We start from the raw sequence: 72,089 nt of genomic DNA, 5'->3' as shown, positions 1-72,089 counted from the left end.
CTCTTTGTTTTGTAACCCCCTATATAGTTGTCGATTTTAGTATCAGTCCTGAAGTCTTAGCAGAGCCCTTCTCAGTGTCCAACCCAGTGGGTAAATCTATCCCAGCCAGACGAGTATACAGAAATTGCCCAGTTATAGTATCCTAGTAAATCACTTCAGATAATTTCAAAAATAGAGTAGTTCAATTTCAGTTTCTCAATGAACCAGCCAGTGAATGAAGGGGTAGAACCTCAGTGGTTAGGAGTCAAAAATGATTTAAGATTCCTCAGAATCCTATTACAGCATATGATCTAAAATTAGAAGCATAAAACCAAGAGTTTAGCAGCAGCAGTAGATTTGGGATAGTGTTATCTGAATTTAAGCAGATTTTGTATTCCCTGGGGCTAGTTATATGAAAGGTGAATCAGAAATAGTGTATGCAAGAATTCAAGTTTAGTGATTCGAAACTACAGGTTGTTGATGCTGGTGTAGTGGTAATTCTCAAGGTGTGAGAAAAATATAAGTTTAGAGAAGTGATAATTGTAGGCTATGATGAAAGTAGTATGATTCATTGAAGGTTTAGGGATATCTATGTTAAGCGTTAGAATCTCAGTTTGGACCTTTGAAGATTGAAATAATAGAAAGTAGAGTTTAGAATTCTAAGTTATTCAATTCTTAAGTTGTTATATAATGTATTTGGGGCTATAGAAGGTTAATAATTCTATCTTAGAAGGAAATACCAGCAATAGGGTTTTACAACTTGCACCTTGGAGTTGGTCGAGTAAGTCATCAATCCAAGGAAGAGGATATTTTTTTTTGATTGTGACTTTATTCAGCTGACAATTGTCAATGCACATTCGCAAAGACCATATTTCTTTCACACAAATAGGATGGGAGCACCGCATGGAGAGACACTGGGCCATATGAAACTTTATCTAAGAGGTCTTTAAGTTTCTCTTTTAACTCCTTAAGCTCAGCTGGAGCCATACGATATAGAGGGATAGAGATAGGTTGAATATCTGGAAGAAGGTCAATACCGAATTCTATTTCCCTATCGGGAGGTACCCCTGGCAAATCTTCGAGAAAAATATTAGGAAACTCATTGACTACATGGACTAACTGAACTGTTAGAGCCTCATATTGGTGTCTTTGACTCGAACTAGATAATAGTACACCCTTTTGAGATCAACTTTTTGGATTTAAGATAAGATATGAAATGACTCTTGGGAGATACTGAATTACCTTCCCACTCAAAAAAAGGCTCATCTGGAAACTGAAACTTCACCACTCGGGTGAGACAATCTATGGATACATAACAGGACTGGAGCCAATCCATACTAAGAAAAAGGTCAAAGTCTACCATATCTAACTCTATCAAGTCTGCTAACATAATTTTACAAAGGACAGTGATAGGACACTTTCTATAGATCTATTTGGCAATAAATAACTCACCCACTGAGGTAGAAACCAAGAAGGGCCTAGGGATCTTTTTAGGACCTACTTCAAAATTTACTGCAACTAGTGGGATCATATAAGAAAAATTTAACCCAGTGTCTAACAACATATAAATATCAAGATGAAAGGCATGAAGCATACCAGTGACAAAATCTGGTGAACTTACCTGCTCTTGATGGATGGTAAAGCATAAAGCTGATTTTGGCACTGGCTACCATCAATACCAAATGATGTGCCTTAAGAAGGGACTAGTCAACCTAGAGGAGCTGGTGTGCTAGTAGCCTGAGTCTGGGGACCAACATCCTTGTTTCCCTGCTTAGCATATGGATACTCTTTGATTCTATGTCCCAATTTAACACAACCATAACAACCTTTCTTTCCCAATAAAAACTCACCAACACAATTCTTACCCCACTTAGCACATGGAGGATAACTGGATTTTCCACTAATACTATTCTGAGATCTGGACATAGAAGTCTTACCCTACTGCTCCTATCTAGCTCTGAGGGTGGGAGCACTTCCTGAAGATGGTGCTGACATAGATGAACAATTCTAAAATTATGAATGGTTTACCCCTCTAAACTTTGTTTAGCCATACTCAAACTGTCGGGTCCGAGCCTTTTTATTTCCCCTCTCTCTTCTCTTCAACTTTTCTTTCTCAATCTGTTGAGTGATAATCATTAGCCTGGAAAGATTTATGTCCTCTATAAGCATGGCAGTCCTACACTCCTTAATTACCAAACTAGATACTCCAGTAACAAACTTACTCATACTCGCCTTAGGATCAGCCATAGTATCAGGGGCATACTTAGACAACTGATTAAACTTAATGCAGTACTCTTTCACTGTCATCGACCCCTGCCTCAGGTTTACAAAATCCTCTACCTTAGTTTTTCTCATTGTACACAAAAAGAACCCATCAACAAATGCATCCTAAAACACCTGCAAAATCATAGGAGCTGCATTCTTACCTCTAACATTCTTCCACATAACTACCTAATCATATGGCATATTCTTCAGCCTATAGGATTCCAATACTACACTCTTCTCCTCAGTAACATGCATAATCTGGGTGATATTTATTATCTCCTCTAAGTAAAGTTATGGGTCCTCACCTGCTTTTGACCCAAAGAACTCAAGCAGATTCATTCTCATGAAATCACGAATTCCCTCAACATTGGCAGTCACAGCTTGGGCCAACAACTGTAAGGAAGCATAAAATTCAGCATGGGATACATTCTCATTTAGAGGGTCAGTATGCTGGGGTGACTGGTTATTATTTCCGTGTGCATTAGCATGAAGAGGAGGCATATTCAACTATCAAAAAATAGCACAAGTTAAAAGTATATAGAGACACTGTAATCATGATAGATCGTGAAAGAAAGAAATGATTTCCTAAAAATGTCTCATTGCCTCTTGCTCATAAATGTGGCGTGCTTCAAACCCATGATCAAGAATCTACATAATGCGTCTTGTCTGACTCCCTAGGACTCTTATAACCTTAGGCTCTGATACCATGTTTGTAATGCACCAAAAATGGGTCTCAAGACATCACACAATGCTCAAGACTACAAGTAGCCTCAATCTAACCCTGTAAGACTTCTACTAGATCTAGATACCCATTAATAGAGAAATATGAAAATTATATCAATCCATAAGTTTGTATGATCTATGCTAAAATTAACTAAACATAATATCTAAAAATATTAGACTCAAAGTCTGGAAAAGTATTACTGGAAATCTGAACTTTGTCTAACAGTCTGACAAGCCTCTACTACTAATAACTAGAAAGCCACTAGGACAAGTCCCCAGCTAACTCAAACTGGATGAAAATACTGATCAAATACTTCAATAAGTTGAAAAACTAAGTAACTAGATCCCCAGTCTATAAGGACTCACCAACTATCGGGATGTAGATGGAGATGCTCGAAATCACTCACGCTGCTGAAACTGAGCACCTGAACCTACATTATGAGACAATGTAGCACATAGATGTATATGTGGATCAGTACCTCTAGAATGTACTAAGTATATGGTGGTGAATTCATAATTAAAACAATATCTCAACATTAGTATTAATTTTACAAAAGAATGCATGCAAAGTGTAGATAAGCCACAAGAGCTTGAATAACTGAAAACTGAGAATCATGATCATGAGTAATAAAGAATGTTATATAAATGTAGTGAGTCATAACACTTAGTTCTAAAAGTTGTACTTGTATTCTATCTTGAAATCATACTGTCTAAGTGTAGAAAGGGCTCACTTTTATATATGTAAACTAAAAGCTGAAATTTCATAGCCAATGTCTTATATAAAGCAATATTTGATTAAAACTGTGAACCTTTATACTTAGTTTCTAAAATTTGTTCTATTATTCTTTTCTATAGTCTTTTCTATTAGGGAGGTTCTTCTAATGAACATACACTATGTGAGCTATCATAGTATCCAACGTCTAGTTCCCTTATGGGAAAACCTCACATTGGGAAGAGGCGTCATACTCTTGCCAAGGAGTATAACCTAGTCTAAGTGATGACAGCTGTCATCCATACAGAAATGGGAATAATATGATAATTGAACCTACGTTGGCTAGTAGTTCTAAGGCATAAGATCATACCCAACTCAGTGCTAAATACTACTCCCTTTAATATGTATGTTCATTCTTTTGGAAATCCACTTTTAGAAACTAGCATAAAGGTTTATAATGAAAACCAATTATGCATCTGTCTGTTTTCAACTATAATCAAACTAATTTATTTTTTGTAAACCGTACTAAAATTGTAAAGTGGATTCCATATCTTAATTGAGGATCAAAAGATCAAATCTTTATAAAAAAAAATATGAAAATAACGATTATAGGATGCTTAAAGAATTGTCATTCTTGAAATAACAACATTCAAACTAGGGCTAATAACCCATGCATCTATTTCATGTCAAATCATCACAAAGTTCATTCTTGATAGTGAAAATATTGATAATTAAATTTAAATCTGGAAATTACTGCAATTCGCATAAAAATACGAAAGTAGACATGCAATTCAACATCTAAATCTCTCAAAATCTCATAATCTTAGAATAATAATAAGTGGGTATAAACCCTAGACTGAAATTCATATAACAACTTTAAAACTAATTTTGGGCACAAGGACGGAAGAATTATCCTTGTTCATAACCCCACATCTCTTAATAGATAAATTGGTGAAGAAGATTAAACTTTTAGTTCCTATTTGTGCTCTTGAGGATTGATTTTTGAAGATCTTAAATTGGGAATCTTGAATTTTAGGTTATCTTGGAAAAAGAATGGTTGAATTTGGATTTCTTAAGGTTTAAGTTTTGAGGTTCTAGGGTTTCTTGGAGAGTAATATGATGAAAAGTGGGCATATAATGCTTAGAATAGGTTAAATATAGTATTTTTCATGAATTGGGGGCTAGGTAAATGACTAGATTGCCCTTTAAAATTTTAAGTTCGAAACTGGAATCCCGATTTTGGGACTCAATGCGATGCACCACAATCGCATTGGCTTACTGAAAAAAGGAAAACTACGATTTTGGGCTCTGGCGCGACGCGGCATAATAACATTGCGTCACTGGAAAAGGACAAGTGCCATTTTGTACTCCACCACGACACGGTGTATGTCGCATTGAGATTTTTGGCACGACACCGGCCAATCACGGTGAGCTATTGGAAAATGGACGAACAAGAATTTGGGTTTCACTGTGATGCGGGATAATCGAGGTGCTTCACCAAAAATCGGACAATTGCAATTCTGCACCTCACCGCGATGTGGTGCTATTACGGTGCTCTAATGTTTTTTTACTAAAATCACCATAACTTCTCAACCGAGTATCGAATTAAGGTAAAATTAGTATCGTTGGAATGCTGATTCAAATATCTACAATTTGGGGTCTATAGCTGGAAAATTCTATATGTATCAAGAGTTATATATTTTTTAAAAGTTGACCCTTGACACACTTGGAGCTAAATGGGACTAAGAAAAGTATTGGGTATTACAATATCTCCCCCTTGGGAACATTCATCCTCGAATGAGACTAGTTAAACTGAAGATACTGAAGGACTAAGGCTATATGCTAGCATGCACAACTGAAACAAAATTGCATGACTGAATCTAAAGCATACTAAGCGACCGAACTAATCTGTGAATACATAACTTTCCATGAAGATAGTCACATGGCTGAAACTGAGGCTGGAAAAGAACTGAATTAAGAATAACTGTTACCTCAAGCTAAATCTGAGTTCATAGTGAAGAGATGAGGATACTTGGTACGCATGTCTGCTTCTGCTTCCCAAGTAGCACCCTCAACAGATTGATTTCTCCACAAAACTTTAACCAAGGGATTTTTTTTATTCCTTAGTCTGCGGTTCTGAAGATCAAGAATCTCTATTGGAACTTCTTCATATGAAAGGCTATTCTGAATGTATGTGCTTTCTAGACGGACTACAATAGCTGAATCGTCTATGCACTTATTCAATAAGGACACATGGAACATTGGGTGAACAGATGACAAATGTGCAAATAGCTCAAGCTCATATTCTAACTTTCCCACACGACTCAAAATCCTATAGGGACCCACATATTGGGGACTAAGCTTCCCTTTTTTGCCAAACCTCTTCACCTCCTTCATAGGTGAAACCTTCAAATACATAAGATCATCTACTTCAAACTCAAGATCTCTTTTTTTTATGCCTGCATAAGATTTCTAATGACTCTGAGCAATTTTCAATCTCTCTCGAATCAACTGAACTTTCTCCATGGCATCAAACACTATATTTGGCCCAATTAAAGCGCCTCACCTACAACTGACTGGGGATATACATCTCCACCCATACAAAGCCTCAAATGGGTCCATCTGAATGCTAGAATGGTAACTGTTATTATAGGTAAACTCGATCAATGGAAAGTGTTCATTCCAACAGCCTTTGAAATCAAGAACGCATGCCCTCAACGTATCCTCTAAGGTATTAATGGTCCTCTCTGCCTGACCATCTATCTATAGATAAAAAGCTAAACTGAGATGAACTTGGGTACCTAGACCCTTCTGAAAGGCTTTCAAAAACTGAGAGGTAAACTGAGTACCCCTATCTAAAATGATGGACAAGGGAATTTCATACAATTTAAATAACTCCCTAATATACAGATTAGCATAATCTTCAGTTGTGTAGGACGTGTGAACTGGAAAGAAATGGGCTAATTTAGTCAATCTGTCTATATTAACCCAAATAGAATTATGTCGTCGACGCAAATAGGGCAACCCTTTCATAAAGTCCATATTCACCTTTTCCTACTTCCAAGTGGTAATACCAAACTCCTGCAAAGTACCACCGGGTCTTTAGTGATCTACCTTAACATATTGACAAGTTGCACACTTGGCCACAAATTCTATGATATCTTAGTTCATACCACTCTACCAATAGGCTTCCCGCAAATTGTGGTACATCTTAGTGGCTCCTGGATGAATGAAATAACGCGCACCATGCGTTTCTACCATAATCTGCTACCTCAAATCATCAACACATGGCACACATAATCTACTATGGTATCTCAACACACCTTATCCCCCTTGGGAGAAAACCTCTACCTTTTGGTCTTTAACTAAACCTTTTAGTTTGACCAAACTAGGATCCTTATCCTGCTTCTCTTTCACTTCAAAAACTATAGAAGATTTTGAACTACTCTAAACCTGAACATTCTCTTTAACTAAGTCAACCGACCTCACACCCAATCTATCTAACCGGTGAACTTCCTGAACTAACTTTTTCCAATCGTTCTCTACATGAATAACACTGCCCATAGGCAATCTACTAAGGGCATCTTCCACCATATTGGCCTTGTTCAGATGATACAATACATTCATATCGTAATCCTTCAACAATTCTAGCCAACTTCTCTGACAAAGATTTAACTCCCTCTGATTAAACACATATTGTAAGATTTTGTTATCCATAAACACATCAACATGCACCCTGTAAAGATAGTGCCTCCAGATTTTCAATGCAAAATCAACAACAGCTAACTCAAGGTCATGGGTAGGGTTGTTCTTTTTATGAGGCTTAATCTGTCTAGAGGTGTAGGCTATAACCTTACCTCTCTACATCAAAACACAACCCAAACCAATTCTAGAAGAATCACAATAGACGACGAACCCAACTATACCGTTAGGTAGTGCTAAATTAGGGCTGAAGTTAGTCGAGTCTTTAACTCCTAAAAACTCTTCTCATGGGAATCTGACCACTGAAACTTAACTTTATTCTAAGTTAATCTAGACATATGGGATGCAATAGAATAAAACCTTCAACAAAATATCTGTAATAGCCATCTAAACCCAAGAAACTTCTAATGCCTAATAGAAAGATGGGTCTAGGCCAATTTTTTACTACTTCTATCTTTTGGGGATCAACTCTAATGCCATCACTGGAAACAATATGACCAAGGAAATCCACTAATCTTAGCCAAAATTTATATTTACTGAATTTGGCAAAACACAATTCTAAGATGGTCTGCATAGTCATCCTCGCTACGAGAATAGACAAAAATATCATTGATAAAGACTATGACTAACATGTCCAAATACTATTTAAACACTCTATTATTGAAGTCTATAAAGGCTACTGGGGCATTTGTCATCCTGAAAGACATAACTAGAAACTCAAAATGATGGTAATGGGTTCTGAAAGATGTCTTTCGAATATTACATTCCCTTACTCTAAGCTGATGATAGTCGGACCTAAGGTCTATCTTGGAGAAATAACTTGCACCTTGGAGTTGGTCGAATAAGTCATTAATTCTAGGAAGAGGATATTTGTTTTTGATTGTAACTTTATTCAGCTGACGATTGTCAATGCACATTCGCAAAGAACCATCTTTCTTTCACACGAATATAATGGGAGCGCCCCATGGAGAGACACTGGGCCTTATGAAACCTTTATATAAGAGGCCTGTAAGTTACTCTTTTAACTCCTTATGCTTGTTGGTGCCATACAATATGGAGGGATAGATATGGGCTGAGTATCTGAAAGAAGGTTAACACCAAATTCTATTTTCCTATCAGGAGGTACCCCTAGCAAAGCTTTGGGAAAAATACTAGGAAACTCATTGACTATATGGACTGACTGAAATGTTAGAGCCTTAGACTTAGTTTCTTTGACTCAAACTAGATGATAGATACACCCTTTTGATATCAATTTTTTGGCTTTAAGATAAGATAGGAAATGACTCTTGGGAGATACTGAATTACTTTCCCAATCAAAAACTGTCTCATCTGGAAACTAAAACTTCACCACTCAAGTACGACAATCTATTGATGCATAACAGGAATGGATCCAATCCATACCAAGAATAAGGTCAAAATATACCATATCTAACTCTATTAAGTCTGCTCACATGATTTTATAAGGGATGATGATACATACTTTCCATACCAAGAAGGGCTTAGGGATTTTTTCAGGAACTATTTCAAAGTTACTGCAACAAGTGGGTCACATAAGAGAAATTTAACCTAGGGTCTAACATCACATCAATATCAAGATAAAAAATGAGTCATAACATCTTTAATAAATGAGAATCATGATCATGAGTAATAAAGCATGTTGTATAAATCTAGTGAGTCGTAACACTTAGTTCTAAAAGTTGTATTCTATCTTAAAATCATACTGTCTAAGTGTAGAAAGGGCTCACTTTTATATCTGTAAACGAAAAGATGAAATCTTATTGCCAATGTCTTATATAAAGCAATATTTTATTAAAACTATGATCCTTTACACTTAGTTTCTAAAAGTTTTTTTGTTATTCTCTCCTGTAACCTTTTCTATGGGAGCTATCATAGTGTCCAACGTCTAGTATCCTTATGGAAAAAACTCATGTTGGGGAGAGGTGTTATACTCTTGCTAAGGAGTATAACCTAATCTAAGAGATCACATCTGTAACTATCATCCATATAGAAATGGAAATAATTTAATAATTTGAACCTACGCTGGCTCATAGTTCTAGGGCATGAGAACATACCCAACTCAGTTTTGAATGCTACTCCCTTTTATCTGCATGCCCATTCTTTTGGAAATCCACTTTTAGAACTAGCATAAGTGTTTATAATGAAAACCAATTATACATCTACCTATTTTAAACTGTAATTAAACTAAACCATTTTCATTAAACCGTAATGAAACTATAAAGTGTATTCCATATCTTAACTGGCGATCAAAAGATCAAATCTTTTTTAAAAAAATGAAAATAACTAATTATAGGATGCTTAAAGCATTGTTATTCTTGAAATAACAACATTCAAACTAGGGCTAATAACCCATGCATCTATTTCATATCAAATCATCACAAAGTTCATGCTTGATAATGAAGATATTGATAATTCAATTCTAAATCTGGAAATTACTGAAATACGCATAAAAATATGAAAGTAGACATTCAATTCAACATCTAAATCTCTCAAAATACCATAATCTTCAAATAGTAATAAGTAGGTATAATCCCTATACTCAAATTCATATAATTTCATATAAAATTCAACTTTAAAACTAATTTTTGCACAAGGATGAGAGAATTATCCTTCTTCATAACCCCACAAACCTTAATAGATAAATAGATGAAGAAGCTTGTACTTTGAGTTCCTATTTGTACTCTTGAGGATTGATTCTTGAAGATCCTGAATCGGAAATCTCAAATTTTGGGTTATCTTGGAAAAGGAATGGTGGAATTTGGATTTCTTAAGGTTTAAGTTTTAAGGTTCTAGGGTTTCTTGGAGAGTAATTAGATGAAAAGTGAGCATATAATGCTTAGAATAGGTTAAATCTAATGTTTTTTTTACGAATTGATGGCTTGAAAAATGTCTAGATTTCCCTTTAAAATTTTAAGTTTGGAACTGGAATCCCGATTTTGGGCCTCAGTGCAACGTGCCACAATCATGGTGGCCTATTGGAAAAAATACAATTGCCATTTTGTGCTCTGGTGCGACACAGCATAATCATGTTGTATCACTGGAAAAGGACGAGTACTATTTTGCTCTTCACCACGAAGCAGTTTCCTTCCCATTGAGTTTCTGGCGCGACACCGGCCAATCGCGGCAAGATACTAGAAAAGAAACGAACGGGAATTTGGGTTTCACCGTAATGCGGGATAATCATGGTGCTTCGCTATAAATAGAACAATTGTGATTTTGCACCTCACCGCGATGCGGTGCTCTAATGTTTTTCACTAAAATCATCATAACTTATCAACCGAGTATCGGATTAAAGCAAAATTGGTATCGCTGGAAAGCTGATTCAAATATCTATAATTTGGTGGGTCTATAGCTAAAAAATTCTACATGTATCATGAGTTATACATTTTTTTAAAGTTGATCCTTGACACACTAGGAGCTAAATAGGACTAAAAAAAAGTACGGGGTATTACAATACAAGGATGCCTCATTTTGTTAGATGATAGGTGACATATAAACTATATATTTCCATCTATGGTTGACTATTTGGGGTTGTTTTGAGAACTTGTACTTGTTCCATATTCCTTGGATGAGTTTAAGGTTACCGAGAGGGTGAAGGTTGTCTTCTCCCAATGTGAATACCATTTGGAGGTGTGGTGTGATACTTTTCCCTTGACATAAGGTAATGTAAGCTTGGGTGACGATTAGTTTTCACAACATAAAGTTCCAAATATGAAAAATTGGCCTAATATTGTAAGAGACCAGTGGAGAAATCACCTTGTGATGTACAATCTGCCCGAGCCACAAAGAGAAGTAAACACTTTTTCCCATCCGAATGATTATGAGAGACAAGAGATTGAGATGAGTGAGGGTGTACAAGGTGGTAATCAGAGAGTGGAAAAAAGAGAGGTTGTGAGGAGCGAAGTGAGGGAATTGCCACAAAACTGAGCTAACATTATTTGTCCTCCTATTTCTAAGGGAATTTGTGTAGGTATCAATATAGCAAGTGAAGTCGAGCAATACCGAAGTGAAGTTTCTTCCCTAGCTTGTGGAGGACCTTCACACTATGGTAAAGAAAAATATACTCAAAAACATCAAGGTACAATAGCTAAACTCTTACACTTTTAAGCATGTGAGTGATAATTGTGTGACTAGTAGTCTATTGAGTGTGAGTAGTAGCTTACCTATTTGTGAGTCTATTAATTCTTTGCCTCTTGATAATGATGTACGTGTACTGAGTGTGGAGACACTAGTTGATCCTATTGATGATCGAATTGAATTTTCTTGTAAGGTCGATTTGTGTCCACCTAGTGTTAAAGCCATTGTGTGAATAAAAGTACATTGTCCTGTGAAACTTGTGTTGATCAACTCGTGTGTGAAAATTTTCCACCACTTGAGGTTATGTGTATTGAAATTAATGGAACTCAAGTAAGTGAAGAATTTGATAATGTTGGTCAACAAAATAGGAGAGAAATAAGTTTCTTAGCTCATAGGGATATTCTTGTGCTTGAAACCTCTTTGAAACTTGATGATTGTTTTTTAGAGAGTGAAGAACTTAATTGTTCCAATTTTTCCCGCGGGATAGACCATGCTCTCTTTAGGTATAATGTCTTAATTAAAGATGTTTTAAACACTCCTAATGAACCTAGTGGTGAGAATGATGGTATAGCTTGCCTTGAGGGCTATAGCCAATATAATAATCCACTATACTGTGACAACATTCCTCCTAAAGATTGAAATCTCTTTCTGAATGATGAGATTACTCCTAAGGGTAAGGAACATGTAGTCCTTCTTGAAAACCCGAGGGCAAAGGTGTCATTGACACCTTGGTGTAATGTTCCTAAATGTGTATCCTTGTTTGACACACTTGAGCTTAAATTGCATGAATTCCAACTTGTGGATGCCAATTTGTCTAGTTGTTTGAAGGAAAGAATGTGTATGTGTTTAAATGCTTTTTATTTACTCGTGAATACCTTTGCGCACGATTCTTTCCTATACTACCTCCTTGCCTATGATGAATCCCATGCTAGTTTTGGATTTTTTTGTGTCAAGGTAGAAAGTTTGTTGGTTTGTCCATGTGTGCGAGTGATAATGCTATATGGATCTTATGGACTTTAGAACCAACCAAAGCACCACCCTTGGTGTGTTCTCTTAATGAGATAAAGAAGTAATTGTGCCTTATGGATCATAAGATGAAGGTATTTATACCTTGTGGATTATTTGATGCCATTAGGATCTTTTAGGTTCTTTATCTCTTGGTGATTCCCATAACCAAATCCTGTGTGCACCTTTCATTGGAATTTTAATATTTAATTCAAAGGATCCTTTTTTATATTGCAAATATGTGAAACCTTGGTGTAAGACACCCGCAAAAGTTCCCTCATGGTCTGAGCCTTAGAACGTGTCAAGTGAAGTGTAATTCCGGCCCTAAAAGATTGAGAAGGAATTTCCCAAGTGATTAGTGTTTTAACATAGATTTAACTTCCCTAACATCGACTTTTTGTCATGTAGAGAACTGAATTATCTTTCCAATGATACCAATTTTGTCCAAATCCGGTATCGGGGTGAGAAGTTATGGTTGTTTTACTGAGAGTTGTCGGAACCGCCCAGGTGCGACAGACAGGTTGACGGACCGTCGAGTTTATGATAGACCTTAGCTCGGACAATCACAACCAAGGCAGTGACTCCCTCTTCTAACCCAAGTGCGACGGACCGTCGCTAGGACCGTCGCAACTAAGGTAGTGTGGCCTTTTTCTGACCAACGTGCGATGGACGATCCGACGGACCATCCCTCCAACCGTCATAAATCCCATTCATTATTTTTTAAGTCATTTTAAAAGGAATTTTTGGCATTTTCCCCTTTTAACACTTAGATATATTCAAAATGAAGCATATGACTTCATTATCTCCCAAAACATCCAAAGGCTAGGGTTCCTTCCTCAAGAACAAACCCAAAACCCTTCTCCAAGAAAATCAAGAACTCACCATAGATTCTATAAATTGAGTTGATATTCGAGTTCCCCAAGTCCAAGGCTTCAAGAACCCTCTCTCAAAGAGTAAGAAGAAGAGTTTCAAGCAAGCTTGTTTATCTAGTTTCACAATCTAAGGTATGTGGGGTTTGAACAAGGACAATTCTTTCGTCCTTGTGCCCAAAACTTATTTTAAATTACAAATATATATGACTTAATGAGTTCTCCTATGAATTTGGAAGTGTGGGTTCATACCCAATATTACTATGCATGAGATTTTGAGATTTGCCAATGTTTTAGAAATTGAAGTACATGAGTATATTGAGATTTTAAGATAAATTGCTGAACATTCTGGATTTCTATATTATTTGTGTATCCTTATGACATCTAGTATGCATTTTGATGAGTCTTAACTTGATATTTGATTATGGGTCATTAAACCCTACTTGAGATCTCAGTTTTTATGAACTTTTATGCTATAAGCACCCATGATTTGAGTATTTGGAGATCATTGAGAAAGTTTTGACCTTAATGGTCATAGTAGCTTTGAAATCCACTTTACCAAATAAGATTACAGATTTTATAGTTGGGCTCTTATGAACCATGAGATTATTTTAAAGTCGATTTCCCTAAAATGAGCATAGCTAACTAAAAGGAGTAGTATTTAGCACCGAGTTGGGTAAGTTACTATGGTTTCATATCCCAGAACTATGTGCCACCGTAGGATTGAGATTTATGGGCTCGAGGCCGAGATAAGTGATCACTAATTTGAGGTTATACTCCCTAGAAAGAGTATGATGCCTCTCCCCAACGTGAGGTTTCTTCCTTAGGAGGACAAGACGTTGGACTCCATGTAGCTTGCATGGTTAATGTCGGTTAAGAGAACCTCCCTTGGGATAGAATATTTTACCTTAAGCTTTGAGATAAGTGATTTTCTCTAATAGTAAGATTTTCAAAATAGTTTCTTGATGTAAAATTTTCCCAAGAAGAAAGTAGTTTTCTCTACTAGTAAGAGTTATAGAATTCTGAGTTCCAAGAGTCTTGAGTTTAAAAGAGTTCTAAGTTTTTAAGCATTAAAGAAGTTTTACTCTCCATGAGATGTATGCATGAGTTTGAAATTATTGTTTAAAGCTTTCTTTAGTCTTCGAGTAATGAGAATAAGAGAAGAGTTCAAATTTTAAAGCTAAAGTATAATGAATCACGAGATTTGTGTTACATGCTTCATTCTACATGATTTATGAGCTTATTATATTAGACTTATTCAAGCTATGTGAGTCATTTATATTTGCATGCATGATTTGATTAAAGAGCATGGATATTGTTTTATGTATATGCATACACCCTCATATACTCAGTACATTCCCAAGTGTTGATCCACATATACGTCTATGTGCTACATCGTCTTATAATGTAGGTTTAGGTGCTTAGTCCTAACCTCGTCAGTGATTTTTGAGTACCTTTGTATACATATCTACAGTGGTGAGTCTTCATGGTTCGAGGACCTATCTTCAAATATTTCAGTATTGTTAGTATACATATACTTGTTTTCAATTCAGTTTGAGTCAGTTGGGGACCTGTCCCAATGGCTCTCTAGTAGACTTGAGTAGTGGAGGCTTTGTCAGACTAGTTATCAGATTGTTAGTATGTTGAGATTTCCAGTTTTGAGGTTGTTTGGACCGAGTATTTTCTTTGTATTTCTTATTAATTGATATGATAGTACTAGTGATTTGTTTATTTCATCTTGAATTGAGTTATTATATGTAGTAATAGGCTCAAAGGGTTAGCTTGGGGCTACTTGTAGCCTTAAGTACCGTGTGATGTTTCGGGAGGAGATTTTGAAGCATTATACTTGGTATGTTGAGATGAATTGTTATGCTAACCCTAACCCTCATGCCATGTGGAGCTTTTACTCATTTGTCCTTTCTTCGGTTTTTCAAAGTTTGGATTCGAGGTCGAATCCATTTCAAGAAGGGGAGGATGATATGGGACAAACGTCCATCATAGCTTTTGATGACTTCCTTGGAGACCAACACTTAAAGACTCAAGCTTTGATCACCTCGAGGACACAAGAACATGCATGGAGGGTCCGTTTTGGGGGTTCAAGAGAGCAATTCCATATGTGGAGGATTACTTGGAGCATCAAAGACTTGAGGACCCACAGTTTTTGGACAACACTTAATGGGTCATGGATTGGTCACTATCATTAATGGCATTTCGGTCACTTCATTAGGTCCAAATGCACTCCATGGCCGCCCCTCCCTTTAAGGGCATTGTTGTCATTTTGTCTTGTCTTGTAAGAGAATATAAATAAAACATTTTAGGTCTTTTCTCATTAGCTATTGAATGATGATATTTTGAGACATTGAAAGTTCTCTCTCTTTGAGAATGTAGTTCATAGTCTAGGTGTAACACCTCGATAATTTTTAATATTTATTTTAATATTCTAGATGAGTATAACTCTTAATCTATGAAGCTTTGCGTGACATATACTTTTTATGTAGAATTATAGTGTTCTTATATTAATGGAGCTTTCATATTAAGTAGAGTAAACTAGTTGAACCAATCTGTTTTAGTTAATTAAACAAAGGTGGTATAAGTAATTATTATTTAGAGAAAAAAACAAGGAAGGTTAAGGAGTTCAAAAAAGAGATTAAATAAAAGGACTAGTGCTCTTATTTCTTTTGGAAAAAAACAGAGGAACGTACAGCTAGTACCTTCTAGGTCTTAATGAATCTTTTTCATAATCCTTATTCTTTTCTACTTTCTTGTAATTATTGTTGAGAGGTTTTGGCTTTGAAACTTTCTTTTGTTGTCAAGAATTGAGCAACGACAGGAACACTTTTCCTTCCTTCAATAGTACCGTGATAAATTGTGGATTTACTTTGATAAGCTAATTTTCTCCACCCTCTACTTGAATATTATTATGAAAAACATGTTTGAAGTATAGAAGGAGGTAGTAATTACCATTTGATTGAATTTCGTACTAGTTCTTGAAGTGGATTTTATAATTACGATTCTTGAAAGGAAAAAAGGGAAATAAATAGTGTTATGATAAAAATGAAATAAATAGTGTTATGATAAAAATGAACTTTTAGGTATTTCTATTGGTAGGGGCATATTCAATATCGATATTGTAAATGGAATTTACTTAATTTTTAGTGTAAGGAAAGATTATTGAAACAAGTTGTAAGATAAACCTTGGGATCATTGATTAATATATTTTTGTGTTGTATATATAGTGCTTATGTTGGAGTAATTTCTCACCGTTTGGGGTGGTTGAACTTATTGGTTGATTGGTTGCGAAAGAAGAGCCCAAGGGGTTTTGAGTTGTTTGAAACTAATGATCCGACCATTAGATAGGAAGGCATCAAAGGTATGTAAAGATAAACCCTCTTCCACCGTTAAGGCATAACCCATAGTTATTTTTTTCTCCTAGAGGAGTCGATATAGTTTACTTGATATACATGAACGAATCTTCCACCTTCTATATTGATGCCTAATGTCACCACTATATTCATATTTCCTTCTCATCTTAAATTACTTGTCTCCATCCTTCACATGTCAACTTATTAAAGTCGCAGGTTGTTTTACTCTTGTCAAGTCAAGTATCTATAAAGTGGCATATGATTGTATTAGTGTGTATTATACATTCTTATAACTCATATGATGTCTATCACACGTTATATGTTTAGAGTAAATAGCCATAGTATAGTCGCACTTGTATATTGAATCACATAGCAAGATATAAAGAACTAGCATTTGAACAATTCAATTCTAGTAAATGAATTAGTTATACATGGAAAGCATTACTTTAATGGCGGAATAGTATTTATCATGATATACTTGCATAGGCCTATAAGGTACTACCTGATAAGGTTAACGATGGGAGGATACATAGGTTTTGCTTGGCATATTTCTTGACGTGATTCTATGTGAAGGATCGAGACCAGAACACCATAGTGAGCCCAAACATTGAGGAATACCACCCTTGTGGCATCATTTGCAATTGGAGTCAGCTGGGATACCCCTGAATCGAGCTAATATATGGCACATATGGCCTACGGACAAACCCTTATAGTGAGCCTCTATGGATGGGCGTACCCTACAGCAGACTGTGATCCAGTAACAAAAGAATACATAGACATGAGGCAACATTTCCATACATTTGATACAGAATGCCTTCGGTAGGTTATTTATAATCATTTGTATTTGATATAGGCATAAGACATCACCTAGGAAAATTGCTATGTGTCTTATAATGAAGAATGTCATTGAGAACACATGTATAAACTAATAAGGTTTCCCTCATAAGTCATATTACAGTTTCTGATAATATCGATCCATAATTGTTCATCCTTAATACTTGAGTTATGACAGGCCAGACAGACTAGTATATTATCCATTATTTCATATTGTATATCAATTATTCGCATGCTCATAAGTCCTTCATCTTGATATCTAATCCATATGAGCATTCATACTTGCTACTTGTTATTCTATCTGATTTATATGCTAGTACATATTTTATATGTATTGACGTCCCTTCGTTTGGGACACTACATTTCTGCAACACAGGATCAGGTATGTCGATAAGCAAACTTCCATACTAGGCACTTATCCCACGTTCTTTAATGCCATTGGTAAGCTTTTCTCTCATTTAGAGCTAATAGATGTCTAATAGTTTTTAGTCGTGTTTGTAGTTATAGTTTGGATATGTTAGGGATTCCATTCCAACTATACTCTATTGTATGGATATGAATTCTATTAAAGGCTTCGTAGATAGTATTAGATTACTGCACGTGGTTATAATTTCAGTTGTCTATATCAGTTATGTTCAATGGTCTAGAATTGTGCATTTACACAGGCCTTATAATTCTTTAGGAATGATAACTGTTCTACTTAGAATATATGTCAGTTGTATAGCACAGGCTCATACTGTCCTTTTCTGCCCTGTCTAGGCTTAGGGTTATGACAAAAAGTGGTATCAAAACCTAGGTTCAGTTATCTCCGAGAGTCTACGAAGTCGTGTCTAGTAGAGCCTTACTTATAAATGTGTTGTACACCACATTTATAATGAAAGAGCTGCTTAGACCTTAGGAACTATGCCCCTCTTTCATGATCTAGATTATGTGACAAAGCTAAGATAGAAGATGTTACTTATTATTTACACTCTGCTTAGTGTTTATATAGATTCTACCTATTTGGGGCGACCTCAAATATGACCAAAAGTTGGAGTTCTAAAATTGCCAACAAAAAGGTTTTCAAATAATAACCACCAACCATAGAGAAACTCAGACTTGATCTTAAGATAGTTTAGTAAGTGTGATCTTTCAGATGTACTATTTGTTACAACAAAATGGCTTATAGAATTCGCGTACCTGTATAGTTATAGTTGTCTTTGTGTTACTCCTTACTATGCTTAAGTAGGAATAAGAGATAATCACTTACTTGGTCATGCAATTAAGGATTATTCATTTATTGAGATATGAAGTGGCATTTGTTGATTTAGCTTCATTAAAGGGTACCACTAACATTTAGGTATAAGGGCTCTTCTGTCAATTCCTCCCACTCTTTTAGAAAAAAAAAAACTAAAAAGGACCGTTAGCACCCCTATGATGATGTGCTCAGAACCTCCAGGGCTTTGTAGGTGTTAGAATGGAAATAGTTGAATTTATTTTTTAATATATTCAAGTAGCTTGGATTGTTATGGTTGTTAAGTAGAGACACCCCTGATAAGCTGATAGAGACTATAGGATTTAATAGATAATATCCCAAATGTGTACATAGATATAGAACATATGTATTCGATTACCCCGACTAGACAATGACCTTTGTGTAGATCTCTTTGGTTAATAAGATCTGAAATGAGCATTTTAATTATACTATATAAATACATATTTAGAGAGATGCTCCATTGTGATAGGTGGTAGGAATGAAGAGGATTTCTATGTTACCAAATATTAGAGTTAAATAATATTGAGGGATTAAACGTAAGTTAAGAGTTTACCAGTCTGCTCAGAGTAGTATGCCTACTCTTAATTAGTTATAAGAGAGAAATAATTACATTTGAGGTAAATAGGATGCCATTTTGATAACTTAGACTAAATATGTATGTAGGATAAAACTCCTAAATTAGAGTATGTTTTAAGATGCATAATTTGTCGTTACTGTGATCAAGGGAAAAGGGTTGGAGTACCCTTATTGGTTAAGCAGCCAAGGCAGTTCGGCCAAATATGATTGAACTTTAAAGAAAAATCCAAGAATGGATAATTATTGAGGTGACTTCATAAGTATGTGCTATATAGAAGTTCTCCTATCATGATGTCTTTGACACCCAATTTGTTCCTCTTTTTATCAAAATTTATAGGAGCTATCAGACATTGTTTTCAGTAATATGCTTTATATCATAGTAGATAGAAATAATTTTAACCTCCTAAACTGATAGAAGTAGGCGTAGTAATATTTCTTATATAGACTATAACTAACAACGAGATTCTTAAATTAAATCATGATTGGATAACCCCATAGGATGTCCCCTAGTATAAGAGGCATAAATTGTCCATAAAATAAGTCATCATGAAAAGATATATATATATATATATATATATATATATATATGTGCATGTATGTAGATGTTATAAACTTACTTCTTGTAATATTATACACATTGAATGTATTATAACTTGTTTACATATTACTTGTTTCTAAATTCTACTAGTTTATATGGTTATGTTCCCTTAAAGAATTATTTTTGTTTATATGCTATTCGTATCGTAGATTCCTAAAGTAGAGATTGCATATTATTTGAATCGTTTTTTATGTAATATGTATGTTCTAGATTATTTTTCCTTACACTATATTTTTGATAAATTATTTATTTATATGCTACATATTTTATTAAGAGTGTGCTCACATGCTATATGTTTCGTAAGATATTGATCCATATGTTAGATGCTTTTTCGGTTATTTGCTTATGTGCTACAAGAATCCTAAGTCATTTTCTTATATGCTATATGTTATATGTATTCTGATTATGTCTTATATGTTTTGTAAATAAGCTTAATAGGTTCTATATGTCAATCTAAATGATTAGATGTTTTATAAAGTATTTGTCCATATGTTATTTGTTTCGTGTAATGTTTAATAGTATGTTAAATACATACACACCAAAGGATATATTTTCTCTTTATGCTTTATGGTTTTTTATTTATGTTTTACGTACATAATGAGTCAGTCCTTTCTACTTACATGTCCTTTAACTTATTTGTTTAAATATTATATATTTCAAAAGTTCCTATGATAAGTATGTCAAAAAAAAGAATTATATAACATTTCCTTAATAGTTTATAAATTGTAGGGATACCTATTTAAAGTTATAACTCATATGCTCATACATCATAACTAAGTTATTACATGTCATATGTTCAACAATTTTAAGATCTAAAGCTTATGCATTTTCATAGTTTAATTGCCTATTCGTTTATAAGATAAATGTTATGTCATCTACATGATATATGCATGGAATACATGTATCTGTAAATTATATCCACTACCTTATTTAGGATGTGATTGCATAAGTGTTATACATCTCACGACTTGCCTACTTAGAGATGTTAAAAGATCCATTTGCTCACAAATAATGCATTTACTTGCTTATAATCTAATTCGAGTGAATTTTAATTTAGTTAATTTATAGACAATGTTCTCGATAAAGGCTCACGGTGAGTATTAGGAGGTGACGTTCAACGAAGAAAGTTGAAAAATGAAATATGATTTTGCTCCACTTTGGAAACCATCATAATGTAGCTAGAATTTGTAACAACCAATTTTTTTCCATTGCATCCAATCCACAAATGAAGACTATTAGATCCCTTGAAATCATTAGCAAACTGAAATATATGTTTGTTCAATTTTTATTTGTTAGAACATCACTAGTTTGGAGGTTAAAAGTTAAATTATGACTCAAATATATTGATACCTATCGTTATCTGATCTTGCTTTAGAATGAATTTTATCCAAACTTGTATTTAATCATTTATCTTCCTGCTGATTTCATTACTTAACTTTATTTTTCCTCCACAAAAAGTGATAGTATTTCTCCACTTAGCTAATCCGAAATTACACATTCAAGTGTATAATCAAATTGTGCTATCAACATGCTTTGAACCTTAAACTTGATGTATAAGGTAACCTGCATTTATATGCTAGTATATCCTAATCACTTTATTTATATGATCTTTGTCATTTAAATTTAAAATCCTATGTCCTAAGTATTAAGTAATGTTATAGTGCACCTATTTATATGGTTATATGATAATCATGTGCTAGCCCACTTATTCATCTATTTACATGCTATTTTATGATTTATAAGCTCATATTTCATAGATTTTTGTTGTTTACCCGCATATAAATTGCATGCTATGTATTCTCCTCTAGCTTGTAGGTTATACACCAATTTGATTTACATGTTTATATCTATTTCAGTGGCTCGCATGTTTACATGATTATATGTTCTTCATATTTATTTTTCATCATATTATAATATACATATACTTAATTTTTTAAATAATATATGTAACTACTTAAATAGCAAGGTATGAGTTAAGTTTATTCCTCTAGATAGAGGGAAAACAGGTTGGTTTGTTTGGTTTGGTTGTCTAAAGGATAGTCAAAGAACTTGAGTCATCAAGACCTCTTGAAGCTAAGAAATGTGGTTCTTCGAGAATTATAAGTTCATACAATTAACTGATATTTTATTTTTAGCTATCACATACGGAAGGTGTCACATGATTCAGCAGTGCTGAGAGTGATAAATTAAGACTAAGTAAATATGGGCCTATGACTCCTTCATTTAGTTGTTATCTAATTCTTACATGACACCTTTAGCTAGTTGCTTTGTACCAATGATTCAAAGTTTTACATGGATTTAACATTCGGAGGTAAATTTTAAGGTAAGTTATGGTATTGTTTATAGCTATCATTCGATTATAAGACCGGTTAGAGCCTCGTGCATTATCAGTTAAGTGGTAAATTTATCATAATGCTCTGTTAAGCATATTTGTATGTATTCTGGTTAACTGACAGGTTTTCTATTGGACTATTTATCGGAGAAACTCTGTCAAAATTGTTGGAAAATTTAAGAGTGAGCCAATTTTAAGACCTTAAGCTAGATTAAGGGAAATGGAAGTTGAGTAATGATCTCATGAATGTCTTGGATAATTATAGGAGTCAAATAATTTATACGCATCATTCGAGGACAATGATCCTAAGTGGGGGATATTGTAACACCTAGATAATTTTTAATATTTATTTTAATATTTTAGATGAGTATAACTCTTAATCTATGAAGCATTACATGACATATATTTTTTATGCAGAATTATAGTATTCTTATATTAATGGATCTTTCATATTAAGTTGAGTAAACTAGTGGGCCCAATCAAATTTTTGTTAATTATATAAAGGTGGTATAAGTAATTATTATTTAGAAGAAAAAAAAGCAGGGTTAAGGAGTTCAAAAAAAAGAGATTAAATAAAAGGGCTAGTGCTCTTATTTCTTTTGAAAAAAAATAGAGGATTGCACAGCTAGTACCTTCTAGCTCATAATGAATCTTTTTTATAATTCTTATTCTTTTCTACTTTCTATATGGAGCAGAGTGTTGGCCGATCAAGAACTCCCACATTCAAAAAATGAAGGTGGCGGAAATGAGAATGTTGATTTGGATGTTAGGACTTACTAGAGGGAATAGAGTTAGGAATGAGATATTTCGAGAGAAGGTGGGAGTGGCTTTGGTGGAGGATAAGATGCGGGAAGGAAGGCTGAGATGGTTTGGGCATGTGATGAGGAGGGGCACATATGCCCCAATTCATAAGTGTGAGAGGCTAGCGTTGAATGGCTTTAGGAGAAGGAGAGGTAGGCCGAAGAAGTACTGGAGGGAAGTGATTAGACATGATATGGATCAGCTTCAGATTATTGAGGGCATAACCCTAGATTGGAAGGTGTAGAGGTTGCGGATAAGGATAGAAGGCTAAGACGCGTGCGTGGATCGTAGCAAGTAGTTACAAGAGTTCATGTATAGTTGGGTTAGTAATCCTAGGACTGTGTCCATAAGTAGGAGCCCCTAGTTAGAAGGTTTTAGGTGTGGCGAATACCTTCCGTCTATGAGTGTATGTTACTACTAGGTGGGTGTCGTTTTCTAGATGCCCTATTTCTTATCTCTTATTTCATATGGCACGTATTGCTCTGGTTTCTATTTTATTTTAGTATGTCTTATTCCTTTTTATATTATGTCATCCATCATGCTGCATGTTTTATTACACTCTTGTTTACTATTCTCTATCTTGAGTTGGGGGTCTATCGGAAACAGCCTCTCTACTTCTTTAGAGGTAGCGGTATGGACTGAGTATATTTTACCCCCCTAGACCCCATTTTGTAGGAATACACTGGGTTTGTTGTTGTTGTTGTTGTTGTTGTTTTTGTTGTTGATGTCTTATTCCTTTTTATGTTATGTCATCAATCATGATGCATGTTTCATTACACTCTTGTTTACTATTCTCTATCTTGAGACAGGGGTCTATCGAAAACAGCCTCTCTACTTCTTTGTAGGTAGCAGTATGGACTGCGTACATTTTATCATCCCCAGACCCCACTTTGTGGGAATACACTGGATTTGTTGTTGTTGTTGTTGTTGTTGTTGTTATTCTTTTCCACTTTATTGTAATTATTTTTGAGAGGTTTTGGCTTGGAAACTTTTTGTTGTTGTCAAGAATTGAGCAACAACGGGAACACTTTATGTTTTCTTCCTTTAATAGTACCATGAGAAATTGGGGATTTACTTTGATTAGGTAATTTTCTCCACCCTCTACTTGAATATTATTATGAAAAACATGTTTAAAGTATAGAAGGAGGTATTAATTACCATTTGACTAAATTTCGTACTAGTTCTTGAAGTGGATTTTATAATTAGGGTTCTTGAAAGGAAAAAGGGGTAATAAATGGAGTTGTGATAAAAGTGAACTTTTAGATATTTCTATTAGTAGGGGCATATTTAATATCGATATTGTAAATGGAATTTTCTAAATTTTGAACGTAAGGAAAGAGTATTGAAACAAGTTGTAAGATGAACCTTTGGATCATTGATGATTATACTTATGTATTGTATATGTAGTTGCTTATGTTGGAGTAATTGCTCACCATTTAGGGTGGTTGAACTTATTGGTTGATTGGTTGCGAAAGAAGAGCCCTAGGGGTGCTAAGTTGTTTGAAACTTGTGATCTGACCATTAGCTAAGAAAGCATCAAAGGTATGTAAAGCTAAACCCTCTTCCGTCGTTAAGGTATAACCCATAGTTATTTTCTTCTCCTGGCAGAGTAGATATAGTCTACTTGATATACACGAATGAATCTTCCATCTTCTATATTGATGCCTAATGTCGCCACAATATTCACGTTCGCTTCTCATCTTAAATTACTTGTCTCCATCCTTCACATGGCTACTTATTAAAGTCACAGGTTGTTTCACTCTTGTCAATTCAATTATCTATAAAGCGGCATAAGATTGTATTTGTGTGTATTAGACATTCATAGAAATCATATGATATATATCACACGTTATATGAATTAGAGTAAATAGCCATAGTATAGTCGCACTTGTATATTGAATCACATAGCAAGATATAAAGAACTGGCATTTGAACAATTCGATTCTAGTAAATTAATTAGTTATACATGGAAAGCATTACTTTAATGGTTGAATAGTATTTAGCATGATACACTTGCATAGGCCTATAAGGCACTACCTTATAATTTTAACGACGGGAGGGTACATAGATTTGTCTTAGCTTATCGCTCGATGTGATTCTGTGCACAAGATCGAGACAAGACTACTATAGGGAGCCCAAACATTGTGGCACACCACCCTTGTGGAATCATTTGCATTTGGATTCAGCTGAGATGCACATGAATTGAGCTAATATATGGAATATATGGACTATGGGTAGACCCTTATATTGCACCCCTAAGGAGGGGCGTACCCTACAGCAGACTGCGATCCAGTAACAAAAGCATACATAGACATGAGGCAACATTGTCAAACATTTGATACAAAACGCCTTCGATAGGACATTTATAATCATTTGTATTTGATATAGACATAGGACATCACTTAGGAAAATTGCTTGGTGTCTTATAATGAAAAATATCATTGAGAACACATGCATAAACTAATAAGGTTTCCCTCATAAGTCATATTACAGTTTCTGATAATATCAATCCATAATTACTCATCTTTAATACTTGAGTTATGACAGGCCAGTCAGACTAGTATATTAGCCATTGTTTCATATTGTATATCAATTATTCGCATGCTCATAAGTCCTTCATCTTGATATCTAATCCATATGAGCATTCATACTTGTTATTTGTTATTCTGTCTGTTTTACATACCAGTACATGTTTTATATATACTGACGTCCCTTCATTTGGGACACTATATTTTTTCAACACAGGATCCGGTATATCGATAAGCAGACTTTTATATAGGCACTCGTCCCATGTTCTACAACGCCATTGGTGAGCTTCTCTCTCATCTAGAGCTAATAGATGTCTAATAGTTTTTAGTCATGTTTGTAGTTATAGTTTGGATATATTAGGGATTCTGTTTCAACTATACTCTAATGTATGGATACAGATTCTATTAATGGCTTCATAGACGGTATTAGATTACCTCACATGATTATAATTTCAATTGTCTATATCAGTTGCGTTCCATTTTCTAGAATTGTGCATTTACACAGGGCTTATAATTCTTTAGGAATGATAACTCTTCTACTTATAATATATGTCAGTTGTATAGCTCAGGCTCATATGATCCTTGTCCTCCTTGTCTAGGCTTAGGGGTGTGACACTAGGGCTTATAAAATCCATCTTTAGTGTGGGGTTTGGAAAATCCATGATTGAACATTGCTTAGATACGGTGGTTCCCGACTTTAGCTTACATTCTTTGCATTCTATTATACTTTAATTGTAATTTAACTTAGTTGGCTTATGATGCCTACTAAGTACCTGTTGTTTTTGGTTCTCATACTGTAATTCCGCATCTTTTTCAGATGCATAACCGAGTATGAGTTACCACTGTTGATGCTTCACTTAGGCTTACTTTGAGGATTCATAAATAGGGTGAGATTTCAAAGCTGGAGCTAATCCTCTCTCCTTCTACTACGTTGGGATAGTTTTTTTTTTGCATATTCTGACACTACTTGTATATTTTCTACTAAATAGTACTCTTATTTTTGTTTTAGTGGCTCTTGTACTGACCTTATCATGTCATGAGATACTCTTTTGTACATTTTCTCATATTCCTTGATGTTATGTATGATCATATCTATATATATCCTGCTACTTAGTACTTCTATTGCATGCCTAAACTCTATACTACTTTATCTTCTGTCATTTAGCCAATTACTTGTCATTTCAGTCAATGGTTTAGCTTACCTACAAGGGGGTTAAAGTAGATTCCATCATGACTTGAGAATTCTGGTCATGAGATTTTATCACTCGAATTGTGGGCTCATATAAAAATCGTTGTATGTCTTTGTCCTAAAAGGAGAAAAAGATTCACCTAGCAACTAGCAAACCTTGAGGAATATCACTATATTATGCAATGATCATTCTTTAAACTTATTAGTTCCAACACCTGAAAGCTGATTTGTATGAGTTTAGTCGGATAGTGGATTCCACGATCATTCTATCTTGGAATGATCATTGGTGCTCAATCATTGGACTACCTCGTGGAAATCAGTTCTCTGGACTTCCTGTAAACAATAAAAACCATGATTGTTAGAACTTCCAATGATCGGTCAATGCTCTCATGGTTTTTACTATTGTTCCAGATTCTAAGGTTTTCTCTGATTTGTCTCTACACACTTAGCATACATTACCCTTCAGCACAAATAAAAGTAAAACTAGTACAAAATCTTTGGATTGTCTCATATGCAGTGCATGATTTAATGGTGTTGTACGATTCAAGTGTGCCTGATTACTCAGGCTCCATCAAAATCCACATCACATACCACCTTGACCTCTCAACTTCACTGATATAGTTATTTACCTTTTCTCCACTTACTTTTAGCCTTAGGCCCTGCCTATTTTCGAGCTCAATCACACCATAATGGAAACACTATCACCACTTGATATGGCCTCCTCCATTTTGACTTCAACTTTCCAGGAAAAAGTAAAGCTTGGACTCGAACAACAAAATCGTATCACCCATGGTGAACTCTCTCTTTTCTTATTTTAGTCATGGCATATCTTTATTATCTCTTTGTACAAAACTAAACTTTTGTATTTTCTAAGATGGAATTCATCTATCTCGCTCAGCTACTCAAGTCTCATCTTTGCCATATTATTCGATGACAAATTTAACCTCTATTGTGCCTATAACGCCTTATGCTTAAGTTTAACAGGAAAGTGGAACACCTTTCCATACATAAGCTAATATAGACAAGCACCTATAAGGGTCTTAAATGTTATCTGGTAGGCCTATAATGCATCATACAATTTTCTATCCTAGTCCGTTCTATTAGCTTTCACTGTTTTCACCAAAATGGACTTGATCTCACAATTGGAGACCTCAACTAACTATTTGTCTGATGATGGTTAGGTATTGACACCCTATGTTTCACGCTATATTTTTCAAGTAGGGCTCTGAATAGAAGATTGCAAAAATGTACACCTCCATGACTAATGATTGCCATTGGTGTTACAAATCAAGAAAATATGTTCTTTCTCGAAAATATGGTCACACTCTTTCTTTCATTGTTTGGAAGTGAAACTACCTCCACCCACTTCAAAACATAATCACCAGCACCAAAAATATACTTCATACCATATGAGCTTACAAAGGGGCCCATGAAATCAATGCCCTCTACTTCAAATAGCTCAAGCTCTAGTATTGTGGTGATTGGTAGCTCTTGCCTAGTCAAGATGTTTTTTTTCTTTGGCATTGGCCATAAGATCTCACGTATTCATGTGAATCTCTATGAATGGTGGGCCAATAGTACCCATATTGTAAGATTTTATGAGCAGTACAAGCACCACAATGATTCCCCTCAACAGGTGAAGAATGACATGCCTCTAGCATACTCATCATCTCTACCTAAGGAACACATCTATGAATAAGTTTATCTACACAAATTTGGGACAAGTATAGATTCTCCAGAAGAATTTTCTCACATTATGCATAAACTTTTTCTGCTCTAAAATGATAGATCACCAGGCACTACATTGCTCACCAATATAATTTATAAAATCAGTGAACCATGGAATTAAGTCTTACAATGTTGCCAATACCTTCTCTTCTATAAAGTGTCATTTATTTCATGATCATCCTTTAATTTTAGCATTGCCTCAACATCAAGGCATGCTAAGTGATCATCCACTTCATTTACCTCAAAGTCAAATTCTTGTAACAGAAGTACCCGATGAATCAACCTTGGATTTACATCCTTCTTCACCATAAGGTACCTAAGAGTTGCGTGGTCAGTATACACAATCGATTTCATGCCAAGCAAATAAGGTCAAAATTTCTCAAACACACTACAACAAGCAACTCTTGTTCAATCAATGTATAGTTATTTTGGGTAGGATTAAGTGCTTTTCTAGAATAATAGATCGGATGTAGAATCTTCTCTCCTCTTTGGCCTAGGAATACTCCTAGTGTTATACCACTAGCATCAGACATAACCTCAAATGGTATAGACAAATGACCCAATAATAGGGGTTGGAATTAACTTTTCTTTCATACAGCCAAATATTTTCAGACATGCATCATCAAAAATAAACTTTGCCTCCTTCTCTAATAATTTGTACAAAAAATATGCAATTTTAGAGAAGACTTTGATGAATCTACGATAGAACCCAACATGCCCCCTAAAAGCTCCAACTATCTTTCACAGAAATTAGAGGCAACTTCTTAATCACCCCAATCTTTGTCTTATCGACCTCAATCCTTATCTGAAAAATTTTGTAAACAAGTATTTTTTCTCCTTTGACCATGAAGTGTCACTTCTCCCAATTTAGCACCAAGTTGCAATCTTCGCATCTCCTCAAGACACTAGCTTAATGGTCCAAGAAATCTTCAAATGAATCACCAAAAATTGAACATCATCCATAAATGCCTTAATAGTGTCCTCCACTATATTAGAAAATATGGACATCATACAATACTGAAAGGCCATTGGTGTATTACACAATTCAAAAGATATTCTCTTGAAAGAAAAAATCCCATATGGACAAGTGATGATTGCTTCTCTTGGTCTTTGGGAGAAATCCAAATTTGATTGTAACCCGAATAACCATCAAGAAAATGATACCAACCTCTGCTAGCAAGAAAGTCTAATATCTAATCTACGAAAGGCATCAGAAAGTGATCCCTTTAGTTTCATGTATTCAGCTTTCTATAGTCTATGCATACCCTCCAACGAGTGATAGGCCTTATATGAATAAACTCAATCTTGGTCTAGAACCATAGTGATTTCATCCTTTTTGGTACACATTAAATTGAACTCACTCTTTTGCTATTGGTAATAGGATAAACCACACTAATATCCAACCACTTGATAATCTCCTTCTTAAATACCTCTTATATAGGCAGATTAGGTCTTTGTTGATGCTGAATATTAGGAATATAATTTAGCTTAAGTTGGATTTTGTGTATTCAAATTCCTGATAGAATTCCAATGATATCAGCAATGGACCAGCCAATGGCCTTCTGAACTTCTGCAAAAAAATAGACTAGAGCCTCAATATGCCACTCAACCAAATTAGTTGCAATAATAATTGACAAAGTATTATTGTTTCCCAAGAATGTATAGAAAAAATAGGATGTAAGAGCCTTGAGCTCCAAGATAGGAGGATCCTCAATAGAAAGCCTAACTGCCAGGGTCACTCTATCCTTTAAATTGAGATCTAACTTTTTTGGTTAAAAAGTGTATGAACCTGAACAAGAAAGTGCACTCACCATCTCACCATAACCATCAATGTCATCACCCTTAAAATTCATAATAAATGTGGCAAGTGCTTCAACTCTAAGCCTCTCTTAGTAGGAGCTACCAATGCCTCCTCGTTAACTATATAAATAACTAAGATCACGTGCATGTCTTTTAGATACTTCATGAAATGGCATACATTAAATGTCATTTCCTTATGTTTAACCAAAACTTAATCTGTCCGGCCCTATATTAACCAATGCTCGCCCAATCACAGAGAATGGTATCCCCAAGATAATAGGAACCCCAAAATCAACCTCACAGTTAAGGATGACAAAATCAGCAGAAAAATAAAGGATGCAACTCTTATCAAAAGATCACATAAAATTCTCATGATTTTTCTTCACTGTGCGATCTACCATAAGAAGTCTCATCAAAGTTGGTTTGGGCAATCCCAGCCCAACTGTCTATAAACTGTTAGTGGCATAAGATTAATTCTATCACCCAATACATAAGGCTTTAGCAAAATTAAAAGACCCAATATAGATGGAATCATGAAAGCTCCAAGATTTTTCTTCTGCTCAACTAGAGACTAGGAAGCTATTACACTACAATGGTGCACATTTACTTAAGTGCCTCAATAAGAGAGATGTTCATCGATAATTCTTTCAATATTGAAATAAACTTGTAATACTTTTTCTCTTCAGTTCTCTTCTTCATTCATTGTAGAAAAGGAAGAGGGGGTCGTGGAATGGGAGTTAACACTTACCTCCTTTTTCTTCTCTTTGTTAGCCTTAGCCTCTTTTTTAGAAACTGAAGGATTTTTAGATGCATTCAGATCATCAATTAGATTTTGAAAACCCACTACTTTCTCATCATTGATAATTATCAGCTTTATATCATGAATAATAATTGTGGGCATAGGTGGATCAACAGTTATTTTACTATACCTAGTAGTAATCACCAAAAAATGGACAATGTTTGGATTTTAGACGGTGTTGCTTAGAAATGTACCCTATTGACGTGGATTTATTACGGATAAAATCTAACCAAATTATTGCTCAAGCTACTTAATAGTGTTAGTATATGATCTAACTTTCTATCTCATTCTTGAAATTTCTGCTCTAAGCTCCTTGAGAAAGTTTTTAATCTTCTCTACCCTTTTTACCGCTTTAGCAAGCATGTCTTCCATCTTTGAATTACTCAAATCAGTATCACAATTTTCAAGTGAAACATAGAGTCCACTTCTATCTTTAGAATCATACTTTCCCTTCCAATCACTATATCTCTCTCGACTCCTATATCTATACACAAACCTATTATAGTTATTGTCTTGTAGTAGTTTCAATTTTGGTCCCCTTGATTTAACCCTTAGCTTTTTGGTCACAAATCCACCACCTAATTATCTAGATGCTTAGCCACCTCCTTAAAATCAAAGTCATTATGTCTATGTGTCTTACCTATGAACTAACTGCATTCACTTTTTTCGCCGTCACTGCTGCAAATTATTTTATGAACATTCTAAATTCAGTCCTTAATTGTGCTAATTCCTGAGCGACAGAATCATCAAACCATCCATTGTGTTGTGGATACTTTTTAAAATACATGTATATGGGCATGTCTGTCTCTCGAGTATACTAACCTCAGTTGGTTTTAGTAATCCTATCTAGAATCTTAGAAGTCTACTCCTAAGTTAAACTCATAATCACTCCACTAGTGACAGTTTTTGCTACAACTATATTATTCACACTCAAACATTTGTAGAAGATCTAAAGCAAATTACAACCTGATATTCTATGATTTTGGATATTCTATAGCTTCTTCTTACATTTCAACAAGTTTCATCAAACGTCTCCAAATATAACTTCCTGGAGTTATAAATCTCATCTTTCAACTCTAATATTTTTAAAGGTCAGAAAAATCACTCCAATAACTGTGTCTATAGCTCTTGTCAATTGGTGATCAACCCTTTTGGTAGCTCGATCAACCATAGAGTGACTTCTCCACTCAGAGAAAAAGGAAACTGCCATTATCTAATTGCATCCTGACTAACACCAGGTAGGTTTTAGAAAGTTCAACTTAGTCAGTACATGCAACTCAAACCACACTAAGCCTGATCTATCTTTTGTTGTCAATCACCTTAATCAGTACATGCAACATTCTTGTGCTCCTCGGATAAAAGTTGTTCTTTCTTTTTTTATATTTGAAGGTACTTTTAGTTGGAAAAATTATGACTAGTTGACCTAAAAATGACAAGAAATCATATCCATAATGCTAATATGAATACATTTTAATTTTGGTTTGGTTTAATTTCAGGGTTAGGGCTAAGAAGTGGTTGAAATAGCAAAAAGAAGCTAAAGGAATAAAAAAGATAGAGGATTAAAGTAAAATATGCACAAACGCATCACAAGTGTCAGTCGACGTATCATCAAGTTCACCTATGCATCACCAAAATGACACTTTCTTCACCAATCATAATAGTTTGGGATAACTCAACTCTTTTCAAAATGGCGGCGAGAGAGATGATTTGGCACATCGTTGAACCAATTGGCAAAGCCAAAGTCCGTCACCAAAAGCAACAGATGTCAACCGTTAGAGCTCATGTTTGAGGACAAATCAATGAGCCTAGGGTAATTCAGCACATCATTAATTCCTTCGATAATGGAACAATGCTCAGTCAAATTGAATGCATTGGTATTTCTGTAAATCTGAGGCTGATCTTTGTTGAAGCTATTTAAGCCTTTTTGCCTTTTGTAAACCCTATCGTTTGTCAATTTCCTGGATCTTAATTAAAATTGTAATCAAACCCTAGTTTGGAGATTAACTAATTTTGTTGCTTGTAATTTGGATTTTTCTTCTGAAATATTAGAATCTGATGGCAAATATTGAAGAACAATTACGTATATTTTCTTTTTCTTTTGAGGCATTGTTACCTCCTTGAACTATAATGAAAGTTAATGAGACATACCCCAACTTAAAAAGGTCCTATTAACCCCCACCCCCCCCCCCCCCCCCTTCCCCCCCTCAAACTATTTTAAAGTGTAATAAATATGTCCTTCAGTGCTGGCGTGGCACCAAACCAATTCAATTAGTTGTGGTGCTATACAGACGCCGTCGCGTGTATAAGTGTTTTAAAAAAAGTCTTTTTAGTCATTTATTCCTATTTTATTTGTCTTATATTTAAAAAAAGTCAATACACATATTTTTTATTTTTCTTTACCTTGTATTTAAAACTTTCTCAAATACATGTACATTTTTTTTATTTCTCTTTGCCTTTATTTATTATTTTCACAAATACACGTAATTTTTTTATTTTTCCTTGTCATCTTATTTTTTTGTTATATTAATATTCTCAAATACACATTTTTTTTATTTTCACTTTTCTTCTTATTTTTTTGGTATTAAAACTTTCTCTGAACATAATTTTTTAAATTTTTAACCTTCTTCTTATTATTTTTAATACTTATTTATTTTTATTTTACTTACCTTTCCTTTGAATTTGAGTTAAAAATTTATTTCAATGCTTTATATTTAAAATAAGCTATCTTCGTACAAATACAAAAAGAAAGTGAAGCAAATCAAATAAAAATTTAAAACAAAGGAAACTTTTTTTGTTGAAATTGAAAGATAAGAAATTAATGAAATAGAAAAGAAAAAAATATAAAAGTTTAAACATGAGAAGGGAAATTAAAAAGGGACATGTGTTCATTATTGATCAGATTTTTGTCTTATTTTTTGTCCTCACTTACTTCCAAGAGAGTGAACACACTCTCCATATCATATCAACTTTAAATGATGTATTTATTATACTTTAAAATAATTTTTTTTTGTGCGGGAGGGGGGAGGGATAATAAAACACCTTTTAAGTTGGAGTGTGTCTCAACAACTTTCGTATAGTTCCAAAGGGTAACTGTGTTTTTTATTTTTCCTTTTACTATGAGTAGCTAATTTTCTAAACTTGGAGTTATGCATTATTGAGTATTGATTTTTATGTGGGTATTGATTATATACCTTTGTATTCGATTGCGTGTTATGATTTTAGCTAAATCTCTATGTATTAATTTATAGATTGATTTTGCAAACTTATCTACGTTTGGATCTCCTGTAATGCTTGAAATAGAAGACACGAGTGATGAGATTTAGTTGACAAATCTTGAGTTATACTTATTTGAGAAGTGATGCTGGAGATAGACCACCCATTTTGAGGTTATTGGTTGCTTGGTAGTGTATACATATTGGTGTTTGAAAGAAACTTATGTGAAGTTTGGTAGTGGATTGAGAAATTACCAGAAATACCTAAGATCAAGTACAGTCATAACTAGCAATCGAGTTTAGGTGTATTTTTACTTATCTATACATATAGTCATTCTCAAGAAAGCATAACCCCAAGTACTTTAATTTATTGATTACATCCTTTAGCATTCAGTTTTGACAATTTAAAGAAAACTTTAATACTTTAAACAAGAAATCCATTTAATAAAAAACCCCTATTTTACTTTATTACCATATTTTAAGTATTACATGTCAACTCATGTCACTTATGACACTTGTTAGTGAAGCTATTGCTCTCATTCTTTATGGATTCGACTCCGATTCCTAATTTGACTAGAAGTATTGCTAAAAACACCCTGATATATCTCTCGAGGTTTATTGTGATAGTAATTGGGCTTTTTGCCCTGAAACTAGAAGGTCGATTACTAATTTTTGTGTTTTATTGGCCAGAATTTTGATCAGTTAGAAGGCTAAAAAATAGCCTGCTATTTCATTATCTTCAGCTGAATCTGAATATAGATCCTTGAGTAAGGTTTTCGGTGAAGTTAGTTCGCTTACAAAGTTGTTGTCTGACTTTGGGGCTACCCCTTTGCTGCCTATCCTTTTTTTGTGATAATCAGTCAACTATCCACATAGCTAAGAACCCCGCCTTTCATGAGCTCACTAAGCACATCGACTTGGTCTATCATTTTGTTCGCACCAAGCCCAGTGATGGACTGATCAGTTTATATCACACTTCCAGTTCTACTAAATTGAATGATATTCTCACTAAGTGTTTATCAAAAGTTGCTCATCATTTTTATCTTGGCAAGTTGGGTGTTGTATGACCCTCCAATTTGAAGGGGCTCCAAGTAGATCCACATCCTATATATAAAGGATACCAAGCCCCAACTTTAACAATTTTTACATTTTTCATTCTTCAGTTGAGCAAATACTTCTCTCACTTCTAGACTCTTCCATAAATTCTCTCATTTTTTATCAGAGTTTTCTGTAAATTCACTATTATTTTCGAGTTTGATCAGTTACTACAAATGCATAAAAATAAACAAAGTACATACTATTATTTTTGTTGGGTTTGAAATTTATCGAGTGTCATGAGGACGCTAATTTTTACAAATCATTGAGGCGATAATTCAAATATCAAAGAAAACTATAATTAAAAATATATTAATGAATATGGTTTGATCAATTGGTCTACGTATTAAAAACTAAACTAAAATTATATAGAAAATTTTTCCCTAAATAAATTCTTTTGAGGACTACATTGTGAATGTTAATGTGTTAAGACTTGAGAAGAGAGATCTTCTATTTATAGAGATACAAAATCAAAGAAGAAACCTAATAGGAAAAAGATCTTTTCCAATAAGGAAGCCTTTAAGAAAGAAGAAACCTAATAGGAAAAAGATTTTTCCCAACAAGGGAAAAAATTTTCACCAGAAAGGTAATTCTAATTATGATAGAAAATCATGTAAAGTAGGAAATTAATGGCAAATCTTAACAAATCTCTCCTTAGCCTGAATTTCTAACAAATCAATCTTGATCTTATTCTTTACATAACTTTCATATATCAGTGTTGCTTGGCATACTTAAAAATTGAAGAAGAAACCTAATAAGAAAGAGATCTTTTCCAACAAGAAAACTTTTTTCCATTAGAAAGGTAATTCTAGTTATGGTAGAAAATCAGGTAAAGTGAAAAATTCAAGACAAATTTTAATAAATCTCTCTTTGGCCTGAATTTTCTGGTAAATCAATCTTGATGTTCTTCTTCAGATAATTTTCATATATTATTGCTATTTGGCATGTTTAAAAATTAAAGCTTTATTTGGGTTAAAAGTTTATGTGTCTTTTCGGGTTAAAAATATTGGAGCCCTTTGCAGAATTAAAAGTGAGCTTTATTTTTAAAGATGTGATAGTAGAATTGGAAAATTGTTGAAAATATGTTTGAAATTTCTTCTTCACATACAAAAATCTTCATTATCATCAAATTGGTTGGATTTTGATTTGAAACTGCTTTGAACTTGTTTTTAATCTCGTTTCACCACACCATTGAACCACAAGCTCTGATACCACTTGTTCGGTTCAAAGTTGACGGGGTGTCATGCGAAGCTAATATTTTATAAATCATATAGGCAATAATTCTGATAACAAAAAAAATTATAATAAAAATATATTATTGAATATGTTTTGCCCAATTGGTTTACATCTTAAAAACTAAATCAAAATAATAAAATTTATTTGAGAAAATCTCATCCTAAACAAACTTTTTGAGAACTATACTGTGGATGTTATTGTATTATGACTTAAGAAAAGAGATATTCTATTTGTAGAAATACAAAATCAAAGAGATATTTTTCAACAAGTAAACCTTTAAGAAAGACGAAACCTAATAGAAAAGAGATCTTTTCTAATAAGAAATTTTTTTTCCATTATAAAGGTAATTCTAATTATGTCAAAAAATCAATCCATCTCAAAATTTTGAGATATGAGGAAGAATGAAAATCACAACACCAATAGTAACATTAATAGTGACAACAACAGCATTAACAACAGAATACAATTACTTAATTAATAGTGGAACTAGAGTCACTACTTTGAAGCCTGCTCCTGTGCTATTTGCTCGAAAAGGCTTCCATCGTAGACAGCTCTGACGGTTTCTTTGGTCAATGTGCCATTATTACTTTTTCCTAAATCATATAAAGACTTCCAATCTACAAAAGCATTTGCCCTACACATATAAAGATTTGAGTTGAAAAATAAAAGGGAAACAATTTCACCAAAATGGAAATAAGGATAATTAATGTACTTCTGATCCATTGGTCCACTATACATATTAAATCCTAAATTAATATATATATATATATATATTATGTCTCCTTTTACATAAGAAATATATTATATTGAGATTATTTTTTAAAATTACATTACCCTCAAATATGGAGTAAGAGTAACACTATACATTTGACATAACACATGGTAATTAAATGGTTTTATAGTAAATTAACTATTGCCTAAATTTGTGAAGATTACTTAAAAAAAATTATCAAAAAAGAATATTTCAATTAATTCAAAGTTAGATGCTCTTAATTAATTAAATATAACAATGGAATAAGAATTTGTTGATATTTCAAGGATTAAAAACGGTAATTTTCACATGAAATATTGACAACAATATACAAAAACACTATATATTGACTAGTAATCTTTGTGTTCAAATTTATATGATATATTTGCATTTGAGTTAGTCCTAAAACTTTTTTTTATTATCATTTCATAAGTTATATGTCTAGTCAAGCAACCCCACAAAATTTCGAATTGAAGGACAAGAAACAGGGAAAGAGAGGATATATACCATCCATAGTAGTCCTTTCGTTCTCTGTTAGTCTTGAGCAGTTCTTTCACTTCGTTGTAGGTTAAGGAATCTGGATTTTGATTTGCATGCTTCTTAAAGATCTCCTCAAACTTCTCTGGCACAAACCTTCAAAAATATCAAGTCGATAAAATTTAGTACATGACTGGACCATGTGTAACGTTCTGCATAATCACTTTGGTTCATAAATAGGAGCCGGTTCAACATGTTACGTGTGTTCATTAATTTTTAGCCATATCTTTTTATAGGAAAAATTACATTTCAGAGATAAAATATAAATTCTTAATTATCGGGCATGATTAAGGTTTAAAATAATTACCTTACATGATTATTTGTTAGTTTTAGGGATTCTTTGTTAAATGGCATTTTCAAGTCTTCTTTTTAATTAAATAGACTATAAGTTTTTTTTTAAGGGAAATGACCCATTTTTTAGACAAATCTATTATCTATCCGATCGATATATAGACAGATTGATTGTCGATCCGACAAATCGATTATCGATTCGACAAATCGACTATTGTTCGATAAATCGATTATTGATCCGACCTATATATGGACAGATTGATTATCAATCCAGCAAATCGATTATCAATCCGACCCATAAATGGACAGATCGATTATCAATCCGACAAATGAGAAAATAGAAATAAGTCATTTTGCTAAGAGATAATACATCAAAAAACCCCTGAACTTGTCCCGACAACTTACTTTAACACTTAAACTTTATAGATAATTATTTACCCCCCTAAATCTTTTTGAAGTAATTATATACCACCTTAAAAAACAACATCACTCACTGCGGAGAGTGTATTACACTTGTGCCTCGTCAGCGCTACATCAACGCCACATCAGCGCCACATCAAAATTTATTTTTAAAAAAGTGACCCCACTAATTTATTTATAATACAATATTAAAAAAAAAATCCCCCCCCCCCCCCTTCCGCCTACCCTGCCCCTATTTTTTCTTCTTCAAGCCCCACACCCCCCCTTTATTCTTCCACCCCCACCCCCACCCCCACCCCCGGCAGTCTGCACCCCCACCCCAAAATTCATAATGATGAATTACGAAACAAAGCTTATCAAATTCAAACCAAACATCCAAAAAATTCAAACCAAACATCCAAATTTAGGTACGAAATTAAAATTTATGGATTAAATCAAACATCTAAATTTATCTTTATGGATTATGAATTATAAACATCCAACATCCAAATTTGTTTGTTTATTCAAATTAAAACTTGCACCAACAATCAAATTTTTTATACATATATTTTTTCTTGTAAAATTGATGAAATCTAATAAAAATGGAGATGGTGGATTTGAAGAAGGAGAAAGGGAATTGGGTGGGGGTGCGGGCTGCCAGGGGCGGGGGTGGGGGTGGGGTGGATTAGAGGTGAACGTGTAAGAAAAAAATAAAAGAAAGGGGTGTAGAGTGGGGGTAGTGGTGGAGGTGTAAGAAAAAAAAAAAAAAGAAGGGGGGGTGGGGGGTGGGGGGTCAGGGTGAGGGGTGGGTGGCTTTGGAGAAGAAAGGGTGTGATTTGGATATATAGGATAAGAAAGGGTGTAATTTGGATATATAGAAGAAGAAAGGGTGTGATTTGCATATATATATATATATATATATATATATATATATATATATATATATATTATAAAAGTGGGACCATTTGTTTTTTTAAATTAAATCACGCATTTTAAAAAAAAAAAATGCCACGTCAGATTTAGGATTTAAATTAATTCGTTTTAAAGATATTAAGGGAGTAAATAAACGCGTGTTAAGTTTAAGTGCTAAAATAAGTTGAAGTGACAAATTTAGGGGGGGTTTGGATGCATTATCTCAATAATTTACACTATGTATATAACCAATACTCTATGCATTGAATTTTCATCATTAACTTCTCTTCACTTCACTCAATTTTTCTGTTATTTTTCTCACAAAGCTTTCAATTTTTCAATATTAATTTTCATGGATTTCAATTTTTAGATTTTTTTTTTTGTGTTTGAATAGTTAAAAAAAAGTGGAGTCTTTTTTGTACTTTATTTATTGGGATTTCAAGATAAGACAGCCCACTGCTACTCCGATCAATAAGATGAAAAATCGACACTTTCATCACCGTCACCATGTTGCCGGTTCTACGCCGTCATTAGAACCACCACTTACTACCGATCAATTAATCCAACCAGAATGACCGAAGGAGGCAAAGATAGAGAGAAGGGCAGTTGGTGGTTGGAAAAGATAGTGGCGGTGTTCACGACGGAATCATCTCAATTTTCTGACCTCATATTCAATTGAATGTTTGAGACATACCTTAAACAATTTGACCATTTCTTGACCGTATGTAGTGTTTCTGCTTCATCTCAATTTTCTGAAAATTTAAAAAAAAAAGAGTATATAATTTAAAAATTGAATTGTATATTAGTGTTCATTTCACAGAGTGAATCTTGATGAATTATTTTAATAATTGGGTATTTGATCCAATTTTAGTGAGTTTGGTAATTGTATATAGGTGATTTAATTGTATTCGGTCTGATTTTCGTATGTTTTTGTATGTGGATATACATTGTATATTTTTTCATTTGAATATTTTTATATGCATATGAATGTATTGGATATATATTTTTTGATTTATATATGTATGCAAGTTTGTTCTATATTGGTATACACACACACATATATATATATTATGTGTTGGTTCATATATACATTATGCATATACATATGTGTATATATTTGCTCTGTATTTGAACTTATAATTATATATGCAAATGCATATACATATGCATATCTGTATATATGTATATACATATGCATATAAGTATATCTGTATCTATATACATATAGTGGCTTTTATATATGGTTTATTACAAACTCGAATGAGTATATCAACATATTAGGATCCTAATATACAAATGTTCAAGTGTTTAATTATATATGTATAATATTATACGTTTATACAATATAGTATTGATATACATATGCATATGTTTATTCAATACATAATATACATATGTTATACAAATGTGTTTGTTTTCAAAGTTATATTGTACACACATATAATATTATATATATACAATTAAACGAAGAAACATATACATTAGAATTATAAAATTCTAATGTGTTTGTATATACAATTTTAAATATACTTTTAGTTAAGATTCAGTTGTATAAAGTATAATTGATTTATATATATTTGTACTAAAAATGATCAATTATGGTAGGAGAATAAATAATCAGGCATGAAAAACGAATAACGATCAAATATGGAAGGAGAATAGTCGGTGTTTTCTGTCATATATAAGCTTAAATGATCAATTATAGAAGAAGAATATTGGAGATAGTTAGAGATAATACTGGCATTAATTAATTTCCTTTTTTTTCTAATTAACAATAATTATATTTGTATAAATAGGCTCAAAATACATTTGGTTACTAACTAATATCTATATAATGTAATTAGTAAAACTTAAAACATAAAATTAGTTAGAAGGGATCTAAGTTGTTTATATGTGAAGTTTTGCCAATTTTATATATGTATTAAAATATATATTCATTAAATAACTATTTAATTTGGATATAGGTTACGATAATTTAATTATTTACAAGGTAGGCGTGAATTTACCTCCCTTCAGAGTCATAAGCACCAGAATCACTGCCGTGAATGGCATATTTGATATTTTCTACCACAATGGGGAAGAGTAGAGATGGGCATTTTCCCTATATAACACAAACAAAACACTATATACATTAGTATCACATAAAATTCGAATTAGTATAAATCGTAATCAAATATGCATGAACAACTTGTGAGCCACTTTCAAAGCCCTAAGTTTATTTTGACAATTATTCTCTAAATTACTTTAGGAAATTTTCGGGGAAAAGGAAGTACTTCCTTCATTTACTTGGTCTCTATGCTAAAGATAGATTTTTCTTCTTTTTTTCCATTTTAATAAATTAAGATAAATTTATTATTTTCTTCTGGTACTACCTAGTAATCAAATTTAGATTTTTAAATTATAATTAGTAAAGTTACTTTAGTAAATAAATATACAATAATTTTTTAAGTTAAAAGGCTAAATTTATACGGGGAAAGTAAAGTGAGATTGATGGAGTATATATATTATTAGGAGATCGGAAAATTTAAAAGATTAGATTTCTTTTAAATTTCTTGAGATTTATTGCAGGATGTTCGAATGATTTCTTATATTTCAGGTTATGTGTAGGCCACAAAATTCGAAATGTTTTACATTTTTTGTTTTAGAATTTGAGAAAATTGAAATTTATGGTCCTTATATACAGATTATTATTTTAATATATGAAGTACAATTATCAATGAATACCAGAAAATAATTTTTACTCTTTTGCTTGCTGATTTTACCTCACCCCCACCACCAACATGTCACTCTCAGTCTCGGCCATAATTTCATATATTGTCACGGACGTTCCCCCACTATAACATAATTGAATCAGGAAATTATTTTTTGTGCATGAAAATAACTACTATATTTTAAACACTATGACAATAAAAGATGGAAGACTACCCACTATTACAGCTAGGGTGGGTGTTCGGTCGATTCGGTCTGATTGTTTAATATCGGTTCGCTTTATCGATTTTCGGATTGACAAAAATGACATCCATAACCAAAAATAAATTCGGTTTGGTTCGGCTTTTACAAATTCGATTTGGCTATTTTGGATTTTTATTTCAGTTTGAAATATTTAAAGTAGTTAGCTTCTCTTTTTCATTACTGAGCATTTAAATTGATGGATTTTTTTAGAAAATTATTTTTTTCAAACCTGTTTTTCATTTCCAAATATCAATAATTATAAATAACTCAACATGGATGAAATGAAATGAAATAATCATAAGCTTAACATAATACATAACGTCATTAATCATTACATATAATATAACCTTGCATAAATAGTCTACAAAACAACACAAAACTCATAAAAATAGTCCATGAAATAACATACTTTCTGCATAAATAGTCCATAAAACAGTCCAAAGTCACCAAAATAATCCATAAAATATTTGAGTCATTAAAACAATCCATATGCGAATTTGCTGTTAAATGTTAATTGTGAAAGTAAATTACTAAATATTATATATATATATATATATATATATATATATAACATAATATTATATTATATATATACATAATATAATATTATATTATATATATATATTATATATATAATAAAATATATATATTATTTATAAAATTTCGGCTTAAACCAATTTTTTTTAAAATTGAAAACCGAACCGAAAAATTGAAATTCTAAAATAACAAACCGAATCCAAATCGAAAAATCGAAACCAAAATTAAATTTCGTTTTGGTTTTTCGATTTTTTCGGTTTAAACCAAAATATGCCCACCCCTAATTACAACAAGATCAGTTTGATGGGCGGTTTATCGTTATGGTGAGTAGTTTTGATGACCTTTACTATTACCGTGAATAAAGTTAAATTACTCCCTCTGTTTTATATTAATTGACTTCTTTCTAAAATATTTATTTTAATTTAATTTTTTGTTTTATAAAATCAAGAAAATATTATTATGTTCTTCCGATACCACTCCTATCATTAATGACTAAAAAAAATGTATAATTTTAAATTTATATTTTCAAAGCATAATAAATAAGTATAATTTGGTAAAATAAACTCCTAATAAATTTTTTCTTAATGAATGTGTCAAGTCCATAGGGTCAACTAATATAAAACGAAGCGAGTACTTTAATGGAATATAAATAATTTTATTTTTTTGATTTACTTACTGTTATAATAATTAAAGTTTAGTGTCAGCTTTAATTTAATAGTCGCTTCGTTTTATTTTACTTTATTCTTATTGACTTGACATGTCTTACAAAAACATTAGTCAAAGATGTACCTTACTGAATTAGCCTTATTAACGAAGCTTTGGAACATTAAATTTTACTATTACTTCCTCCGTCCAACTTTAGTCATTCATTATTAACTTGATAAACATGTTAAAATTATTATTTTTAGTTCAAAATAAGTAAATTTTTGCTTTAATGCACACCTATTAAGAAATTTTTTTTGACATAAATTGTAATTTACTTTTCATCTTTACCCTTTTAGATATTATCATATTACTCTTGAAATTCTAGCCACATTAAAATAAAGTCAATTTAAGTCTCTTGAAACTCATAATCTAGAAAGGGTAAATAAAGGGTAAAATTAAAAGAAATTTTCAATATGTCTCTTGAAGAATGAACAATTCACTTATTTTGGACGTTGAAAAATAGCTCAAAAATTCACTTATTTTAAAATAGAGGCATTTATAAATAATAGGGGTATTTTTACTATATTACCATTGAAACATACTCCCTTCGTTTAAAAAAGAATGACCTACTTTTCTTTTTAGTCCGTTTAAAAAGGAATGACCCATTTCCTTTTTTGACAATACTTTAATTTCAATTTTTCATATAATATGTTTAAGACCACAAGATTAAAGGGCACTTTGGTACATTTGACACAACTTTAATCTAAGGCCACAAGATTCAAAAGTCTTATTTATTTTCTTAAACTTTGTGCCAAGTCAAAATAGGTCATTCTTTTTAAAACCGATGGAGTAATAAATTGAAAATCTTCAAGAATGTGCTAAGTGATAAATAGTAGTATTTAATAGTAAGGATAGAATAAAAAAAAAAAAAAATTTATTCATTGATTTTTCAAACTAGACTAGTGTGGACAAAGAAATCATTACTTTATATAGTTATTTTGTACAACGGTAGAAATGAAAAATATATACTCCCTCCTTTTTTTAGTCAAAACTTTTACCAATATTTTAAAATGTGTATCTTTATCAAATTGAAAAAAAGAAAAATTGTACTCCCTCCATTCACTCTTAATTGTAACTATTTTTTTTATTTGATTTTCATTTTTCACGTCATTTTGACAAATCAATTTTTTTTTTATATTTTACCCTTAACATTAATTACTTATTTTCTAAATCAATTTCTAATACCTATTACAAAACATCAACTAATAGGGGTAATATGATAAAGTCACTGCACCAATTATTATTTTCTTAATAAGTGTGTCATGTCGAAAAGTGACAAGTAAAAAAAATGAGGGGAGTCATTTATAGTACTTTTTATGCAGTTTTTGATTATATAAATTTTAATTTTAAAAAAATTAATCTAATATAATATAATTTTGAAATTTAGTCAAATTAACTCTTGAAAACGAAGAAAAAATATAAAAAGAAATTAAGAGAACGATAAAATACTTTTAATTTCATAAATTGAATAATTAAATTAAAATAGTTTTTAAAAATATTGTCAAATAAACGAACAGGTGGAGCGATATCAAAGTGGGTATTCCAAAATTACTATAATTTAAAAAACAAAAGATATTTCTTCCGTTTAAAAAAGAATGATCTAATTTGACTTGACACGAATTTTAAGAAAATAAAAAAAAAATTTGAATCTTGTGATCTTAAATTTAAGATATGTCAAATATACCAAAATGTCCTTCAATTTTATCGTCTTAAATATATCATGCAAAAATTTTAAATTAAAAAATTACTAAAAAAAAAAATGGATCATTATTTGTTTTTAAACGTAACTTTACTGTTCAGCGTGGCACCACCATACGTGTAATATAATTAAGGGATCCCCTCGAACAACTAGGCAAGTGCTTAATCTGATTTCTACGCCAAAAGAGAATTCTGCCTGACAAATTATATGAAGAATATTTTTTTATTCTTACCAAAATTATATTGTATGCCCTATGAATCCATATACAGATCAAAAAATACATAAAGACCACTTCTTTATATGGAAATTACCGGTCGAGTCTTGTGACTGAGAGTGAAATGAATGAGAACAGCAGCAAACATAGAACGGAAAATACCACGCCCCATCTTTCTAAAAGCTGAAACAATTATAAATCAGAAAATACTTAGGACAAGTCAAGAAGACGAAAGCATATATATTAGTGATAAAATAAAAGAAAAAAAATGTGAGCTCTACATTCATTTAGGAGAGAAAAGAAGGAAAAACCTTGGTACGTTTCTGAAGGGTAAATTATTCCATCATTATTGATATCAAAGAACATGACATGCTTTTCCAAAGGAGTGAGCTCATGATTATTTCCAATTTTTTCTGCATGTATGGGACGCAGATATATTATATATATAGTAGTTGTTCTAAATAGGACAAACAGATTCAGAAACTATATGATCATAATTCATAAAGGAGAGAAAATTTGATACGTACCCGCAGCTTGACTACAGCTGGTTGAGCTAGCCATGGCATCTATATCCAACGAAAAGAATATGAGAATTTGTAGAGAAGAATGTGCTATAAATAGAAAATGAAGGAAGAACATAAATTAAGATTACGTAAAATACTTTGTTTCTTATTCGCTGTCATACGTAAACTACTTTGTTTCTTATCCAATGTCAAATATATATTTCGGAGTTCTGATTAATTCAAATTTATCTCATATTAATTTTAATCACTTCTTGAAAAGGAATTCTGATTAATTTAAATTTATCCCATATTAATTTTAAAAGGGAAATCACTCCTTAAAAAAAATATTTTTGTTCTTGAAATTCAAATTCCAAATATTTTATCCATCTCATCACAATTCTCAATAATTATATAAGTATATTAACAAGCTTGTTGATTGAAATCGAGGATGAGATGTCCACTTGTTATGCACTTAATGATATATACTATAATAAGGTCAAAAAAGATAATTCCATTTTGGATCTTCGTTTACAAGTCATTAACTAACTTACGTGTTTAAGTTCTTTGTATCTACCTCTTGCTTCGGTGTCTAATGATAGCCAATAACTTTAATTTTAATTTGGGAAAATTAACTATATAAACTTATTAGATTAGTTATTACAAGTTATAGCAAAAATTTTAAGTTTTCAAATTATAACAACTTTCATTTAAAAAAAATACATAAAACGTTTTTTTTGTTTTGTTGAAAATACAAAAAAGTAATTAATGAAAAAGAAAAATTAAGATTTAATACAATTAATATACAATTTACCATCCTTAAATATAGTTAACCTTAATTACTGATATTTAACCATCTCAAATCCCTCTAATCGTTGTTTTTCCTTCTATTTTAATGCTTACATTAAGAGTTTCTATCTTCATACACTACCTTCCTCTTTGTACACGATGAATTTGTGGCGGTAAACAAAAAATCTTAATTTCAGCGTCTGCAAACAAATTGCTGAGCATTATAATTTCAAAGAAAAGAAAAAACAAGTATTTCATTTGATATCAAATATGAATTTTTGTTAATTTGCATTCAATCATGATAGCTCATGGAGGGACATGAGAGTCATCAGGTTTGTTAAATTTTCGTATGAAAATGGATATTATCCACTCGAAACAAATGTAAAGATTTTTTTTTTTGTGTTTTTCAATTCTCTATTGAAGAGGTTCCATCATCATACACTTTCTTCTTTTACCTACAAGATTATATTATTCCAGTAAATCAATTTCATAATTTCTTTTTATTTTATACAACTTCTAAGAATTTTTTTTGAAAGAAAAACAAACATAAGTTATTGTCGTGTTATAAAAATATGATTTTTGATAATTTGGATTCAATCATGGTACGTCATGAAAGGAGATGTGATTTGTAGGTATGTTAAATTATTTAGCAAATTCATATTTTGCAATCAAACGTATTTAAAGAATTAAATAATTTTTTTACGTGTTTCTTTAATTCTTATTGTTAAAATATTGAATTTTGTATAATATGGTGATGAAATACTCTTGAAAGATTAACTGTATTTGAAGTTGTGTATGTTTATGTGTTGCATGATAAAAGTAAGGATTAGTTGTTAAAATTTCTATAATATGATGAAAGTCCCTTGAAACAGTAACTTTAGATTCAATTGTGCATATCAAAAGTTTGTGTATTAAAGTTCTTGCATACTATATGTTTATATTCAATTACTGAAAGTTCTTGCATATAGTATGTTTAGATTCAATTGATTAAAATTCTTGCATACTGTATGTGTTGCATGTATGTTTATGGGTTGCATGATATGATTAAAATTTAATGTTTTGTGTTTTGTGTATTAAAGTTGATTGTGAATGTAGGTAAAAGCGTCAAAAAAATTGAATACAATTGTGAAGAATTTCAATTGGATGAAATACGATGCTCTCATGCTATGGCTTCTATTACGTATAGAAACCAACATGGCAAGAACTATTGCTCACCTTACTATAGCAATAAAAATTTCAGAGATGCTTATGCCATATCAATTAAACCTCTTCCTTATGAAAGTACATGAAAAATATCACGTAAAGTATCGGATGAAATTGTATTACCTCCGAATTCAAAAAGACCTCCCAAAAGATCATATTATGAAAGATGAAAAGCACCAAATGAAGAAAAGTGTAAATGATCAAAGGTTACGTGTAGTAACTGTCATCAAGAGGAACACAGTAAAAAGACATGCCACAAACATGCATCCTCTGCTTAAGATGGAATCTGTATTTCTTAATTTATTTTGATGTTAGAATATTTCTTGTTTTAAATTATTTATGTTTAATAAATTCTGGTGTTGAAATTTGTCCTATTTTTAATATTTTATGTCCATGAATATTGATTTATTATAATTTTTAATGATCAAATTCTGAAGAGTTAATGTTATTTTTGTTCACTGATAATGACTGTATATTTTGATTGAAATTGTTATATTATTTATTATGTTGGTTGACTTGTAATAAAAGTGTTTCACAATGATTTATGTACATGTTGATGTTGCTTGCTTAATAGCAAATAATAGCAAATGATATATATGAGTAGAAACAGTAAAATATATATGCAAAGACAACTAAAAGTATTTTCTCAGTTACTATATGCAATCCTAGATTATCCATTTGGAATATAACCACACTACCAATTTTTTTCAGAGAACATAAAATCATTTTTTTCATTATTCTTTTTTCAAACCAACAACATATATGAAATCATGTCACAATCTTTTCTTTTCAGGAGTGAGGATGACAAATATAAACAACACCATTTGTTTTCAACTCCAATCAAACATGCCACAACAACAACAACAAACCCAGTGTTTCTCGCAAAGTGAGGTTTGGGGAGGGTAAGATGTACGCAGTCCATATCGCTTGATCTACAACATTTTTTGTCCTTGCATATGCTTCTCCCATAACTCAGTCGAAAAGCAGAACAAACATGAAAGCTACAAACTAATGCCCACATATGGAAGCTTCAACAATTTTATCTTTCTTATTCAAAATAATAACATATAAAATATGTCAGTGTTGATTGTTAATAGAACTACAAAGGAAGGAAGAATGAGTTGAAAACTTTTATTGATAGTTGGTAAAAAGTTAAAAGATATTGCGTATGAATTCACCTAAACAGATACCGTAAAACGTGAAATTCTGTATAATAAAATTAAAATAAGGAAAAAAGAAGTTAAAAAAATAAAGAGATAAAAGACTTCTAATGGTAATTAAAGAAAGTAAAATATGAAAGAGTGTATAATTAAGTTAATTATTCAAGTTAATAAAAAGTATAAAATCAGTTCTTAACTTTAAAAAAATATATTTACCATATATAACTCCTTAAATTGTGAACAAATTTTGATATTTAATTATTAAAAAAATAAAAATATTAATACCTTAACTTGCCATAATTATCCAAGATCCTTAAATTGTAAACAAAATTTGATATTTAATTATTAAAAAAAATATTAATACCTTAACTTGCCATAATTATCCAAGATCTTTAATTAAGAGTGATAAATGTTTAGTGCTAAATATAAGAAAATAATATAAATATTAAATATTATAAATTTTTTGAAAATTTAATTAAAATATGCTTTTTTCCAAAAATTGTTATAGGTTGTAATTATCTCTTAGGTCTAGTAATTAATGAAAAGTTATGCTATAACTTGTAATTAACAATCCAAAAAGTATATTTGGGATAATTTTCACTTTTTTAATATTAATAATGGGCTTTACGACTTTTTAGAAGTTTTAGTTCATTCATTTTACTTTGTCTTCTTACTAAAAGTAGTTGTTTCAATTCATTTATTCAATTCATGAAATCAAGAAAATTAATCATTTTCTTCCAATACTACACCTATTATTAAGTAACTAGTGAAACGGGTCACGCTTTGCGCGATCGGATAATATTCAAATGTAAGAATGTGTTAAAATTCCTTTTAGTTTTTGAAATCTAAGTAGATTTAAATTTAATACATTAATTCATCACATTGTGTATAATACATTATTTACAACAAATTTCGTAATTTATTCCAAAATTCTAATCTTTAAAAAATTTAGGGTCTTCTAAGAATGCTTGATTTTATCCATTTCATTTATCAATACATGTATATCTAGGTACTGAATTGCAACTATCAATAGTTACAGTGAGAAAATAGGAAGTAATTAATAAATAATTGATAATCATAATTGAAGAATTGATTCTTACATTAGTTATATAGAAAATACAGTAAGCAAAAAGGAGGGAGAAAATAAGTTAAGTATACATTATTCTCCTGAACTTGTCGAGTTTTATACATGGTACACCTGAACTTTTACTAGTCCTAAATACCTCCTCCCCCCCCCCCCCCCCCCCCCCCCCCCCCCCCCGAACTTGTTCTTTTAGTACGTCGCGTGACCCCTTTTTGCTGAAAGTCCACTACGAGTAACACATGCACGGACACATGGAAAAAAATGCTGATGTGGCTGTCCACGTGGATAAATATCATCCACTTCCCTTATATTTATTCTATATTAAAAAATAAGCCTCTTTTATCCTTAATAATTCGATTTCTCTCTAAAAAAATTATATTTTTCAGTTTTCCTCTACTCCAAAATAGTGAATGATTGAATTTTCGTTGATCAAGTAAGCTATTATCTAAAGATTTATATTTTTTGGTGTGTGTTAAGAATATGAAATTATTTTTTTCTGGTTAGTGTGTCATAGTAGTTTCTGATTAGTGTTTCGATTAGGATTTTAAGGAGATCCACATGCACAAATACGTTTCTTAGTATAATTAACGGAGTAAGAAATTACAATTTAAGTTAGGGACGTACAAAAATCAAACCGATAAAAATGTTATTGATTTATCGTTATAGGGTTAATAATTTTTTATGATTTTATAAAAAAAATTATTGGGTTATTGATTTGATTTTGATTTTTTTTACTGGGTTATTGGGTAAACCGATAACCCAATAAGTTTATGCGAAGTTATTATTTTACACAATACATACATACATACATACATACATACATACATACATATATATATATATATATATATATATATATATATATATATATATATAAAAGTAGAATTTTGGTTGCAATTAAGATTCGGTTTCTTTTCATGTTAGTTACTACTTTTTTTTTAATTTATGAGTATTTTCTTATCGGTTAAATTGAAAATCAAATCAATAGAGACTAAAAATCATAATCAATATAACTACATTCTCTTTATTATAAGTATGTGTATTAGTTTCTTTAGTATTTGTTTTGTTATTATCTTTTAAAATATTTGTTTCGATATTTAGTACATTTCTTTAGTTACAATAACTCATATGGTATATATAATTAAGATTACGAAATTGAAGGAGTTTCATAAAAATGAAAACTAAAGTTTTAAACGGATGAAATTTTTTTGTAGATTAATAAATAAAATTTTTACAAAATTAATAAACGGATGAAAGTTTTATTTCATAAACTAATTAAGAGATAAACTGGAGTTTTACAAAATTAATAAATGGATGGAATTTTATTTTTAGATTGGAAGTAATGGAGGAAGAGGGATAATAAATAGTGAGAGGGATAATTGAATATTTTGAAAGAATTAAAGAAAAATATTTTTTTTTCATTTTTTAACCATTAAAAAGGCTAATTTGGCTGAAAAATCACTCCATCACGCGCGTGATGGAGTGTAAAACCCAAACATTTCACCACATCAGCAAAAAGGGCCACGCGACGTACTAAAAGAATAAGTTCGGGGATACTTAGGACTAGTAAAAGTTCAGGTTTGCCATGAATAAAACTCGACAAGTTCAGGGGGTAATGTATACTTCTCTCTAAAATATGAGAGCAAGAGATTGTTGATTTAAAAAATATCCTTTAATTTAAATTTGAATAGTTCATTTCAATTTTATATAAATATAGATTTATACCATTTGTCGTCTTCTTATTTTTTTTTTCTTTTGCGAAAACAACAATACCGCAAATAATAATTTAAGTTTCTTTAGTTTTTCTAGGAATTATACAACTTTATTTTGTTGTCAATTTTTTTTTTCAATTATTGTTTAAATAAAGTCTTTTCTTGAAGTTTTAAGATCTTTGATTTTTTTAAAATACTTCGACTGATAATCTTTTGTACCTTATTATCAATTTTATGAATTAGGATTGTATCTCACCAAAAATCAATAATAGCTCCAAGCATATAATTTTCAGTTTAGACCACTGCAAGAGCTATCACAATAAAAAATTGTAAGAATTCACAACTTAACATTTGAAATATGTGTGTATAATTATAGTCATGCAAAAAAGGATCAAAAAAGTAAAAGAAGACCCCCTTATCGTCTTATTCTAACCTTAATACTTCTTTAAAATACAACTTTAAAAAAAGTAAGAAAGTGTAATTAAAAGGTTTTAAAAATATTTTAATTCTTCAATAGAGCATATAATGAATCTTTTTCTGAATTTGCTCAATATTCTTTACTTTTTTTATCTTTCTTGACTTCCTTCTTCGTCCCTGCAAGCACAAACTAAGTATATATTTAAATGAAACTGTTAGTTACTTTAAACAACTTAAATGAAACTTCCAATCTTAAGCACCTAAAATCAGATTTTGTAACTTTTAAATGGCTATTTTTTAAAAAAATAAAATTAGAAGTATATTTTTTCAACTTATGTAACCTTAACTTGATAGTTATTTAGCACTTACATTTTATTGGTATTGAGTCCATCTAACACGATTTAATTTCAAAGATTAGTCAATTGATTCTCAAAAATAAATAGCATCACATAATTAACACGAAAGGAGTATAATTAAGAAAATTAAATGAAATATTCCTACCCAAGAATTATGTAAGATTTCATCAACCATGGTTCTTACTGCGAAAGCAATCATATATTGTCAATCATGGTTCTTAATTGTGAAAATAATTATATGGTGTGATAATTATCATTTTCTTTCTCACATTTATGTATATATACTCTGGTGAAGGAGAAAAAATCTGATAATCTTGAATAAAATTTATTAAATAAATCATGAATTTGTATAGAAAAATAGAGAAAATTTAGTTTCAAAGATTAGTAAATTGACTTTCAAAAATAAATAGCATCACATAATTAAAATGAAAGGAGTATAATTCAGAAAATGAAAAGAAATATTTTTGCCCAAAGATTATGTAAGACTTTATGAACCATCGTTCTTAGCTGTGAAAGCAATCATATCTTTGTCAACTACGGTTCTTAGCCGTTAAAATAATCATATGGTGTGATGATTATCATTTTCTTTCTCACCCTTATGTATACTATAACACTACAAGAAATACAGTTTTTTTGTGACGACTATCAGTGGCGACACAAACAGTTGCCACAAAAGTTAGGATTTATGTGGCGACATATAAAGGTTGCCACAAAAGGTATAAGATTTAGGGGCGACCGTTAAACTCGTCACTAATAGTGACATATTTAGTGACGATTATGCGTAGGTTGCCACAAATATGTAGTAATTTTTCTAATAAAATTTGGGTTAGTGGCTACCTACGAGTTGTCGCTACTATAAGTCTTTTGTGGCTTTTTAATTGCTGCTAAAGGGAGATTTGTTGTGACCATCTTTTTTGTCACCACTAATACATCTATTTTGTTATTCGTTCCACTTATATAGGTAAATTGAAATTTTTTCAGTGGTTATAATGAGGTGACATTATAGAGGGATCTGATTGGATATGTAGTTCCACAAATGATGTTTGAGAGTGTAAGATGTACGTAGATATTACTTTTATCTTTCCAGGGTAAAAAAGATATTTCTGATAAAACTCTCAGCTCGAGATATTTACAAGGTTAGTTACAAATAAAAATTATTTAAGCTAATAATAAAATATAAAATAATTAATGATATAAATTAAAAGCCCAAAAAGTTTAAAAAGTAAACCAAATCAAAAGTTAAAATTTTTATTTTGCGTTGTTTTTTCTTTAAAAAAATAAATTAAGTTATTTGTAAATATATTTTGGATATATATTTTATATATAGACAATCTAGAACCCCTTAAGCCCAATCTAGGGTTCCAAATTAAGAGCTCTAATTGAGACTCCAAAAATATCGAGAGACAGTTTTGTGGCGATGCCTCTGCCTATTGGAGTCGCGTCGGTTGCTGCTGCTCGTCTGTTTTTCTCTTTTTTAAGTAAAGTCCATTATTGTACTTTTATTTATTTTTCAAATAGACATAGAAAAAATTTAAATATTTTAAAAAATTTTGTGAAAGAATCTCAACTATGCACATCATAAATGAACCAAGATTAATTCAAAGCTTGATTTTTTGCTGGTTCAAGATATTGTTGATTCCCAATTTTGACCACCCGATACTCCTCTTAGGCTGCTATTTTTGTCAAAATTATTTAACTTTTAATATTAATATTCTTTGCGCATTATTTTAGTATCAAATAATTTCCGACAAGCCATGTTCATGATTTAAAAATGTACAAATTATTCTATTACTTTTTAGTATCATTTTTTACAATTTAGTAATTCAAATACGACATTTTACATAATTTTATCAATATTTATTAAATTATTTTTTTCACGTAAATGTGCGCACTCACAGTTTATAAATATATTGTCTGTTATTATTCTATTTACTATTATTGTTATTGTTGTTGTTATTATTATCGATAATTTTTATAATAATTTTGACGTAACATTAATTTATTTTAATAGAACGTTTCATTATTATTATGATTATTATTGTTATCATTATTATTACATTTATTAAACTAGCAGATACTTTAATTCAATTTTTCTTTCTTGTATTTAATTTTTAGCCAATATTTATTTCAATTGATATCAATTTTAGCCAAGATTAAATATCAACTTGGGTTCCTATTTAAATTTCAATTGGCATATTTTTAAATGCCTTAATCTCAATCGTTGATCAAAGTTGATCCAACGACTGAGTCTGAGATCAATTCAGCCATTTCTTTCCTTTTAAACAATAGTCAAAACCCTAAAATTATTTTTCCCACAATCAGCCGCATGAGCTCTCACTTTCTCTCTCATTGCCATCTCCGGTTGCCTGACGGATGGAGCACCACCAGTCCGCCTCCTCCCCTTCACCTCGTGTTGCCTCTGTTACTCCATTCTTCTTCTTCACTCGCAGATCCAAGCCAGGGCAGCTCAATCGAGCAAACCATCTGGCGGCCCCCGGCTGTTTCCTTCACCGCTCCATTCCAGATCAATAACCATCCCCCTTATTGAAGCCGACTCCGCCACTGCTTCATCCGAGCACGCCGCCGCCGCCCAATGCCAGAAGCAGCCGGCGGGAAAGCCATAGCTGCCACCGCTGCTCTGTTCTCTTCCCCACGCCGGAGAACACCATCCCACCAGCGAGATCTGGCCAGCGCTTTCATTTTCCCGCTACCCAATGAGAACAACACCAACAGCCGCTCCAGCCGGTGCAGGCGACCACCACTACGTCACCTGTTTTCTTCCTCTCCTTCTTTACACTGTCCAAGCGCCGCCGCTAATGGAATCCGCCGCCACCACCGCCGTTTCTGGCAATATCACCGGAAAATTCTAAAGTACATGATGGATTCACATTTTCAGGTTTGCTTGTGTGTTTAAATTTTTTTCAAGATCTCTTCTATTTCTTAAAATTATTGATAGATTCTTTGATTCGAAATTGATGAAATTGATCGCGAATTTTGAATTAATTCGTTCAATCTTGTTTGTGTTTATGTGTTTAGGTCGATATATGTGAAAATGCTCAGTTTTTATGAACATGCATTTAACCCTAGGTAGAAAGTTTGAATACTGATCTGTGTAAATTTTTGAGATATGTTTCTGTTTGCATGGACTGATAATCATGTTTGCAATTTGATTTGGACTCATATAGTGTTTGACAACCATTTGCCTTGCTTAATTTCAGCATTGACATATATCTTTACTCATATTTTGACAAATTATGCATTTTTGGGGATGTTTAGTGGTTTTCTTTCCTTCTTTATAACTGATTTGACCATAAAAGGTTAAATCAAATTTCAGCATTTATATATCTTTGTCTATTTTTCAGGTTAAGAAAAAATGGTATTGTTTATGTTAATTTGAAACGTTAAAGGAGTTGTTGCACAAAAATATTTAAAGAGTTTTTGCACAATATTAGTGACGATTTATTGTGTATTTGTCCTGTTTCTCTTGGCTAATTATCCACTTACTCTAGAAATATACTTCACACAACATAGCTGGTGAATTTCTAAAGAATAACATTTGCTTCTTCTTAGGTAGCAATTTCTTGTTGATTTCTTTCCTCATGTGGTGTTCTAGTTTTTCTAAAAAAAATACTAGACGACTTAAAACTATTCTAGCTGCTTCACTTTTTTATATGTTCCTATCCTAGCGTATTCAGATTTGGTTGTTTAACTGCTCCACTTTGAACTACAAGGAAATAGTTTGACAATTTTGTCTTTTGAGCTTAGTATTATGATTTGATGAAACTAGTTTGTGCATTCTGGAATTTTTAATGTATTCCGCAATATTTTAATTCAAAGACATTGTGGTCATCTCTTTTACAATCAACATTAAGATTTCTCAAATCATTTCCTGCATCTTAACAAGTTAGAATTGAAACTTCGCTTTATTTTTTATTTCGCTTTATTTTTTATTTCAGGGACTAGTAATTTCATGATGGGAGTTGTTAGCCATTAGAAGTTTGAAGATATTTTGTGATTTTTTTCTCATTTGTATATCACACTGATTTGTTACCCATTAAAAACTATATAATTCTCTTGTGGAGAAATATATTTTAATATTGTCTTTGTACCTTTAAGTACTATAGTTATATTATTGACAACGAATTCTCTTGTGGAGAAATATATTTTAATATTGTCTTTGTACCTTTAAGTACTATAGTTATATTATTGACAATGAAGCAGATAATATATAATTTATATCCCAAGATCGATTTTTTGAACTTTCTTTTGTGGCGCATTTGCTTGCTTTTTTGTGGCAAGTTTTGTCGCCACAGAATGTATGTTTTGTGGTGACTTACAGATGTCGTCACAAAAACTTTTAGCTACGGAAGTTTCCGTAATTGTTACATTGCTTATGTTGTCACTAAAAATAATTAGTGGCGATTTTTCAGACTTTAGCAGCGACATTAGTCGCCACAAAAAGTTATGTTGTAGTGTATATATGGTGACGGAGAAAAAATGTGTTAAGAGAAATATCATAAGATGTATATAGCCGAAGTGAAGGAATATCATAAGACGTCATAATTTACAAATTAATTTTTAAGGATTATGAAGATTAAAGAATAGGAGTTATAGATATTATTTAAATCATAAATTGAAGAGGTGTGAGTTATGAGTATTTATTTTTATCGAACACATTAAATATAAAAAGGAGAAAAAACTTAAATATTAGACGAAATCATCATTTTATATAATAATGATGATGTTAAAAAAGAAAAAAATAAATAGTATTCTTATTAATAGAAAGCTGTCCTATCATTTTCTTATGAGTTTGTTGTTACTGTTATTATATTAATAATATTGTAATTGTATTAACGTTATAATTGTTGAAATTCAAGGTGGGTTAATGGAATGAGAACGTGGAAATTCATTAAGACATTTAGTACTTAAGTAATTATTTAATCACATGAAAAAAATCTTAAAGTAGTCCGATAGTCACATATTAACCTCTCTTTTTTACTAACTTGTACATTAAAAAATGAATAATAATGTGAAATTAATATCATTAAAGGAAATAACATTAACATGTATAGTGATTTACTACAAGGAATATGAAAGATGTGTATAGGGGCTGATTATGACAGAAATGACTTGAGTTTTATTGCAAAAGGTTGAATGCTATATTTATTATAGAGGATTTAATTAATTTATAGGTAATTAGTAGTAGAAATTAATTAAAAATACAATAAAATCAAGGAAAATGCTCAAAAAAAAGGAGAAAAAGGATAAATTTAAATTGAGGTCATTGAGAGGTGCCACAACAGCCTCTAATGTCTCCTTTATTATTATATATAGATTACATAAAATAATAGTAGTAGCCAAATTTAGATTTTCAAAGTATAATTAATAAGGTTAGTTTAGTTCTCCATCTGCCCTACAATACTTGTTCATTATATTGACAGTAGATGTCCAACAAAACTTATACAGTTTGAAAAATCAATGAATAATTTACTTTTTTTCTACCAAATATATGTCATTTTATCATTTTGATACAATAAAAACTTGGAAACACTAAAAACGCTCCAAAACAGTCCACAATTTTAAAGCAAATTTGAGAACCCATTGAGAGCAACTTTCGGCCAACAATAACAACACAAAGATTGCAAGATACAAGATGTATTTTAACACCAAAACAGCAACAACACAACAAGAACAAGATGACGTGAGATGATAACAATAATATAAGAACAACACACGGTTTTACTGATACAAAATAGAAACGATTACAAGAGCACAACTACAACAAGATTACAATGAAAGAAAAATGATAGATAGATAGACTACACGAAGGTATAATCTTAAAAACTCAAGAGCCTATTTCACTCTTGGACCTTTAACAATATACACAATGATTCACCTATCTCTTTTGTGACACAAGATTGGAGTCCACCTCTCTAGCGCCAACGTTTTCAAGCAATCACACAATCACTAGTGATTCCACACTAGATCTTGTCCTAGTTTTGGTTTTGTGCTTCCAAAGGGAGAAGACTTGTGTTCTTTGTGTTCCAAGACTTACAACATCATCCAAAATCTAATCAAAGAAATCCTACATTGTTCGATTTATATCCTATTACAAATAAAAGGCAAAAGGACCAAAAGTCCCCTTAGAGACTTAGGCGCCCATCAAGTGTAGTATGTTGGCTGATTTTTAGCGCATTTAGGTCACCTTTTGTACTTCAATTGCACACACCAAGTCTCAAACCCAACATGCACTCTCATAAGTCTATATTCGTGATTATTCCCATATCATCCTCTCCATCTTGAGAGGAATTTGTCCATAAATTCACGGCTTCACCTTGTTTAATCGGCCACTTCAAAAGAAACCACTCAAAACAGCCTGCAAAACATGAGATGACACAAAAACAATCCACAAAATCATGAGATGGCATAAAAACAGCCCGTAAAATCATGAGGACCCTGAGAGCACATTAACATAAGTCTCGGCCAATATCTTCATTTTGAACCTCGGCTTCCTCTCCATCTTGAGCCTTGTCTTCAATCTCATCCGAAACAAGTCTTCTACCATCAGACAAGCATCGTCATTGACTCTATATCCGTCATGTTCCTTTCTACCATTCTCCTCTACATGGACATGTCGGTTTTGGTGAAGTGGAGTTTCGATTGAGAGGATTGATTTGGTAAAGTGGAGCTTTGGTTGTGGAGCTTGGACGGGAGAAATTTGGCTTCCAAGTCCTTTTTGTTGGACTTGATCGAATGGAGGAGGGATTGACCTATGTAGGTATCGGGTTGGAAGACATTTGGTGTCTTGGCTTATGTCTATATCAATCGGGGGTGGTCTTGGAGGATTGATTGTTTGAGGTAAAGCTTCGGAAGTAGAATCACGAGAATTCCTTCGACTCTCCACTCGATCCAACCTCTCAAGTATAATCAACATATCCGAGCCCAATTTTTCAAGACCCACATTTGCCTTAGCCATTTCTCAGAAAATAGCATCAAAGTGGGCCAAAATAGTGTCCATTATTGCAAAGGAGTTACCTACAAAACAGAAAACACGTTAGTTGTACAAAACATCCTCAATCTCTCTTTTATTTAGTGTCCCTTGGATCCCTCACACTTAATCTCTAAAGTATTGTAAGCTTGCTTGTACTCCGAGAGGTGTTGAGAGGTGAATCCAACGTTGACAATGACTCCAAAGAGTAAGAAAAAAATAAAAGCACGTATTATGATGACTCAAAAAAATTAAGACACACAAAGAAAAGTTAACACAAACAACGGTTTCAAAACTAACTCATAATCTAGTACTAGCTTGTAAGTTAGATTTGGAATCAACAAATGAAACTAAAAGATCAAAATTTGAGCTTAAAATATGTTGCGTGAACAGTAAAGTGATGACATGGCAGCTTGCAATTTGTCACTATTTTGGCGCCATTTTATTCACCAATTTGAAGTCTTGATCACTTTGCAATTTGAAATGGTGAATTTTGGTTAATGGAGGGAAGACTACAAATCTTGGAACTCTTTTCAATTTTCAAACACAAGTCTTAACTTGACTATTACTATTCCCACAAAACAAGGCCCTTTAAACAAGGAAAAGTGGTTGAAAAAGTTGATGTCAAGTCTAGAAAGTGATGGGTTCAAGTCCTTTCACCAACAAGCTTTACAACTTTTATCTTCGACTTCTTGAATCTATTTTACACTTTTTGTTGATTAAGTTATAAGACTAGGTGAAGTACAAGATGAACACAACAATAATCTTCAAGAACTACAACAACAACACCTTTAACGCCCACTCCAATTCTTCACAACAACACCACAACACACGACCACCTTTTAAGTTCACAACAAAACTTCAACAAGTTTAAGCTCAAATATAGTTCTAGACACCCTTAGTGTTAGTGAATCAAGAAACTAACACAAGAAACACATTAGACTAACAAAATGATTAATAGATCTAGACACAGAAACAAATTTTCGACCAAGACAACAACAAGATACAACTTTCGTCCAAGAACAAAATCTCAAGAACATAACTTTTTTTTTTTTTTTTGTATTTTTTTCAACTACCAAGTCCAAGATTGATTTTGTTGGAACAAAATCAACCACAAGATCTGATACCAAATGATACAATAAAAACTTGGAAACACCAAAAACACCCCAAAACAGTCCATAATTTTAAAGCAAATCCGAGAACCCTTTGAGAGCAACTTTCGGCCAATAATAACAACACAAATATTGCAAGATACAAGGTGTATTTTAACACCAAAACAGCAACAACACAGCAAGAACAAGATGACACGAGATGATAACAATAATATAAGAACAACATACAGTTTTACTAACACAAAATAGAAATGGTTACAAGAACACAACTACTACAAGATTATAGTAAAAGAAAAGGGATAGATAGATAGACTACACAAAGATATAATCTTTTAAATCCAAAAGCCTATTCCACTCTTGAACCTTTAACAATACACACAACGATTCACCTATCTCTTACGTGACACAAGATTGGAGTCCATCTCTCTAGCGCCAACATTTTCAAGCAATCACACAATCACTAATGATTCCACACTAGATCTTGTCTTAGTGGCGGTTTTGTGCCTCCAAAGGGAGAGGACTTGTGTTCTTTGTGTTTCAAGACTTACAACATCATCCAAAATCTAATCAAGGAAACCCTACATTATTCTATTTATATCCTATTACAAATAAAAGGCAAAAAGACCAAAAGGCCCCTGCGAGACTTACGCGCCCATCAACTGTAGTATGTTGGCTGATTTTTAGTGCATTTAAGTTTCCTTTTGCACTTCAATTGCACACACCAAGTCTCGGACCCAACATGCACTCCCATAAGTTCATATCCGTGATTATTTCCGTATCACCTTTTCTACTCATTTTACCCATCCTAGTAAATACTATTTATTGATTAATACATTGCTCAAAACATTAAATTTATTATATTTAAAAGATACTATAGTAAAATTTTCCTACTATTATTTATTGTTTGACAGCCTGAATATCAAGTTAATAGTGGATAAATATTGTTGGACGAAGAAAGTAAAATATATTTCAAATACCCTTCCATTTCATTTTACTTCACAATATTAACTTGGCAGATCCTAAAGAAATCTTTAACTACAGTAACATGCATTTCGGAATACTATGAAATTTATTTTAAACACTTGAACAAGAACTTAAGCTTTGAGAAACGTGGATAATATTGTAACTTTCGTAAAGATGTGTGTCTTTCAATGAGTTTTAACCAAATTATTTACTCTTTATAACCAATTTTTGTTATTGTTAGACATGTTCTGGCGTTCTGCTGTAATTCTAATTTAATGCAAGTGGCAATAGGAGAAGAGTGTTGCTCCCTCCATTTCATAGGAGCAAGCCGTATGAAGGCAGCGCAGATTGAAAATCCATAAGGGTATTACTAACAAACAGAATATGTTTGCTTCTTTATTAAAGAAAGCTTACTCTTTCCATTCATCTTTACTATCGAAATTACTAAAAGTTGATGTCCAATAATACTTATTTAATTTGAAAAATCAATGAATTATTTATCCATTTTAGCCTTGCTTATTAAATATTATTATTATTCACTGCATTTCCCAAAGCATTGTTTTTATTATATTCAAAGGATGATAGAGTAAAATTATTTATATTATTTATTATTTTTTCAAATGTCTATCAAGTCAGCAGTGGATAAATATTATTAGATGGAGGGAGTAAAATTTAAATAGTTATAATAACAAGAATTAATAATCATGCAATAATCCAGATGCAACTATAATTGGACGACCAAATCGATACTAAACAAGCTAAGATAGCTAAAGGCAGAATCTTGATAGCACACGTCGAAATTTCAACACATATCATCGAGCCAAACCGCAACGAAAAATTGATTAGACATATCACCAAGTCAAAATTGTTTACCATGAATTTTGTACAATCGGATTTGTAGTTGAATTAAGAGCACGTTACGATTCAACCTTGTTTTAGATTAAATTTATTAGTAATTAGACTTCAAAGTGATTAAAAGAAACAATTACGAACAAAGTAGAACAAGTAAGTAAAACAAATAAATCTAAGAACGCCAAGAATGTCCACGAGTGCAATTGAGAGCTAAATCTAAACTATCGAAGACGTCTCACAACTAAGTGTATATTCAAGAGCAAAGAAAAAAAAGTTTGGAGAAAGTAACAATTGTTGTGTTGATTGAGAAAGTGAGAGAGCAGATCATAAGGACAACAATTTTTTAGTTTACAATTTTAGGCTCTGGCTAATTTGACAACATTGACCTATAGGACTAAGACCTATGGGGGTGCGTCATCTATCCGTTTCATTAGAGAGCTAACTAATATTCTTCTGATGCTCTTCTTCAAATGCACTCGTTTGCGTTTCTAAAGAATCTGACATTCTTGTTCCTTATTTGTCTTCTTGGCCATGTAGAATTGAACAGTCAGTTTTTATCCTTTACTAGAGGATGCATTTATTGTTATGTCCCGAAAGAGATAGCGATAGAGAGAGAATCTATGTAATTGTAGCTCACATTGTTGCATCACATGCTTGAGCTAGCTATCCTGATCATGTCATGTGTCTTTGCACTGATTTTATCTTATGTACATAGTCCCTTCAACTTTTGGGAGTGTCAACTAGCCAAAAATTGAGTTCATGATAGCAACTATCTTGACCCAACCTTAGTAGATAAGCCAAAATCCAAAATTAAAGAAAAATTAATATACGAAGAAAAATGAGTAAATGTGAGACTTCTAGAACGAAGTCAGGTCATATATGTAAATAACAAAAAGTATCCGAATAAAATACATAAATTCTTAAGATACTGGTGTATGTCATAAGTATAAAGAGCATCTAGTCCAAATCTGAAATACATGAATCTATCTCTAAATGTAAATAAAAACAAGACGAGATAAGAGGAGATCTGAAATCTTCCTCGAATAGGAGTGTGCAAAAATTAATTCAACCGATAAATTGAATCGATAAAAATATTATTGATTTATCGGTATTAGGTTATTGGGTTACTGATTTTTTAACGATTTTGTAATCTTTTTTATTGGACTATCATTTCGATTTTAGATTTTAGTTAATGGTTAAACCGATAACCCAATATGATTATATTAAAAATTATCTTTTTATTCACACTTATACAATGCTGGCTTTAGCTTCCATATACATAACTTGTTGTCTTTTGTATTTTATCATTGTTGTCTTAGTTCTTTTAATTTGTGTAGACTTTATATATAAAGATAGTATAGAACAAATAAAAATAAGAGAAATAAAGAAAAATTACGAGATTATTTTCTGATCGGTTAAATTGAAAATTCAATCGATAAAGAACAAAAATCAATTAATCAAAAATCGATAACAAATATCTTATTGATTCAATTGTTGATTTAACGTGTTTACAAATTGAAAATCGATAAATCAAACTGATAATGCACAAAACCAAACTAAATCGACCTATACACATCCTTAGCCTCGAACTCTGGAGCTCACCAGTACCATGAATATTAACACCAAACAACACAAGATCATCCGCCACAAATCGTATTCATACAGGGGTCTACACCAAAAGAACACAAAAGTAGGAGTGAGTACGATCCATTTGTACTCAGTAGGCATTATATACCGACTGAGTAAAGTAGAAAACTAAACAACTAAAATATACTATGAGCACGTTCCACCTTCAAATGAAAAAAGTTCCCAAATGATAGCTCACACTATCTTCATTAATAGTTCTACAATATAAAGATAAAAATGGAAGACTGCACATGAAATATATAGAGAAACTAATTACAGAGGAACAAAACACATAAAGAAAAAACAAATGATACAATGCAATGTAAATGCAATACAAATAGTGGGATAATGGTGAATAAAAGTCATCACATGAGTTTCTGTGTATACCTTCTTAGCCTTAGCGCTTCAAGACATGACCCATGGAGATTTGCAACCCACATACTTTCTCAAATCACAATTAATCTTGATGATAAATGACCTTGATTAAAGATTTTTCAAAAGTGTTCCACTTTTTTTTTTTTTTAGAAAAAATCAGTGTTTCTAAGTAGTATCAATATTTCATAAATATAATATTGATTAAATGAGAATGTACTGCACACAACTAATCAGTATGAAGATGATAAGCAATTCAATACAGAAAAATGAGCTGAAAACCAACTCAATATATCAATAATTCATGATATAAGTCCTTGCTCGGCACCACTAGGATAAATTGTCATGTAATCCATTAATAATATCATTTCGAAATTCCTCACTCGGATATCACTATCATGGTAGAAGCAAAATAGTGCTCAACTAAGGCCTATAGTATTAATTCTATCTCCAGGGTGAGCATTACAACAATAATAATGGTATTTTGTGTACGCATAAGGCCTGCAATGTCATATAAATCCCCTACTTAGACATCACCACAAATATATCTCTCAAGTCAACACTAATATGCAAATAAGCCCTCACACGGACAATACGATAACAATAATAGTCTTGATTTATTATTTTCCTGTCTAATTCCCAACTCATCACATGTTTTACAAGAATTTTTAAATATCTAGCCAGTTTGAAGAAATTAAGTAATAATCTAACCTTCAATGCAGAGTCTTTCCTTTATGAGCAATCTCAGAACAAACTAAAACTATCAAAAATATTATCTACACATCAAAAGGAAACTAATGATTCCTATATTGACCATATTAAAATTAAATTCAAATTAGCTCAAAAGATAGGTTGAAAATTAAAAGGGGCAAATCTGAAATTTTATTTTAGAAATATGTTTCTCGTATCAAATGGAGTCCATATTTGAAAAAACATATAACAATGAGTTAATAACAAATCTCAAATTACAAAAATCAATTTAAGGTTAACTAGGTAAAACTCCCAAAAAAATTCAATATGAAATCAAGTTTCTAAAGCTATTTAGGAGATGAAATCAACAAAAAATTATGAAAATAGAAGTTTAGAGGTTACACAAGCAAAAGTGGTGATGAAACCCTTTTGAAATCGTCTCTCCCAAAACCCTCAAGTTCAATAATAGTGAGAAATCATAAAAATAAAAATATATATTATTCAGGTAAAAAATACCTTGCAACCGTGGTCCCCACCTCACAATCATGAGGATCAACATTGGACCAGACATTTAATTTTTCTTCGTGATTGTGACTCCATTCTAAAAAATGTGAAGGCTGATGATCCAAACCAATCGTGAATGCATTGACCATTTTACAAATGTGTAGAAAGAGAAACCCGACCTGATCACTAATTACCCTTCGCGATCACGATATACAAAACACTCCTTCACCATGAATATGACTACTCCCCTACATATATGATGAAGGACTCCACATACACCAGCTATCAGCAATTTAACTGGAGTTGCATGTTTTCAAAACCTTCGATCGGACCCTCAAAATTTATTTGGGACCCCAAAAAATTAAATTATATATGCTACTAGGTTGTTTTCAATATTTCGAACTCAGTGGCAATACATTTTAAAAAGGAGTCTTGAGCTTTTCAATGAAACCAATGCTTAGTATACTGAAAGATCTTTTTTGATGTAGAGTAAGATAGTTTGTCGATCTAGTATAAGTGATAGAGATTTGAACATAAGCATAATGCCATAAGTACATGAATAATTTCAGTCCAAATAAAATATGTCGTAATGTGTAGTGGCATAGCCACATGTAACTTAGGGTGGTCACTTATATTATGTAGATTGAGAATTATACAAAATTATTTTCATACCTATATATTAAATCTTGAACACCTCAAACAAAATTTCTAGTTTCACCACTGGCAAAGTCCTTACCATGTACTTTTATGAAAGACATTATCTGACATGACTGTAATCTCAAACAACCTTGTGGTAGTGTCCACTCTTCAATTCTCTCAGCTTTCCACAATAAAGAACAATCATGTAATCAAAGTTCCTACAAGCATCACGGTCAAGTTCTAAAGAATTTGCAGAATTTAATTTAGTTAATTGGATGATATCAAGCACCAAACGTAAGTATCAATATATGTGTTTTACTAAATAACATACCATCAATGGAACGGAGAAGGTTTTTGCTGGCAGCATCGATCGGTTTCTTCAAGAGTAGATGACATACCAGACAAAAACTTTGCATGCAATGTTGCATTGGCATTCATACATATTCTAGGCAAACTCAACTACCTACTATCTATTTATCATAATCAACGACCTCCATAATCTATTTAATCACCTCTCTCAACTACTTCTTTGGCCTACTTCTACTTATTCTCATACCACTATATTCAATATGTCACACCTTCTTACAGGGATATCTGCACACATAACTATATTCAACAATGGATATTATCATCTTTCAAATTTAAGAAAAGACAAACAGAGATTAGAATATATGGATTGGCACCCTCTTATTGAGATGATATCTAAAGGAGTTAGAACCAATCATTGCCAACTTATACCTGTAATCTATAACAGCTAGAATTAGAAAACAATGCATATAGCAAAAATTGGACAGAAACGTGTTTTCATATGCTGTTAATATGCATGGAGATTGAGACATCTATTTTAGTATCATGTTTTTCCATCAAAGAGATCATCTCACTTTCACTGAGGTAATACAGAGGCGAAGTGTTACCCTAAAAGTTTCAAAGAAAACCAACCCAAGTAAAAGGAAGCTGAATTGGAAAACCTCAAACCAAATGCACATACCAATCTTAAAAACATAGGACAGTTTGTACATTCTAAATTTAAATACTAAAGCTATAAGAGGATTCATTACAAACAAAAGGATATGCTTATGTGAACAGGAGACTCTTAGTCAAATCTAGTAAGCATTAGAACTGAAAAAAACTTATAGAATGTAATGTTTGAATCACCTACTATAGACCCTCAATTTGTACGTTCATCTCAAATAAAAGCTCCACGTTTTCTTACTAACAACTCAATATCCAAAACACCTTTTGTATAGATTTTTCTTTTCTCTCTAAGAAGGTATACTTTATTTTTGCTTTGAATCACTGTCATACCCTATTTTTACCTAAGGTCAAAATGAGCACGACATTATGGACCCTAAAAGAATAAATTATGTACAGAGTCGCCACCTAATTTTTAAGGAAAATAAGGAAACCTATTTATTTATTAACATATATGACTTGTGTTTTAATCTACGAACCACTTTAGATTTTAGGTAAGAGTTCAAATTATTTAGAAGGAAAGGGTTTAGGCACCCTTCAGAATTCACAAATGTGGTTTCCTGCCAGACTTAGGTTTATTAAAAGATAGAGAAGAAATTAATGTGTATACATACAAATATAAAGTGTGTAAAAATAATGTAAATAATTTATATGTAAAGAATGTATAAATTACATATATTATTGTAAAAATATGTATAAAAGTATATGAAGATATGTAAATAAAAATATATATAGGAATGTATATGAAAAGAAAATTAAAGATTGAATAAAGAAAAATTTATTTTAAAGAAAAAAGATTACGTATTATTTTTAGTGTAAAAAGTATGAATTATTTTTATTAATTATCTAAATTGATTTAACATATATATTAAGAGCCTAGATTCACCTAACTCTTGATGTAGATTGCGTAAATAAAGAATATCCCGCCCAATACCCTAAAAATAAAGTTTTCACTATGATAATATTTGTACAAGTCTAAGAATGTAAAATACAATATAAAAATTTAACGTCTTCTTTGAATGTCATTCCTGACGAGTATTGTCAATAACCTGTATAAACACTTAAGATAAAGAGATTAGTGACAAATGAAAATAAATTAAAAAATATATGCGCATATATGTATATAAAAATAAATTTTTTGTTATAGCGTGAGCTCAGATAAAGTTTTAAATATGATAAGGATTTTTTCATTGCCCAAATTTATTTATTTTATTGCGTATTTGTACACGTAATATTTATTTTTTTATTTGTGAAGGCCTCGAAAATCAATGAAGAATTTCTTCATCGGCCAATGTGTAGCATTTGTTCACTCTCAATTTAATAAAAATGTAAAATGTAGTAAAAGAGCAAAAGTGAGAGGAAAATCAGTCTACAAGCAGTAAAACAGTGGCTAAACGATAACAAAACTACAAAAAACGAGCCACTTAGTAGCAGCTTACAATGAGTTACAAGGAGCATGCCCGAAAATTCAAAGCCACCAAAAATTGTTGAAAGGCAACCCAAAACCAGTACAAGCATCGTTAGAGCACAAGAAATGAACAGATCTATTTTAAGAAAATAAAGCATAATAACCAAATTAATCATGAAATCAAAGACAACAAAGATTGTTGGTGGCGTTGCTTCAACGACTTTCGTCGGAGCAAAGCCGAAATCACAAAACCAGCCAGATCAACCCTATTTTTCGATAGACAGTAGCAGTAGTAGTGCATTGAATCTCACCGGTCATCCATTCCGATGAGTTAATGGCGGTGATGAGCGGGGGGAGAATAGAGAGATGGGGGTTATGGTGGTGTGGCTGGAGTCTTGAACCTCGCCAATTACTACCTCTGGCGAGGCAACGACGAGAGACGGTAGAGAAAGGGAGAGAGAAGAATGGTGTGGTGGCTATGGTGGTGGCCGAAGTTGGTTCACCAGAGCTCCGGCAGTCAACAGTGGCGTGAGAGAGGAGAGGGAGGAGAGAATCTGATATATTTTTTTGTGTGTGGGTGTATTTGTGCTTGTGTGAATATATGTTAAAGTATGTGTATGTTATTTGTTAAAGAAAAACAAATTGTCCCTCATATATTTATAATAAAAGAAAACTTCTTTTTTACCCAAAAAAATATAAATAAAAACCTTTTTGTCTCATTGAAGCACTTTTCAATCCTTGTTTTCAGTGAAATTCGATTAGAAAATTAGTGACAAGCAAAAGTGAACGGAGGGAATATTGTTTTCAGTGATGTCATTGCTGACATCGATAGGGACAAAGTTTTCCTATAAAAGGAGCTCTTTAGCTTATTTGTTATACACACCAAACACAGAGAGAAAAATAATATAGAGAGCAGTGAGGTATTCCATAAATTGTGATAAAAATAGTCTATGAAGGAAAAATTAGAGTGAACTATATTTTTAGTAAGGTGAGAGTCAAAAGAGGGTTATTTCTTTCAAGTTTATAGTAGTCACTTTGAGTATTGTACTTGTGACAATGGTGTAAAGTTTCTTACTATAGTAATATCAGTTGTTCCTCTTGGTTCGTGGTTTTTTCTTTGTTTAGGGAGTTTCCACATGAAATTCTTTGTGTCATTATTTTAATTTTTTTCCTATTATTTTATCACAAATACTTTTACTGTTATTTCGCATTTATCCAATAAACTAATATCAGAGCCCATGGTTTGCAATATCTGTATTTTTGCTAAACGGTGAAAGCCAACACAAGTAGAATGTTTACTTTGAATGGTGTTAATTATGTCATTTGAAAGAGAAAATGGAATATCTACTCTATGTCAAGAATTTTTATCAATCAGTCTTTGGCACTATAAAACCTGAAAATAAAATCGATGAAGAGTGGAATCTGTTACATAGACAGATTTTTGGTTTTATTAGGCAATGGGTTGATAATAATGTATTGAACCATATTTTTTAGGAGACACATGCTCGATCCCTATGAGAGCATCTTGAGAGTTTGTATTCTTAAAAGACTGGAAATAATAAGATATTCTTGATAAAATAAATATTGGGGTTAAAATATCATGATGGTTCTCTGATGACAGATCAACTAAATAATTTTCAGGAGATCACGAACCCGTTATTTGATGGGCATTAAGTTTGATGAAGAAATTCAAGGTTTGCCTCTACTTGGTTCCCTACCATACTCTTGGGAAACATTTAGAACTTCATTGTCAAATTCTACTCCTGATGGTATGATCTCCATGGATTTTTCCAAGAGCAGCATTCTTAATAAAGAGATGAGACGAAAGTCTCAAGGTTCCTTTTCGTCTGATTTTTGGTAACTGACACTAGGGGGAGAAGTAAGAATCGTGGTTCTCAAAATAGAGAATATTACAAAAGCAAATCTAGAGTCAAATTTAAGGATATTGAGTGCTATTATTATGGGTTAAAAGAGTACACCGATTTTTTTTTACCAAAAGTTGAAGAAGGATATCAGAGACAAAGAGGAAAACAAAGAAGACGATAATGAAAATTGCATAGCCACTGTCACCACTGAAAATTTTGTTACTGTCCTTGATGTAATTCTAATAAATATTGCTTGTGAGTAGTCAAGCTGTGTTATGGATTTTGGTGCCACATCTCACATAATATCAAGGAAGGATTTCTTCTTATCTTATATTCTGGGTGACTTTGGAACTTTGAGTATGGGCAATAAGATTGTATTTGAGGTGGTTGGTATTGGTACAATTTGTTTAGAAACTAGTACTGGATCTAAACTATTTTTTAACAATAAAAAGAATGCACTTGATGTTCATTTGCACTTAATTTCTGTTGGCGTGTTGGGTGATGAGGGATATGTTAGTACCAATGGTGGTGGAAAATTGAAACACCCTAGTTTCTGAGCCTTAGAAAATTTTCTAGAAATTCGTTATCTGGACCCAATATGACTTATAGGTATAAGCCGTATGCTGGGGTACGAGTGGTATAGTCCTATCTTATGCTGACCAGTATAAGTTGGTGGGATGGTTTTGGTCACTGGAATGGGTATGACTTAGGGGTATGAGTCATAAGGCTTGGTACAATTCGTATCGGGGACTCGTAAGGTAGTTAGTGTTTGATCCTCCTGGTATTTCATTCTGCTAGGGATACGGGTCATGGGTACGGATCATAAGCTGTGGTTACGACTTGGTTGGATGAGTTGTATACTATATAGTGTTTGATACAAGGGTTGAGGCTTGGATACGCGTGGTAGATATCGATCGTATGGGAGGGTACGACTCATATTGGTTGGTCGTATCCTTGTGATGAAGTTTTAAGTGATTTAAGTAGGGGTATTCTGGACATTTTTCTACTTACCTTAATTAGGAACCATAACTTCTAATACACTTAGGAGGTTATTTACCATATTATTCTATTCATTAACACTTAAAAACTATTCCAAAACACTCCATAATTCTCTCGAAAGCTTTGGGGAAAGGAAGAGCTAGAGTTTCATCTTGGGGATTGCCTTGGGGCTTGCTTTGGTGAATT

General features: G+C 32.1%; 2 protein-coding genes across 2 annotated transcripts; one reads left to right on the top strand and one right to left on the bottom strand.

Moving 5' to 3' along the window:
- Positions 1–37,097: 37,097 nt before the first annotated feature.
- LOC124895784 (probable peroxygenase 5) lies at positions 37,098–46,357 on the bottom strand. Its single transcript, XM_047406210.1, has 6 exons — positions 46,220–46,357; positions 46,004–46,105; positions 45,790–45,875; positions 41,592–41,686; positions 37,954–38,079; positions 37,098–37,329 (listed from the first exon to the last, which is right to left on the bottom strand). Exons 1-6 carry the CDS (start codon positions 46,329–46,331, stop codon positions 37,191–37,193), a joined length of 660 nt encoding a protein of 219 aa, XP_047262166.1. The 5' UTR covers positions 46,332–46,357; the 3' UTR covers positions 37,098–37,190.
- An 8,854-nt stretch (positions 46,358–55,211) lies between these two features.
- On the top strand, positions 55,212–57,056 carry LOC124895790. The gene is made up of 2 exons (XM_047406215.1): positions 55,212–55,809; positions 56,870–57,056. The coding sequence occupies exons 1-2, from the start codon at positions 55,507–55,509 to the stop codon at positions 56,885–56,887; spliced, it is 321 nt and encodes a 106-aa protein (XP_047262171.1). The 5' UTR covers positions 55,212–55,506; the 3' UTR covers positions 56,888–57,056.
- The last annotated feature ends 15,033 nt before the right edge of the window (positions 57,057–72,089 follow it).

The sequence above is a fragment of the Capsicum annuum genome, unplaced genomic scaffold (genome assembly GCF_002878395.1).
Source record: "Capsicum annuum cultivar UCD-10X-F1 unplaced genomic scaffold, UCD10Xv1.1 ctg996, whole genome shotgun sequence".
Classification (NCBI taxonomy): Eukaryota; Viridiplantae; Streptophyta; class Magnoliopsida; order Solanales; family Solanaceae; genus Capsicum; species Capsicum annuum.
Note: the sequence above shows the minus strand (reverse complement) of the source record. Positions and strands in the feature narration are given on the sequence as shown.

What these genes read in the sequence shown, in the direction of transcription:
- LOC124895784 (XM_047406210.1), bottom strand. Translation starts at nt 46,331, where the DNA reads ATGTTCTTCCTTCATTTTCTATTTATAGCACATTCTTCTCTACAAATT. An exon ending in CCCTTCAGAAACGTACCAAG is followed by an intron (nt 45,876 to 46,003) that starts GTTTTTCCTTCT and finishes TAATTGTTTCAG; the next exon opens with CTTTTAGAAAGATGGGGCGT. An exon ending in TCAGTCACAAGACTCGACCG is followed by an intron (nt 41,687 to 45,789) that starts GTAATTTCCATA and finishes TGTGTTATATAG; the next exon opens with GGAAAATGCCCATCTCTACT.
- LOC124895790 (XM_047406215.1), top strand. Translation starts at nt 55,507, where the DNA reads ATGCCAGAAGCAGCCGGCGGGAAAGCCATAGCTGCCACCGCTGCTCTG.